The sequence below is a fragment of the Lactuca sativa genome, chromosome 4 (assembly GCF_002870075.4).
Source record: "Lactuca sativa cultivar Salinas chromosome 4, Lsat_Salinas_v11, whole genome shotgun sequence".
Classification (NCBI taxonomy): Eukaryota; Viridiplantae; Streptophyta; class Magnoliopsida; order Asterales; family Asteraceae; genus Lactuca; species Lactuca sativa.
In genome coordinates this window covers 287876592-287948680 of record NC_056626.2, presented here as the reverse complement: position 1 = coordinate 287948680, position 72089 = coordinate 287876592, and the positions used below count along the sequence as shown (strand labels likewise).

Sequence of the window (72089 nt, the reverse complement as noted above, 5' to 3'; positions counted from 1 at the left end):
CAGTCAGGTGCTCCAATTGCTGCATATGGATTTATTTGGTCCAGTCAACATCCTCAGCATCAACAAAAATTCGTATTGTCTGGTTGTGATTGATGACTTCTCTCGTTTTACGTGAGTTTTCTTCTTATCCAACAAAGCTGGGGTTGCTGATCTGATAAAGAAGTTCATAGTGCTGATTGAGAACCAAACCAACAACCGAGTGAAGGTGCTTCGCACTGATAATGGAACAGAATTCAAGAATGCTGTTCTTGATCATTTTTGCGCAGAAAAGGGAATTATACATCAATACAGCTCTGCTTACACACCTCAACAAAATGGTGTTGTTGAGAGAAGAAATAGAACATTGAAAGACGCTGCAAGGACGATGCTATGTGACTCCAAGTTACCTGTTTTCTTTTGGGCTGAGGCGATTAACACTTCTTGCTACGTTCAGAATCATGTTTTAATCAACAAAGCTCAGATGAAGACACCGTACAAAATTCTATATGGTCATAAGCCTTCTGTCAGTCATTTCCGCGTATTTAGCTGCCCTTGCACCCTTCTTCACCTGGAGTCCAACCCAAAGTTCAATGCCAAAGCCGATGATTGTTATTTCATAGTATATGCTGCACGCACCGTGTATAGGGTTTACAATAAGAAGACGAAGCAGATTGTAGAATCCTTCGATGTACGCTGGCTGGAGGAGAATGAAACGGATGCATGACTGGGCCCTGACTGGTTATTTGATTACACGTCTCTTTTAAAATCCATAAATGTATCTTTAGATGGTTCATCTGGGTATTCCTCTGGTTCGAAGATTGTTTCTGAAGACGAAGACGAAGAAGTTGTTTACATACCTCCAACGGTATCCTCTTCACCACCTGGGGGGGAGTCATCTGCTGCACCTGAGGGGGAGTCATCTGTTTCGCTTGATAGTCCAAAATCTCCAGTTCAAAATGATATCCGTGATGTTGATGCTACACCTCTTACCCCTGTTGAAAGAGAGTTCATGTCTAGAGATGCTTCTGCTGTCACTCCAACTTTTATGGAACTACTCTTTCCTGAAGAAATTGCTAATGGGTTTGTAGGATATTCATCTAATGTTGAACAATCATCAAATTATGGAGTTTTCAACATTCACAATCTTCCCATTTCACCCAATGATATCAGGCAGGAGATACCCTCAAGATTCAACGCGATCATCCGATCGAAAACATCATTGGTCAGCTGGGCGACGGAGTTAGAACTAGAAGTCAGAGTGGAGATGTTAATGCATGTCTCTATTCTCGCTTTATCTCTCAAATAGAGCCTAAGAACATTGAAATGGCTTTGAATGAGCCCAGCTGGGTAGATGCTATGCATGAAGAGCTGAATCAATTTGAGAAGCTCAGGGTTTGGAAATTGGTTGAGTTACCGAAGGGCAAAAAGTCTCTTGACACATGTTGGGTCTATCGAAACAAGCAAGATGATTCTGGAGTCATAGTGCGCAATAAGGCAAGATTGGTGGTTCGCGGGTTTAGACAGATCTAGGGTCTTGACTACATTGAGGTTTATGCTCCAGTAGCTCGCTTGGAGGCTATTCTTATCTTCCTTGCATATGCTTCCTACATGAACTTCACGGTTTACCAAATGCATGTCAAGACCGCCTTCTTGTATGGCAAGGTGAAGGAAGAAATCTATGTTGATCAGCTCCCTGGGTTCATTAACTCGAAGTTTCCTAATCATGTCTACAAGTTGGACAAGGCGCTGTATGGGTTGCATCAAGCTCCTCGAGTGTGGTATGCGACTCTCACAAAGCATTTGCTCAAGCATGGATACTCTCATGGCACTATCGATCAAACTTTGTTCATCAAGCATGTTGGTAATGATCAGATTCTAGTCCAGATCTATGTTGACGACATTATCTTCGGGTCTACCAGTCCACAACTGTGCAAAGAGTTTGAAGGCGTTATGAAAAAGAGGTTTGAGATGAGTTCGTTGGGTGAGATGACTATGTTTCTGGGGCTTCAGGTCAAACAAAATTCAACTGGAGTCCTGCTCCATCAAGCTAAGTATGTGGAGGATATTCTTGAGAAATTCAGGTTTCAAGACGCAAAACCTGCATTGACGCCGATGGCCAAAAGACCCCTGCTGACTCCAGATATTGATGGTGAATCCGTAGATCAGACTCACTACAGATCGATGATCGGATCGTTGATGTATCTTACTGCAAGCCATCCAGACATCATGTTTGCATTTTGTCAATGCGCACGTTATCAGGCTAATCCTAAACTTTCACATCTTATTGCTGTCAAAAGAATCTTTCGGTATATCAAAGGAAGCCCAAAATTGGGACTTTGGTACCCGGAAAATTCTGAATTTGATTTATATGCATTTGCTGATAGTAATTATGGAGGCTGTGAGCTTGACAGGAAATCTACATCAGGAGGGTGTCAATACCTTGGAGACAGGCTAGTGTCTTGGCAGTGCAAGAAACAACACACTGTCTCAACCTCAATAGCGGAAGCGAAATATGTTGTTGCATCTGCTTGTTGCTCTCAAGTTATCTGGATCCAACATCAGCTGTTGGATTACGGTTTGAATTATCTAAAAACCGCCCATTTACTGTGATAATGAGGCTGCGATTCAAATTGCTAAAAATCCTGTCCAACATTCCAAAACCAAGCACATTGATATCAAAATTCATTTTATCAGAGATTGTTATGAATGTTCGCTCATCCGGCTGGAACAGGTTCCCACTGCTAATAATGTGGCGGATTTGTTCACAAAGCCTTTTAACAAAACTCGATTCGATGTGTTTGTGGGATTTTTGAAAATAATTCGTTTTGGGGATTAGTTTTTGTTTTAGGTTGGATTAGTTTAAATTTGCGTATTTTTTTTTATTTATTTCAATCTCACCCATGCACAAATTTAGGGGGAGAAATAATCAAAAATCCAAAAACAATAAAAAATCCAAAAATCCAAAAACAATAAAAATCAAAAATCCAAAAACAATAAAAATTTAGAAAATTAAAAGAAAATATGTTGCTAATAGGTTTGTTTGTAGGTGATGTGACGGGAAGTGATATCATCAAGTGATAACAGGCAATCTGATTCTGCATAACGTACCAAAATTTAATTGTTTACGCTCTGTGTTCGATGTGTTGGTAGGCACGAAAGATTATAAATGGACTTGACTAGGCAAAGTTGAACTTAAGTAACTCAAGGACTTGACAAATCTTGAACGAGTTAGACCCGTTTAGCCTGACAATACGACGCTCGGATAGGTTGAGTAGGGAGATATATATGGGAATCTACTAGTCACATTAAAAGAACCTATATCTAGAACTGTGGATTAACTTTTCCTCGATGTGCCGACTTTGTCCTTAATTCCGGTATTGATGGGGTGACTGGGGAATTCCGATAAATTAGGTTTGTAGAAGATTATTTGCTTTCATTATGTCTGTTTTTCATATGTTGCCTCCTCTGTGTGATTGAGAGATCCGACCTGGACTGTAACATATGCAACTCTAATCTCTCTACATCTTCTATCTATGCAATTCTTTCTATCTGTTAGGCGTATACTGTATCCTTTGCGTGACTTACAATCCGACCTGGTACACAGTATATGCATTATTCTTCTTCTCAATCCCTCTAAAACTTCAGTTAGTCATATCTTTCACCCTCTGCGTGATTGGAAGAGATCCGACCTGGGTGTATAGCATATGCATTCTAAATCTATCTTCTCTCTCAATAATTGTTTGCTCACCCGATGTAAGGAGTATTCTGGAAGTCCTTGATTACTGGAGAATATCAGGAAGCGGGAAACATGTTCTAGTACGATTAAAAATGAACACTTAAAGATTGTTTGTAGATCTCGCTGCTCAATTTAGGTGGACAACAATATCCCTGGTCGTTGTCAGCTAAATGGTCTCTAGGAAATTTATCTAAGAATATAGGATCAAAATGTCTTGCCTTTATTAGCTTGTCCAAATTTATCATAATTTTTTGTGTTTAAGTGGACCACAATACCAGCGATCGACCAGACACAAACATGAAAATAAAGGTACCGACAAGTGGATTAGGGTTGTCTAACAACTTTGATCCTAGTGTCACAAAATTATGTTTAGTATTGTTGAGATAAGTTTAGTTTGTCTTATTCTATTTTATCTTTATTTTATTTTAATTTTATTTTATTTTAATTTTAATTTTAATTTTTAATTTTTTTAATTTAATTTAATTTAATTTTTATTTATTTTTATAATTGTCAAAATTTAATTTTTTTAATTTTTAAATTTTGGAAATTATTTTTATTATTTTATTTTAGTTTTAATTTTTTAATTCTCAAAAAGTTTTATTTTTTAAAAAAATATTTTGGATTTGGATTGTGCATTATACTGTGTGGAAGACATGTAAAATCACACAGGGTATAAAAGGTGGGTTTACAGCCGGAAGCCCTTCCACTCCTCATTTTTTCTTTTTCCGGCCGCAAACTCTCTCCCACTCAGCATCTCGAAATTTTTTTGTTTATTTTTTTGAAATTGTTCGGTTAATCTCGAAGGTAGGTCAAAACCGACCATGAATATGTGATTATCTCATCAAATCGAGGGATTTTGGGGCTTTAATCGAAGATAAACCTTTTCGGAGCTTACGACTGAAGCTTACGACCAAGGTGCTTACGACCGTAAACTCCGTTTGCGGCCCTGAGCTTACGGCCACGGGTTTACGGCCGTAAACCCTAGGTTGACCGTAAACTCCAGTTTGGTCAAAATAACTTTTAGGGCTAAAATTAAATCGATTAAATAAGAAAAATTTAAACATTAATTGCTCAAATATCTTTGTTTTCTTACTTGGCTTGTTTTAGTGCAGATCAAATGGCTAACTTAAAATTTGCGGACATGCACAACTTGGCTATCGTGCTGCTTGGCTTCTGCTATCACTGTGAATCCCGTGGTTTATCAGAATATCATCAGGGAATTCTGGCAGACTGCTAAAATGAAAAGAGATGACGATGGAGCAATTACTGTTGATGCAGTTGTGAAAGAATGCAGGATTGTGTTTACTGAACAATTTATCAGAGAAGCATTGATGATTGATGACCAACCTGATTTTCCTACTGAGATTGGGATTGAAGACGCCCATAAGGTACTTAAGAAGATGGGTTACGAAGGCACTTTTCCTCCTAATGTGAAGAAGCTTTTGCCACCGTATTGGAGATTTCTGGCTCATGTATTTGTGAGCTGCATTTCTGGCAGGAGGTCTGGCGTTGATGAGATCTCTCTAAGGAACACTGGAGCCATTGCATCTCTTGCTGTAGGGATATACTTCAACTTCTCGAGGTTTATTCTGGACGAGTTCGTGGTGAACATCAACGCAATAACCCGGGATACTTTCTTGATGTATCCGAGGTTCATCCAAATGTTTATTAACATTCAATTTCTTGAGATGGTCAAAGAGGGAGAAACCCTAGATATGAAGTCACTAGGTCCTCACACTGTTGGGCTTATCAAACAAAATCGAAAGGGTAAGGTCATTTTCCAAGGATTGTATCTGCTAGTGAAGTTTGGAAAATTTGTTGAATTAAATGAAAGTTCTGAGTCCCATGGATCGTCTGATAAAATATCCTCTGAGCCTACTTCTTCAGAAAAGGTGATTTCAGAAGATGTTATCACCGTGTCAGACCAAGAAGAAAGAGAAGAAACAGCAGGCCAACATGATTTTGTTGTAGAGGAACATGATCTGACATTAGTTCCAGTTCAAAGTGATTATAATGATGGGCCTTCAAAGAGTGTGATTGAGACTGATTTATATGAAGATCTTGATCTCAATGGATTCGATAAGTATGAAATTTTGATAAATTTTGGAAGCAATGAAGATTTCTTGTCAACTGAAAATCTCAACTCGCTACTTGACAATATCGATGATGTTGCTCATCCAGCAATGGAGATACGAGACTCCGATGATATTCTTGAATCAACGCCTCCTACTACCAAACAAGTGGTTGAAACAGCAACTCCTATGGTGACAGTGTCAGGGATTCCTCCCCTTGATATTGTTTCTCCTACATCAGAGCCACTTCAAGGTGATCATGCAACAACCCAGACCTCTCAACCTCCTCTGAAAAGAAGAAGACGTGACCCGAGATAGGGAGCTCTTGTTTCAGATATACTTCAAGGCCTCCCAACTCCACCGACAACCACTCCTCCACTACATTTGAAGCTGGTGGCTCTTCAGCTCCAGCAGGATTTTCTCCTCCCAGGACAGATCATGACGTTGCCTTTGTGAGGCTCACCTTACATTTGGCTTAGAATCAAAGCTTAATGCCTTCCTCCTGATCCAAGGGAATTTCTTTTGAAGAAGGTCACTTAGGATGAGATAATCCCACACTTCTTGGTCTTCAAAAGGAAATAAATGTGCTCAATCAGAAGAATATTGAGCTTGACATTCAGGTGGCCGATCTTTTAACTGAAAACTCCAAGCTCAAGATTCAAGTTACTGATCTTGAAGAAGACAAGGTGTTAAAGACAAAGCAAATCACTGATCTTCAAACTCATTTCGGTCTTCTCAGTACAAGTTACTATGACTTGAAGAAGAAGTTGGAAGAAGAACTTGGAGATATGTTTAAGTCGTCCGTTGATGAGCCTAGAATTTATATTCCCAATCAAGATGCCCCCATTATTCCAACATCTGCTCAATCATCACGCGTTGTGGATCGTTTTGAGGTGGAGCCTGTTCAAGCTCCTAATGCTGTGGCTCTTAAACATGCTAGACTAGCTGAATCTGCTGAGAAGGGACAACTATTGTTTAAGAAGAGCTCAGATCTGAATGCTCCTGGGGATCAACCGAAAATCACTGCTACAGATCTTGAAGAAAAACGTTTTAGAGATACATACGGTGATAGGTTCGAAATTGTCTCTTGGGGATTTCACGGCACGTTAAATATGTGGATTGTGAGAAGTAAGAGTGGCAATACAGAACTTTACAAAGATTGTCATGATTTCCATTCCTGGACCAGGGTTGATCTTTCAGAGTTATCTCAAGCTCCTTTTGTAAATCACTCTCAAGATCTAAAGGCAACTCAATTCAAGCTCCCCTATAAATAGAGGTTGTTTAGGTCATTATTAGTTGTTGATACCAGAGAATTCATGGCCATTGTAAATAGGTTGTACCAGAAGTTTTTCAGCAATAAAAGCATGTGCAAGCTTGTCTCAATTCTGTTTCTACTCCGATTCTTATTCTATTTGATTGTTTGATTGCTTGATCATTGGTAAGATCCATTTCCAGGACCTTACACTATCATATGAACAAGGAGGAGGTCACACTTAGCAAACTTCAAGGGATTTTGAGAACCGCTGAAAGTGGTCTCAAAGGTAAAAATGTTGTATCTACTCCTACCGCAACTTCCTCTGTTCTGGCAATTGGACAAGGGAAAGGGAAGAAGAGGAAGGCTCCCTCAAAGAGCCGCAAGGGAAAGTCTCTTGATGGATCCTTTTCAAGTGAGACCAAGGCTGGTTCTGCTTATCCCTCTTCCATTACTAAAGAAGTAGAGTGTTTCTATTGTCATGATAAAGGGCACTGGAAGCAAAGCTGCCACAAATACTTGCAGGATGTTAAGGATGGGAAGGTTAAACCTACCCATGCAGGTATTTATACTATTCTGTCTAAAAACTCAACACATTCTAACTCTTGGGTTCTTGACACAGATTGTGGATTTCACAGTTGTTCTGATGTGCAGGGCCTAAAAAGAAGTAAGGATGTGGAGCACGGGAAGATAAACTTGAACATGGGGAATAGGAAGGTTTCACCTGTCACCTAGATTGGAGTTTACTCTTTATTGCTTAGTAGTGGGTTAGAAATAGATTTGAATAATTGTTGCTACTCGTCCGATGTGGCAAGAAATATTATTTCCTTTCATGGTTTGTACAAACAAGGTTATAGTTTTTCATTTGATAATGAAATTGGTGCTATAAATGCTTATTATAATGGTGTTTTCTATTTTAAAGCATTACCTTGTAATGGTGTATATGAAACTGTGAATGTTGTAGACAACTTAGGAAATATTGTGTTGCATGTTGATTCTTCCAATGAAATTGATAAAGCATGCTTGTGGCATTGTCATCTTGGACATGTCAGCAAGAAGCGTATAGGTCAACTCCAAAAGTCTGGAGTTTTGGAGTCATTCGAATTAAGGTCGGATGATACTTGCAAATCTTGCTTACTTGGAAAAACGACCAAATCACCATTCACTGGTACTTATGAAAGGGGTGAAGGTTTGTTGGATCTCATACACACTGATGTGTGTGGGCCCTTCAGAACCGCCACAAGGTATGCTAACTACTTCTATGTGACTTTTACTAATGATTACAGTAGATATGGCTATGTCTACTTAATCAAGCATAAGTTGAACACCTTTGAGAAATTCAAAGAGTTTAAACAAGAAGTGGATAATTAATTGGGCAGGAAGATAAAGATGCTCTGATCTGATCGGGGTGGTGACTATCTTAGTATCGAGTTCCTATACTATCTTAAGGAGTGTGGAATTGTTTCACAGTTGACGCCACCTAGGACACCACAACTTAATGGTGTGGCTGAGAGGTGCAACTGAACCTTGTTGGACATGGTTCGTTCCATGATGAATCGAGCTTCGTTACCTAAATCATTATGGGGGTATGCCTTAGAGACTGTCACCCATATCCTTAATCTAGTCCCTACCAAGAAGGTTGCCAAAACACCTCAAGAGATGTGGTTAGGGAAGGCTCCCACATTATACCACATCAAGGTTTGGGGTTGCTAGGCTTTCATGAGATGCGAGACTCACGACAAGCTCGAACCTCGTAGTGAGCGGTGTATTTTCATCGGCTACCCACATAAATCCTTTGGTTATCTCTTCTACAGACCGAGTGACAATGTTGTCTTCATTGCGAGTAGAGGAGTCTTTCGTGAGAGAGAGCTCATAAGCCAAGGATCCAGTGGGAGGCAAATTGACCTTGAAGAACTTCAAGAGTCAAGCGGTGAAGGAACCTCAAACATTGGCGATCAACCTGAGGAGGAAACTCCTGTTGAGCCGATTGGCGAGTCTGTCGTTCTGAGGCGTTCCAGTAGAGTTAGAGTTTCACCTGAGTTTTATGGTTTCCATATTACTACAAAAGGTGATACATTTATCAGTGATAGCACACTGGTAAATTTGGAGGAACCTAACTGTAACACCCTGTTTATTTAATAAATAAATAAGCAAATTAATGAATGAATAGTAGCCCAACAATTTATAATTATATAGCAAGGTATTGGTTTTGGGAAGCCGAATGCCATAAGTTGGATTATTCGAGGGTCAAAGTATAAATTCGAGACTTATTTTAAAAGGATTTATGAAATCAGGGGCTAAAGAATTAATTATGGACCTCATTTGAAAATAATTGTAGAGGAGGGGTTGCATGGTAATTTTGAGGACTAAAGTTGAAGGGTTTTTCGCTGGCTGGGGTTAAAAAGGTAAAATTCAGACTTCAATTGTAAGGGATTCAGGAGGCAGGGTTCAAATGGTAAATTTTGGATCATAGTTGAAAAGAATTGTATAGAGAGGGACTAGACTTGCCATTATAGGGTGAGGTTTCAAAGTTATGGGATATATAACTCCATCAAAACCCTAACCCTACTCAATGATCTATAGCCGCCACTCCCCCCCTTATGCCTCCCACTGCCGGCCACCACCCTATCCTCCTTGTTTCTCTGACCATCGAGCCTCCATGGTGTTTTTCTGTCGCTGCTGAAGATGGAGACCATCGTGTGATGCTGCTGTTCAGTCAGTAGCGAGGGGAAGCGGGTTGCAGCCGCCATCTGTGGTCGTTAGAGCGCTCTGCCGCTGCTCCTTCGCCCTCGAGATACCACGATGCTGTTCCATATTCTGACGTCGCGCAACTGCCGTCCAGGTTGGAGATCATCTAGTCGTCGGGCATTATTTTGTGGCGACTGGCGCTCTTTCCCGGTCATTGGCTCCACCGCTGTGAAAGCGAATATCGCTCATGCCGCCTTGCTCCACTGTTACATCACAAGTCACCACCATCTTCTCTTAATTCTTCTACTTCTGTCGTCGCCACCATGTACCATCAGGTGGCTGTGAGTTGTGTGGGTGTGTGATTGTGCTTCAAGTGCGTTTTTACGTTTGTGTTTGTGTTGCCCTTCGTATTATGTGTGTTTCGGTGTTTTGGTTAGCCGTGATTCACGGAAAAGCCACTGCCACCATGTACCGCCATGTATATGTGTTTATGTTAGTTAGGATGTGTGTTTCTTTTGGTATTTCATCATAAATTGTAAAAGAAAAATGAAATAATGAGAAAGAATCCCTAACCACCACCGTAAGGTGGTGGCTGCCACCTCCTACCGCCACCGGCCGCTGTATCGGGTGGCGGTGTGCTTTGATGGTGTTTTGACTCGTTTGGATGGTTGGTCAAAGGGGCTAAGAAACCCTAATGGGCCTAATGAGGCTTAATGGGATTAATAAACCCTAATGGGCCCAATGAAGCTTAATGGACCTAAAAGCCCAAACAGATGACTAATGGGCCTAGTGAAACCTTAATAAGTCTAAGGAACCTTAATTGATCAAAAGACATATCAATTGGGCCTATTGGGCTAAGATGGGGTTGGAAACCCTAATTAGGGTTTAGAAAACCCTAATATTCGATTATTGGGCTTGAACTTATTGGGACCGACTTTTGGGCCATTGGAATGGAATTGTGTGATTAAGCCCAATCACACCATATGACTTATTAGAAGAATGATGTACTTAATGGATTAAGTCCTTAATGGGTTAAATGAGAAACACTTAACCCTAATCGTCATTTTATGTGAAACCCTAATTTCACTTGGGTTTATTGTTGGGCCTTTATGATTGGGTTATTAGTGGGCCATCAAAGATCAAGCAAATGGACTAGAATAATTAATGGACTTTGGGGTAAGGCCCATATGAGGAGTTGGGCCCAATTTGGAAAATTGGGCCATAGATGGGCCTTAATGGTTATATTATATTGGACCATTAGACTGTCAAAGGTTGGACTGGAGTAAATGGTTGTGCCTTATGGTAAGACCTTGTAAAGGTTTCGACCCAATTTGGAAAATTGGGCCATATGTTGCGCTTTGACACATAATTGACTTTTGGGCCTTGGGCTTGAATAAAGCTAAGTTAGGGTAAAGTAGTATTTACCCCCAAGTATGTATTTATGGTTATGTGTTGGGACCCAATTATTAATTGGGTGTTATTTTGATGTTGACAGATCGAGAATCTGTCATCCACCAGCTGGGGTTGTGTCTGCGGGACTTCAACAGTGTGAGGTGAGTTACCTTCCAGTAGGGGTGGGTCTAAGGCCACAATGCCAGCCTACCAACAGGAGTAATCTGGTAGATAATTATCTTTGTGATAATTATCTTGATATGCTTATGTGATATGCTATGGTGTTAGTGGTAGTAGCAGAGAATAACTTTTCCCTGACTCGGTCGTTAGGACCGAAGGGAAGGTCAGTACCCCAGATATGACTGACCGTATGATTATATTTTGTTATTGTATGATAAGGTAAGGGTGAAATAGTCCCCGTTGTCGGTTGAGATAGACCGGAGGGTAGTCGACACCCCAGAACGGCCTGACATGGGTAGGTCAGCACCCCATAATGGCTTGATATGGGTAGGTCAGCACCACATAATGGCTTGACATGGGTAGGTTAACACCCCAGAATGGCTTGACATGGGTAAGTCAGCACCCCATAATGGCTTGACATGGGTAGGTCGGGCAACCCAGAATTGTCTGGCAGTATGTATGTTGTTTGGTATGTGGTATGATGGGGGAACTCACTAAGCTTTGTGCTTACGGTTTTAGTTTTGGTTTCAGGTGCCTTGTTTTCAAAGGGAAGGAGCCGGCTTAATCGCATCGCATCACACCACGTTTTCCGCACACGGGATCTTTGGGATTACACTCTGATATGGTTTTATGATTCTATATTTTGATTATTGAGACTCTGGTTTTGAAATGAGATATTACTATGAAAATTTTTATACTGGTGGTTTTATGTAATAGCTCAATTGAAAATGAAATTTTTGGCCTGTATTTTTGGGATGTTACAAGTTGGTATCAGAGCCTTGGTTTAAGGGATTCGTACACATTATCGGGTGTGTCTGAACTCAAACTAAGGACTTGGTATGAAAATTTTCAAAAGTAAAACCATTTTATAAAAAGGAGTTTGAAGAGAGAAAACAACTTTGAAAAGAACAAGGTGTGTGGTGTGTGCAATCATCCGAGCTCAAGTAAGTTTTCCCCAAGATACTCGTATATGTTATGTTATGATATGATATGATTAAAAGGACTGCATGCTAGATTAGGGCTAAGGATCTAGGAAGATGCCTTGTATGCTTGTTGTATGTGCTTAATGAGCTGCATGCTAGTACTGATCAGTTAGTAATAGGATAGCCTGTTTAGGTTATGCCTGATTGTAGGAGCCTTTGAATTGCATGTACAGATCCCTGAGTAGAGGGTAGAAAGGTTTGATTGGAATATGATGGTTAGATTTTCCATTGTCTGAATGTTGCTTGCTTTGTACTTTGTGGGACTCTTAGTAATGTGAGCTAGCTACATTCATGAGGTAGCTAGTTGACATTACTAGGAATCTTTCAGCAGCTGACAACTGGGTGAGTTCGGGAACCTAGGAAAGCCTAGGATATGTTTTAGTGGGTTAGTAGTGAGGTTCAGTGAGACTTGGGTGTACCAGTTTGAGGAAGTGACTTGGAGGATTCAGGAGGTTTGCTGAGGAAATTATGGATAGGTGTGGAAGGTAGTATTGGGCCCGTACTACTGAAAGCACAGGATCCGTACTCGAATCGGTGAGAGTCTTGGAGAATATGAGAAGCTCCAGGGAGGAGTTTGTGACCCGGTTTGAGGGACAGAGGATGTTCCAGTTGTTGCAGCTTAGCCATTGGCAAGCGAGTTAGCGAGCGTGACAGGGTGTCAGATCCTGAGGGATATGATTTCCATGAGGTTGCAGATGCGAGATCGATTTGGGGCACTTTAAGAAGAGGGGTTCATGCTAGGTGTGTATAGTAAAGGGTCCCGAGAAGAGACCCATGATTTTTGATCATCAGGTAAAAGGCCAGCAGGGCCGGAGTCAGTGCAGCACGTATGGGAAAGTGCACAAGGGAGTTTGTCGCTCCAAGGGTTTAGGCTGCTACAGGTGTGGTAGGGTTGGTCATGTCAGCAAAAGGTGATAAGGATTCTTGGGTATCTTTGGATCTTTGGAATATCAATTCGGTATGGTGTTAAGCACCCAAGATTGAAACTCAGATTCTGGTTCTGGGTTAGGAGTAGAGCCTAAACCAGTTGATGCGCGATCGTAGAAGTTCATCTCATCGGAGATTACTTGTGGAGTTTTGGGAATGGACCTTGGTGGTCTTTCGTTCACCCAAGGAAGGGATTTGAGAGCTTAGACGGTTGTCTAGGGTCCTTTCAGGCCAGATTCGTCGTGGGACAGTTAGGGGTTCGTCTAAAACCGAATGTCTATGGATTCTTAGAATCCTTCAGAAAGGAGGAACCTATTGTTAGTTCCTGTCCTAGGGTCCGGAGAGAGTTTTGTACTATGATCTAAGGATGGTCTAAGTATCTCTGGAGAAGGTGATCATTATTCCTCCAGATGTTGCGGGTATGTCATCTTTTACTGCTAATAGGTGGATGATGGGAATATGTATCGCTTTGGAATTGTGAGTTAGTTTGGATAAGTCAGATCTCGGGTCAGTTTTCTGCTAATGGTTGAGTTATCAAGGCTCATATATGTCATCCTGCATGCCGAAAAGTCCTTGATGAACCCACAGAGGGATGCATATTGCGGTGTGGGTTCCGCGTGTACTGTTACCATTCTGGATCTTAGTCGAGATTTGTGCAGGAGTATTATTTGGGAGATCCTTGCTCAAGAATTAGTGGGATGGTTCTCTAGTGAAGTCAGAGTTCAATGATTCTATCATTTGTTCGTATATGGTCAAATATGTCTATGGATGAACTTTGGAGTTCAAGGCATTACTATAGGATTAGTAGCACAAAGATGGTGATGTCAGTTGCGGGTGTTAGATGCAAAAGTAGTTAGTCCTTGGATGTTCAAGAGAATTGCATTTCTCAAATGGGTTGTGTTCAGTTAGAGTTCAATGATATTGCAAGAATGAAAGTGGGAATAAGGATTCGTCGGCCAGAGTGAAGATTAGAGCACCTAGTTGTCAGCATGGGAGGTGAATTGAGGTGTCAGACTGGACAACACTTCAAGAGTACTCATCAAGATTCCCGAGTATGGGCGATCTTAAGGTTTAACCGGTGATTAATTGCTAGCATTGGTAAGCATGGGTTGTTGTCAGTGGGATACTAGGAACCTTAATTGATCAAAAGACATATCAATTGGGCCTATTGGGCTAAGATGGGGTCGGAAACCCTAATTAGGGTTTATAAAACCCTAATATTGGATTATTGGGCTTGAACTTATTGGGACCGACTTTTGGGCCATTGGAATGGAATTGTGTGATTAAGCTCAATCACACCATATGACTTATTTAGAAGAATGATGGACTTAATGGATTAAGTCCTTAATGGGTTAAGTGAGAAACACTTAACCCCAATCGTCACTTTACGTGAAACCCTAATTTCACTTGGGTTTATTGTTGGGCCTTAATGATTGGGTTATTAGTGGGCCATCAAAGATCAAGCAAATGGACTAGAATAATTAATGGACTTTGGGGTAAGGCCCATATGAGAAGTTGGGCCCAATTTGGAAAATTAGGCCATAGATGGGTCATAGTTGGGCCTTAATAGTTATATGATATTGGACCATTAGACTGTCAAAGGTTGGACCGGAATAAATGGTTGGGCCTTATGGTAAGACCTTGTAAAAGTTTCGGCCCAATTTGGAAAATTGGGCCATATGTTGGGCTTTGACACATAGTTGACTTTTGGGCCTTGGGCTTGAATACAGCTAAGTTAGGGGTAAAGTAGTATTTACCCCCAAGTATGTATTTATGGTTATGTGTTGGGACCCAATTATTAATTGGGTGTTATTTTGATGTTGACAGATCGGGAATCTGTCATCCAGCTGCTGGGGTTGTGTCTGCGGGACTTCAGCAATGTGAGGTGAGTTACCTTCTAGTAGGGGTGGGTCTAAGGCCATAATGTCGGCCCACCAACATGAGTAATTTGGTAGATAATTGTCTTTGTGATAATTATCTTGATATGCTTATGTGATATGCTTATGATATATGCTTATGTGATATTCTATGTGTGTCAGTGGTAGTAGCAGGGAATAACTTTTCCCTGACTCGGTCATTAGGACCGAAGGGTAGGCCAGTACCCCAGATATGTCTGACAGTATGATTATAATTTGTTATTGTATGATAGAGGTAGGGGTGAAATAGTCCCCGTTGCCGGTTGAGATAGACCGAAGGGTAGTCGGCACCCCAGAACGGCCTGACATGGATAGGTCAGCACCCCATAATGGCTTGACATGGGTAGGTCAGCACCCCATAATGGCTTGACATGGGTAGGTTAACACCCCAGAATGGCTTGTCATGGGTAGGTCAGCACCCCATAATGGCTTGACATGGGTAGGTCAGTACCCGAGAATGGCTTGACATGGGTAGGTCAGCACCCCAGAATGGCTTGACATGGGTAGGTCGGGCACCCCAGAATTGCATGGCAGTACGTATCTTGTTTGGTATGTGGTATGATGGGGGAACTCACTAAGCTTTGTGCTTATGGTTTTAGTTTGGGTTTCAGGTGCCTTGTTTTCAAATGGAAGGAGTCGGCTTGATCGCAGCACATCACACCATGTTTTCCGCACACGGGATCCTTGGAATTACACTCTGATATGGTTTTATGATTCTATATTTTGATTATTGACACTCTGGTTTTGAAATGAGATATTATTATGAACATTTTTATATTGGTGGTTTTATGTAATAGCTCAATTGAAAACAAAATTTTTGGCCTGTATTTTTGGGATGTGACACTAACAACTACAAGGAAGTAATGGCAGGCCCCGAGTCTGCTAAATGGAAATAGGCGATGGACAGTGAGATTCAGTCCATGTATGACAATCAGGTTTGGAACTTGGTTAACAATGTACCGGATCGTAAGACAGTGGGGTGAAAATGGATCTTCAAGAAGAAGACCGACATGGATGGGAAGGTACACACTTATAAGGCGTGACTGGTTGCGAAGGGCTTCACTCAAACTACGGGAGTTGATTATGATGAGACCTTCTCGCCAGTAGCGAAGATTAAGTCTATTAGGGTTATGCTAGCCATTGCTGCATTTCATGATTATGCAATATGGCAAATGGATGTCAAAACCGCTTTCCTTAATGGAAAGTTGGCTGAGGATGTTTACATGAGTCAGCCAGAGGGTTTTGTCGATGCAAAGTACCCTAATTGATTGTGTGAGCTTAAGAAATCCATTTATGGATTGAAACAAGCATCTTGCAGATGGAATCTTTGTCTCGATGGGAACGTTAAAGAGTTTGGCTTTTCGAGGAGCGAGGATGAGTCCTGTGTATATGTCAAAGTTAGTGGGAGCATAGTTAGCTTTTTGGTATTGTATGTGGATGACATACTACTCACAGGAAATGACATCCCAACCTTACAGGACGTTAAGTCCTGGCTTAGGAAGTGTTTCGCTATGAAGGAACTTGGAGAGGCTGCCTATATTCTAAGGATAAGGATATTGAGAGACAAGAGTAAGAGACTAATTGGACTTAGTCAAAGTACCTACTTGGATAAGGTTTTGAAAAGATTCAGCATGTAGGATTCCAAGAAAGGTGACTTACTGATCCAGAGCAATGCCAAACTGAGTAAAACTCAGAGTCCAAGCACAGAGGCTGAGATAGCTGAGATGAGTCGCATACCATATGCTTCCGTTGTTGGCTCGATCATGTATGCTATGACTTGTACTCGCCCTGATGTGGCTTTTGCTTTAAGCATGGTCAGCAGATATCAAGGGAATCCTGGCAAGTCTCACTGGACTACGATAAAGAACATTCTCAAGTATGTGTGGAGGACTAAGGAGTGAGTCCTTACCCTCGGTGGGAGTGATGACTTGAGAGTGGTGGGGTATAGCGACGCCAGCTTTCAGAACGACATAAATATTTTCCGCTCTCAGTCAGGCTGAGTCTTTACTCTGAATGGAGGAGCAATAACTTGGAAAAGTTCCAAGCAGGAGACAATAGTTGATTCAACTTGCAAATCAAAGTACATAGCAGCAAGTGAGGCGGCGAAGGAGGCAATATGGCTAAAGAACTTCATCGGAGACCTTGGAGTTGTACCAACTATAAAAGAGCCTATGAAGATTTTTTGTGACAACGAGAGTGCAGTTGCCTTAGCTAAGGAACCAAGGGATCATGGCAGATCCGGACACATCAACATAAAATACCACTTCATTAGACATCGAATAGAAGAAAGGATCCTCACGAAGGGACTGAGTAGGGTTAAGCACTTACAGCATGTGAGGCGCATTGGGCTGAAGGATGATATTAGTTTTAATGATTAGATAGCTTTCAAAACTTGTAATAGTTGAAATGTAATTGCCATTTGATGCTTAAATAAAAGGTGCTTTTATTTACTAGTATGGTACTGTCTTGTGTCAATCATTTACTATTGTTTCATTTTGCATGTTTTGACTTCTAGATTAATTATAATTATTCAAACTATCCACAGTCGATCATATGTTGGAAGTAGGTATTGAAGCAAGATTGTCATGAATTTGGCTTGTAGATTTGTCTGAATTGTATTAGACAAAACAAAGTTTGTTGCAACATTCATGAGTGCTCATAAGGTCTGAGTATTGGATTAAACCCACGCTCACTTGTATCACTTCATGGAATTTATTTCGAGTGACCGTGAGATGGTAATATCATATAAGTCTTCAAACCAAGAGATATGAGTTGTTGACTATGATTTGGTTGTGCATTGATAATACGAAACCGCTTCAGTAACTTGATGCTATAAAACGTTATGTTGTGTACAATTTGATAAGTAGTTAGTACAGGCATATGAGTTGAAGTTTATCTATTCCTTTTAGTCCTTGGAGGATTAAAAGCGATATCTTGGGCCCCTCGATGATTTTGTTTTGGCCTATGTATCGGGCCCGGCGAGAACTAAATTAATGTGTTCGATTAAGTTCTATGTCAAACAAATCGGAGATCGAGAAACAAATTATTGGACAATAAGTACGACGTTGTTCCATGTATTTGTCTAGCTGATATCTTGAGAACAGAGGATTATATGATCACTTATCTAAAATGGAGCGTCTCAGTTCGATAGAGGCTTTTAAGAGCTACGATTGCTAGTCGGTGTTTTTAGTTGTACTTACAGTTATAGTTATTAGACTTATCCAAGTGGGAGACTGTTGGATTTAATGTGTAAGCCCATAACTATAATTGGTATGTACTTGACCCGAGAGTAGCATGGTCCATTTGGGTCGCATGGCACCGAAACAATTTGTAGGATGGACTTTTGAGAAGAGGATATTTATGATTTATTAATATATTATAAGTTCTAATATATTAATATGAAATCATATTATTTAATTAGTATTGATCAAGAATTAATTTGGAATTAATTTTGTGATCAAAAGAGACTAATTAAATATATGGGGATTAATTGTGTAAATCATTCATTCTTATAAACTGGGCTTATGATCCATAGTTCCTTATGTTGGGCTAAACCCATGTGGTGACCCATGGATACTCCATGGAGGTTAAAACCCATGAAGCATGAGGAATGTGGAAAGTCATGTACATTAGGGTTTGCATGGTGTAACCCTAGTTGTGTCACACCATATAAGAAGCCTCATAGCTACCAAAACTGGCACCTAAGTGATACACAAGAGGGCAAGCCGATTTTGTGAGTGCAAGTAACATCCTCTCAAGTTATCCATTGTTGGTGGTGTTGTGTGAAGCATTTGAGGCATCACACTTGGGGTGCTAGGCTCTTAAAAGCTTAAGGTTTCAAGCTACAAGAAAAGGTATGTCATTCAACTAGATTCTTGTATTGTATATACTCCATAATATGCTAGTTAGGATGATGCCTTAGAAAATTGAAAGTTTGCATGTATAATAGAGAAAACATAGATCCAAGGTATCTAGGGTTGCATATACACCATAGGAGTGTTAGAATGCTCAAAACTCTACACCTGGGAGCCTTCTTCCATAATATCGACAAACAGTCTATTAGTGGCATGAATGGGATGAACATGTGGCCTTCTACAAACTTTATACCTCCATTGCCTCCTTTAAAAAGAAGAATGCTAGGCAGGCCAACAATGAAAAGAATAAGGGATGCTTCTGAAAGGTATGGAAAACACATAGTTTCAAGGCAGGGAAAAAGGTTTCTTGCGGCATATGCAAATAGGAAGGGCACAACAAGACCACTTGCACTCAAGTGGAAAGGCCTCCTAAAACTATTGTCATAAAAAACAAAAGATCATATAAACAGAAGAATTAGTGAATATGAAATGGGGTGGAGATGTTGTTATGGGTGATGCAGTTGAGCCACAAACTAATGAAGTTGCGAGGGTAAACGAATTTGAGCAAGTGGTGAGGGTTAATGAAGCTGAGGAACTGGGCATGGTTAATTAAATTGTTGGCCATGTGTATACTTTTAACGACCCAATTTTCACGTCCAAAAATTTCATTTTTGATTAAGTGATTTGCAAAACATTTGTAACAAAACATCATCCGATCATATCATTTAATAAAAACACGTCTCGTATCTGAAAACTGAATCGTAAAAACATAATAATGTCAGAGTACAAATCCCAGAATAACTCATAGTGCGGAAAACAAAGAGTGTGTGTATGATGTGCCGCTACCGCGCCAGCTCCTTCCCCTTCGCTGAAGAGGTACCTGAAAAAAAAAACTATAAACTGTAAGAACGAAGCTTAGTGAGTTCCCCCATCGTACCACATACCATACAATCACATAGCATACATACTGCCCGACAATTCAGGGGTGCCCTACCTACCCGGTACGACCATTCTGGGGTGCCGACCTACCCGTACGGCCATTCTGGGGTGCCGACCTACCCGCGTCAGGCCATTCTGGGGTGTTAACCTACACATGTCAAGCCATTCTGGGGTGCTGACCTACCCATGTCAAGGCATTCTGGGGTGCTGACCTACCCGTTGGTCCTAACAACCGACCCTCGGGGACTATTCCACCCTTTACTTTTACTATCACATGTATCATAACATAAACATACTATCAGACATATATGGGGTGTCCGAACTACCCTTCGGTCCTAACAACCGAACTTGGGGACTATTCTCCTCTTACTACCACTATCACATATAACCTATCATGCCAGCATATAAACATATCAGGTAGTAGCAAACCTAGATGACATCACAAAGACAATCATCTAACATACAACTCCTACTGGTGGGCCGGCATTGTGGCCGTAGAGCCACTGCTACTGGAAGGTAACTCACCTCGTAGTAGCTGCTAACCTGTGTGGGAATCCTCTGACTGCTGCCGCTGCTGCTCCGGAAATCCTCCTACTATAATTCCCACAAAACACGTAGTCATACACTACTAACTGTTCTTAGGGTAAAATGACCATTTACCCCTGACCAAATCGAAGTCAAAGTCAACTTCTAGTCGACCTGACTCACCGAGTTGGCTCGCCAACTCGCTCAGTCCCTATCCTTCCAGTTGTCCTTATACCCGTCTCTACTCGTTGAGTTAGGCGAAGACTCGACGAGCTTTCCTTCTTAATGAACATCGACTAAATCCTCATCCGACTCGCCGAGTTGTATGAACAACTCGTCGAGTTCATCTTCAACTGATACACAGGTCCTGTCCTTGACTCGCCGAGTTGTATGAACAACTCGTCGAGTTCATCTTCATCCTTTAGGAGATTGCCTTGGACTCACTGAGTCTGATCATGCACTCGTCAAGTCCCATGAATTTCCATAACAATGGCTTAGTCCAAAACGTTGGGTCACTTCTCGGGACCCCCCTAAAACCTTTCCACACTCAACTGGGTCCTTTTGACCCTCAACTAATATGGGACAGAAACCTTGGACTCGTTGAGTCCAAGGATGGACTCGTCGAGTCGGTCACATCCTCTCATTAAATCTTCGATTTCTGATGTACAACCCTTGATCAAAAGATAAATCTATGCTTCTACAATCGATCTAGCACGTAAAGTTACAACCTTTACGTGCTTGCATGGGACTTTGAGCTCAAAAGGTCCTAAAACAACCTCTTACAATGCATGGGGCTTTCCTTTGAGTGCTAGAGCCACTCCTTTCTGCCATGTAACCCCTCTAAGGACCTAGATCTGAAACATCAACCCTTAACCATGCTTGCAATCATGGTTGGTGACCAAAATGGCTTAGAAAAGCCCTAAAACTCCACAAAATGGGATCTATCAAAAGAACAAACAAGGTATAGACTTTATACCTTCTGTAGACTGCAAATGATGCTCAAAATCGGATCCGTCTAGCCTCCTCTTGATCCTTCAAGCTTTTCCTTCCTTCCTTGGATCACAAAACCACCAAAATCACTCCAAATGCCTTAGATTGCTTCAATAACGGCTAGGGTTTGCTATGGGGGCCTTCTGGGAGAAAATGGGACAAAGGAGGCCGAGTTAAGGTGTTTAAATAGGGTGCAAACCCTCGGGTTAGGGTTTTTGTCCAGATAGGGCCTACTCGTCGAGTCCACTGCTTAAACCCCGTGTCTCATCCCGCTTCTTCTCAGCGAGTTGGTCCTTTAACTCGCCGAGTCCAAGGCCAAAATGCAAAACATCATAACGAATTAATAAAAGAATACGTACCAAGAACCAGGTGCTACAAATCTCCCCCACTTATTTTAGACTTCGTCCTCGAAGTTTGCTGCTCGATCCTGAAACAGCTCGGGGTAATGCTCCATCATCTCATCTGCCGGCTCCCAAGTCCACTCCGACCCCTTCCGGTGCTGCCATTGCACCTTCACAAGTTCCATTCTTTTGTTCCTTAAATCCTTCGACTTCCAGTCGAGGATTGCCACCGGTCGCTCAATGTAGTTCAGGCTGTCATCAACCTAAATGTCCTCCAAGGGTACCACTACTGAGGCGTCCACTAGGAACTTTCGCAACTGGGAAACATGGAATGTGTTGTGTATCTGACTGAGTTCGGCTGGCAAATCCAGCCTATATGCCACCTTGCCCACCTGGGCTATAACCTTGAACGGTCCAATGTAGCTGGGGCCCAACTTGCCCCACTTCCTAAATCGGATAACGCCTTTCCACGGCGACACCTTCAGGAGAGCCATATCCCCGACCTGGAACTCCAGGTCTGATCGACGCTTATCAACATAGCTTTTCTGCCAACTCTGAGCAGTCTGAAGCCTGCTCCGGACCTGCCGAATCTTCTCTGTCGTCTTGAGCACTACCTCAGTGCTCCCCATTACCCTCTGGCCAACCTCGCCCCAACATTTCGGGGTCCTGCACTTCCTCCCATATAGCATCTTAAAGGGAGGACGATCAATGCTCGCATGATAACTATTGTTGTAGGAGAACTTTGCCAATGGAAGGTAGGTATCCCAACTACCTCCGAAGTCTAATATGCATGCTCGCATCATATCCTCCATGGTCTGGATGGTCCGCTCGCTCTGACCATCCGTCTGCGGGTGAAAGGTGGTGCTAAAATGCAGACGAGTACCCAGCTCGTCATGAAACTTCTTCCAAAACCTGGAAGTGAACCGCACATCCCTGTCTGAAATCACGAAAACTGGCACACCGTGTCGCGCCACCACATCCCGGATATAGATGTCGGCCAACTTCTCGGCCGAGATGCTCTCCTGAATCGGGATAAAATGGGCGCTCTTGGTCAATCGGTCAATGATGACCCGAATCGAATCCACTCCCCGTGCGGTCCTGGGAAGCTTTGTGATAAAATCCATCACGATGTCTTCCTATTTCTATAGCGGAATATCCAACGAATGCATCTTGCCGTGAGGTCTCTGATGCTCCGCCTTGACCTTCCTGCAGGTCAAGCACCGCTCCACGAACCATGCCACATCCCGCTTCATGCAGGGCCACCAATAGTCCAGACGAAGATCCCTATACATCTTCATCGCCCCGGGATGAATGGAGAACCGAGATTTATGTGCCTCCTCGATCAGAACCTGGCGCACACCCCCATGGTATGGCACCCACACCCTACAGTGTAGTGTCAGTAATCCTCGGCTGTCATAGTCGAAGGAGGAAACCTGCCCCACGATCCGCTCGCTCTTCTGATGTTCCTCCTTCATGCCCTCCTGCTGGGCCTCCCGAACCCGCTCTAACAGCGGAGTCACCACTATCATCCTCAGGCAGATATCCCTGATCGGCGCTGCCTTGCGGCTAAGCGCGTTGGCCACCACATTGGCCTTACTCGGGTGATAAAGGATCTCGCAATCATAATCCTTTACCACGTCCATCCACCGACGCTGCCTCATGTTTAGATTTGGCTGATCCATGAGGTACCTTAAACTCTTATTGTCCGTGTAGATGTTACAGCGAACCCCATAGAGGTAATGACGCCAAATCTTGAGGGCGAATACAACATCCCCCAACTCCAAATCATGCATCGGGTAGTTCGCCTCGTGAGGCTTCAGCTGCCTCGACGCGTAGGTGATGACATGCCCTATCTGTATCAATACTGCGCCCAAACATGAGATGGACGAATCGCAGTACACAAGAAAATCCTCCATGCCCTCTGGCAGGGCTAAGATTGGCGCCTCACACAATCTCTGTCTCAGTGTCTCGAATGCGGCTTGCTGCTCAGGCCCCTAACGAAAGACCACGACCTTCCTTGTTAGCCTGGTTAGAGGTACGACTATCTTGGAGAAATCTTGGATGAATCTCCGATAGTAGCCGGCTAATCCTAGGAAACTCCGAATCTCAGATGGAGACTTTGGAACCTACCATCTCATCACGACCTCCACTTTGGCCGGGTCTACTGAGATCCCGTTCTGGTTGACGAGATGCCCAAGGAACTGCACCTCGCGCAACCAGAACTCACACTTGGAGAACTTAGCATACAAGTTCTTCCTCCTCAAAGTCTCCAGAACCTCTTGCAGATGCTCCTCGTGTTCCTCCTGTGTTTTGGAGTAAACCAAGATATCATCAATAAACACTGTCAAAGACTGGTCTAACACTGGTCTACACACGCTGTTCGTGAGGTCCATGAACGTGGAAGGAGCATTGGTGAGCCCGAAGGGCATCACCACAAACTCGTAGTGGCCATAGCGCGTCCGAAACCCAGTCTTCTATACATCCTCCTCTCTGACCCTCATTTGATGATATCCTAAACGCAGATCAATCTTGGAGAACCAAGATGCTCCCTGTAGCTGGTCAAAGAGGTCATCAATCCTCGGGAGTGGGTAACGGTTCTTCACCGTTACCTTGTTTAGCTCCCGGTAATCTATACACATCCGATGCGACTCGTCCTTCTTTCTCAAAAACAGAATCGGGGCTCCCCAGGGAGAGCTACTCGGTCTAATGAATCCCTTGTCTAACAGCTCCTACAGCTGTGTAGACAACTCCTACATCTTAGGAGGAGCCAACCGATACGGTGCCTTGGCTATCCGAGCCGCACCAGGGACTAGGTCGATCCTGAACTCCACCTGCCTCTCCGGAGGTATCCCTGGCAACTCCTCGGGGAATACATCTGTAAACTCTCACACTATGGGCACATGCCAACTGTCGCCTTACCCGCCTCCTGGGTGTCCATGACATAAGCGACATATCCTACGCAACCCTGCTGAAGGTAACGCCTAACTCTCGCTGCTGAACATACCGTTGGTCCTTGATATGGCCTCTCGCCCTGAACTACCGACTCTCCCCCACTTGGGGTCCTTATCCGAACCAGCTGTTGCGTGCAATCTATCACTGCCCCATTGGAGCTCAACCAATCCATGCCTATAATCACCTTGTTCCCTCTCAACGGAATAAGAACCAGGTCCACCAGATAACGCTTCTCGAATAATCTTAGCACACACTCTCGGAATACCGTCGATGCTCTCACCGATCGGTCATCTACAATCTCTACCTCTAAAGGACAATCCAACATGCCCGAAGACCCAGGAAACTTCTTGGTAAGTGCAAGAGAGACAAATGATCGGGTAGCCCCCGAATCAAATAGTACCTGAACTGGGATACCGTTCACATGGAACGATCCTAAACATAGCACATACATAACATATCAAAATCACAGCAGCGCATCATAAAGCATAAAGATAAGAAATCATACCCGTCACCACATTGGGTGCAACGCGTGCCTCCTCGGTAGTCAACTGGAATGCCCGGATCCTCACCACTGGAGCCTCTGCCTTGCCCTGCCGGCCATCAATGATCCGTAGGGTTGCTAGAGCTGGCGCCTTCACTGGCGCTGATGCTGCTGTCAACTGGGGGCAGTTGGCCTTCTTGGGGCCCCTCTGGTTGCAGCGGAAACATATCAACTCAGACGTCTGAATACCCAGTGCAGGGGCAGTACAATCCCTGCTGAAATACCCCGTCTTGCCGCACTTGTAGTAGCCCAACGATCCCAATTTACACGCCCCCTCATGTGGCCTGCCACATTTCCTACAGCGGCCCGGTCCTGACTGGCCTTTTGGCCTACCGTCTGATCCCTTGGGCTTCTTCCCTAAAGCCCCAATCGTCTGACCCTCCTCTATCTTTCTTTTCCTGACATGCTCCAGATCAATCTCTCTCTCCCTTGCCCTGGCAATCATGGAATCCAGGGTAGGGCACGCTGAAAAACTAACATGCTCCCGAATGTCGGCCCGTAGCATGTCGTGGTAGCGGGTCCTCCTCATATCCTCATCTCCCGCATACTGGGGCACTAGCAATGCCCTCTCCCGGAACTTGGCGGTGATCTCCGCCAGTCTCCGTAGTCTGTCTCATGTCCAAAAACTCCCTGGCCAGATGCTGAAGCTCTACAGCTGGCGCAAACTCTGCTCGGAACTGGGTCACAAAATCTGAACATGTCATAGCCTCAATAGCCGAGGCTCCCAGAGAGTCACCAACTGGCTCCCACCAATCCCTAGCCCGGTCCCTCAAACACCCTACTGCAAATCATACCTTCGACTCAATGTCTGCAATCATCGTCTGGCAGCAATGGGGTCCTTCGCCCCGTGGAAATCTGGTGCACCACTACCCTTGAAGTCCTTAAAGGACAGTGTGCGGGATCTTGACTGGCCAGATGCCATATCACTCATGAACGCTCTGAGGCGATCCTCCATCAACTCGACTATCCCTTCATTGATCGACCCGAAGATGATGGGGGTCGACTCAAGGATGCCTCTGGTGATCTCTGACGCGGTGAACTGGCGTAGCCTCTCATCTACTGGCTCAGAACCTGATCCCGAACCCGATCCCTCTCCTAAACTGCCAACTACTGGCCTCTGCCGTAGTACCACCATTCTGCAAAACATAATACCAACCGTTAACGATACCGATACATCTCGAGGGATCACATCCACTACAAGTTCCCTGGTCTTGTCTCAGCCTTCCTCAATTTAGGTACGGATCCTCTGCTTTCAGTAGTACGGGCCCATACTACCTTCCACATCTATCCGTACCTTCCTCAAGGACTGCCTTGACTCCACCAAGTCCCCTTTATCACTGCTGATTCTCTGTTATTCTCATTCTAGGCTTACCCTAGGGAAAATCTCTAACTCCACCCCAAACCGGTCCTCATCTGCTGAAGGCCCCCTTGTAATTCCAATTAGCCATTACCTGAATACCATCACATGTGAAGAGGCTCAGATAATCCTTCGAGTAACAGACTCATCCCTACAACGGTTAGACTCAGACAAGAGCTGCGCAATAAGGCCAAATCCATCACAATAAGATTATTCAACCCTGATCACATGTGACGTGACGTATTCACCTAATGGCTAACTCCCATCACTCAGAGTCCCACAAAGCACAAATCAAGCGACATTCGGACGCAGGAAAACTACTCAAGAAAATCTGTCCTCATAATGAGAAGTTGAACTAGCATATATTGCTGAGCTCATACTACCAGGCATAACCTGAATAGGCTATCCTACTACTGTCTACCCAATACTAGCATGCAATTCTCATAAGCTGAAGCATATAAAGCAGGCACATAAGACATCATTCCTAGATCCTTAGTCCTATTCTAGCATACTGCTCTACTGAAACTGATAAACATAAGATAACTGGTATGGGTACTAATACTATGGGGAATACTTACTTGAGCTCGGCCGCTTGCGCACATCACACACTTTTTCCATCTCAAAACTCTTTTATCTTAGCTTTTAAAAAGTCATTTTCCTTGTAAAAATCTTTTAATCCCTTGGTTTCAGTCCAGACACCCCTAAAGGTGTGTCCGAATCCCTCAAACCAGGACTCTGATACCAACTTGTAACGACCCAATTTTCACATCCAAAAATTTCATTTTTGATTAAGTGATTTTCAAAACATTTTTAACAAAATATCATCCGATCATATCATTTAATAAAAACATGTCTCGTATCTGAAAACCGAATCGTAAAAACATAATAATGTCAGAGTACAAATCCCAGAATAACTCATAGTGCGGAAAACAAAGAGTGTATGTATGATGTGCCGCTACCGCGCCAGCTCCTTCCCTTTGTTGAAGAGGTACCTAAAACCAAAACTATAAACTGTAAGCACAAAGTTTAGTGAGTTCCCCCATCATACCACATACTATACAATCACATAGCATACATACTGCCCGACAATTCTAGGGTGCCCGACCTACCTGGTACGACCATTCTGAGGTGCCGACCTACCCGCATCAAGCCATTCTGGGATGTTGACCTACCCATTTCAAGCCATTCTGGGGTGCTGACCTACCCATGTCAAGCCATTCTGGGGTGCTGACATACCCGTTGGTCCTAACAACCGACCCTTGGGGACTATTCCACCCCTTACTGCTACTATCACATGTATCATAACATAAACATACTACCAGACATATCTGGGGTGTCCGAACTACCCTTCGGTCCTAACAACCGAACTTGGGGAATATTCCCCTCCTACTACCACTATCACATATAACATATCATGCCAGCATATAAACATATCAGGTAGTAGCAAACCTAGATGATACTACCCTTCGGTCCTCACAACCAAACTTGGGGACTATTCCCCTCCTACTACCACTATCACATATAACATATCATGCCAACATATAAACATATCAGGTAGTAGCAAACCTAGATGATATCACAAAGACAATCATCTAACATACAACTCCTACTGGTGGGCCGGTATTGTGGCCGTAGACCCACCGCTACTGGAAGGTAACTCACCTCGTAGTAGCTGCTGATCTATGCGGGAATCCTCTGACTGCTGTCGCTGCTGCTCCGGAAATCCTCCGACTATAATTCCCACAAAACACTTAGCCATACACTACTAACTGTTCTTAGGGTAAAATGACCATTTTACCCCTGACCAAATCAAAGTCAAAGTCAACTTCTAGTTGACCTGACTCACCGAGTTGGCTCGCCAACTCGCCGAGTCCCTATCCTTCCATTTGTCCTTATACCCGTCTCTACTCGTCGAGTTAGGTGAAGACTCGACGAGTTTTCCTTCTTAATGAACATCGACTGAATCCTCATCCGACTCGCCGAGTTGTATGAACAACTCGTCGAGTTCATCTTCATCCTTAAGGAGATTGCCTTGGACTCGCCGAGTCTGCTCATGCACTCGCTAAGTCCCATGAATTTCCAGAACAATGGCTTAGTCCAGAACGTTGGGTCACTTCCCGGGACCCCCCTAAAACCTTTCCACACTCAATTGGGTCCTTTTGACCCTCAACTGATATGGGACAGAAATCGTGGACTCGCTGAGTCCAAGGATGGACTCGTTGAGTCGGTCACATCCTCTCACTAAATCTTCGATTTCTGATGTACAACCCTTGATCAAAAGATAGATATATTCTTCTACAATCGATCTAGCACGTAAAGTTACAACCTTTACGTGCTTGCATGTGACTTTGAGCTCAAAAGGTCCTAAAACAACCTCTTACAATGCATGGGGTCTTCCTTTGAGTGCAAGAGCCACTCCTTTCTGCCTTGTAACCCCTCTAAGGACCTAGATCTGAAACATCAACCCTTAACCGTGCTTGCAATCATTTTTGGTGACCAAAATGGCTTATAAAAGCCCTAAAACTCCACAAAATGGGGTCTATCAAAAGAACAAACAAGGTATAGACTTTATACCTTCTGTAGACTACAAATGATGCTCAAAATCGGATCCGTCTAGCCTCCTCTTGATCCTTCAAGCTTTTCCTTCCTTCCTCGGATCACAAAAACACCAAAATCACTCCAAATGCCTTAGATTGCTTCAATAACGGCTAGGGTTTGCTATGGGGGTCTTCTGGGAGCAAACGGGACGAAGGAGGCCGAGTTAAGGTGTTTAAATAGGATGCAAACCCTCGGGTTAGGGTTTTTGTCCAGACACCTACTCGCCGAGTCCGGGACCCAAATCGTCGAGTCCACTGCTTAAACCCCGCGTCTCATCCCGCTTCTACTTGGCGAGTTGGTCCTTCAACTCGCCGAGTCCAAGGCCAAAATGCAAAACATCATAACGAATTAATAAAAGAATACATACCAAGAACCAGGTGCTACAATACTACAGGTCAACCAAGAAAGAGGAAAAATTCTGAGAGAATTCTTAAACTAAAGCTTGCTAAAAGAGTTGAAGGTGAAGGTAGTAGTGTTGGATTGCCAATGGAGTTAGATTAATTACAGTTTTAATTGTGTGTCTTTATATGGATTGAACAATGGAATTATGTTTGTTATGTTCATGTATGTTATAATATGTATATATTTATATTATGTATATATTTATAATATGTATATATTTATAATATGTATGATCTAATTTATATTAGTGTGTACGGGGTAATTTAGTCATTACAAATGTTTCAAGAGGGCATGTGAATGTTAGTTTAGGGGTAATTTAGTCATTCGAATCAGTTAATCCAATAGGTGTATGTTATTTCAAGTAATTATTAAAGTAGGGGTATTTTAGTCAATCAAAGAAGTTAAACTACTTACAGTCCCGTTAGGTGTATTAGTGTCATTTTAATTAGTAAAAGAAATAGGGGTATTTCTGTCATTATTTTTTATTTGACTATAGTCATCAGGGTATTACAATCAATATTTTTTATGTGACTTAACCCTTTATGGGTATTTCGGCCATTACTTTATTATTTGATTTAACTCATTAGGGGTATTTCATTTCTTCCAGACAATTATCCAAAGTGGGCAACCAGAAATACAACAAAAAAGCACTTTTCCATTGTTTTCCATTTCTAGGTTTTAGGCAACAACAAATCTAGGTATTAGATTCTTCTCTTTTGTCCTATGTCCCACACACAAACATTGGGGTTCATGTTTAATGGTTTAAAATGATTGACTTTGTCATGTGGTCACAGGAAGAACATAAACAAAAAATATGGGTATTACTTCACGACACATGCACATTTAGATTTATAACATGAACATTTTAACTTAACCAACATTTCATTCATGGGTTTCTACATCTTCACATCTATTAAACAAGTTAAAATGGGATTTCCACCTCTATCTAAGTACATACGAGAACCATCACCTGTGACTACTATAAAAAAACTGATCATCACAATAACATGATCACAAAACCACCAAGCACGACACCAAATACTACAACCAGAAACCAAAAGACAAGGAACAAAACGCATTACTAATAAGGAGAATAAACAAGATGCACATCAAAACAAAATAGAAACCCAAGATTGAAATGTTGTAACCTAAAGTTCTTGTGTCATTTTAAGAACTTGTAGATTAACACCCCCACAATAGCAACAACAAAAACCCCAAGAACCTATTTCACTTTCTTGCACTTGTTTTTACCCAAAACGATGTTGACATACGATGCTTGCAGTGAACACAAATGCTTCTTCAAATCAGCAACCATGTTAGATAGATCAAGTTGACCTGCCCTAACATCATCGACTTCATGATTTAGGGTGTCCAACTCTCTAGTGATGTTGCGTTGTAGTTCACGAAGGTCGTTTGCAATCTCTACCCTCACAAGCGACACCTCCAACTGTGTCTGCAGCATATTGATCGCCATGTCTTCATTTGTGACTCCATTCAAGACATTTTCAGCCATGTGCCGACTATAGTTGGGTGACCAATCGTGATTTGGAGATGATCGTGAAGGCATCATTTTTGCGATTGGTATTGAAGTTTACGGTGCAGTTAGGAAAAGCAGGTTACGAATTGTGCCATTTTAGGGCACAAGCTTAACATTTTATACGGAGGCGGGGTGGGGTGGTGTGATTGTGGCCTCTACGTTTCATATTCCAAAACGACGTCGTTTGGGTCCAAGACGTAAATACAATTTCGCCATGTCAATCGATGATGTGGCAAATCGGGATGATGTGGCATGATTACCGGGTATAATAAGTAAAAGAGACTAAATTGCTAGGTTGCAACACACTTTGTTCCCTCATAAAACCACTAAAAATGTTAAGTGACTAAAACGGTAAACACTAGAAAGTTCATAGGTTGTATGTGTCATTTTTCCTTAAAATAAACATATCATCAGACCTTGTAAAAATAGTATTAGGCCAAGCTTTGAAAACATACCCAATCTTGTGAAAAAAAACCTAAGGAGTAAGGACAAAAGATAAATAAAGAGCTTCTTCCTCACAATATTGTAATTTCATTGTAATTTCATTTCAACATTTCTTTATGTTATGCTTCAAGATGAAACAACTTTAGAGGAGCATGTATACAAAAAGAAGAAACAGAAACATGACCTAGGGTCTAAAATCAATTATTTTTATTGGTGATTGATGCTTAGGACGTGAGTTAGAGTGATATAGGATTATATGTTGGTAACCGACTCCATTAATAAAATAACAAGAAATGTGTTAAAGTTTGGTTTATTTTGAAAACAAAAAATGTATTAGATCTAAAACGGAATAAAATGCAAAATATATGGAATAAACTCAATTTACTAATTGGTAACCGGTTAAAAAGCTAAAATAAAAGAGAACTAATAAAAGTTGATTTTTTTGAGAAATAAAATTAAGGTGTAAGACGGAAAAAATCAAAATGTATCCACACATAAATGTTCTTTTATGTCATTTTAAAATTTTAGTTTGACCAAATAGTATTATCACATTTTTCTGTTACTAGCTAGTTAATTAGATAAAAATTTACAAAACATTACTCTAAAAAAGTTTAGTTGCTAACTTGCTATTATGAGAGATTTTTATTAAGAGTAAAAAATCGACCATTGTAAGTAAGTATTTAAACAAACACTTTTCAAGTTTCTATTTTTTTTTTTTGTTCTTTTACATCTTTTTCACTCGTTTTACTCATACATTTAAAAAATATTGATTTACAAAAATGATATACGTGAACTCAGCAAGGCTCATAAATAAATTGAGCAGAGGTGTTTATTACAACAAAAATATAATCGTCGACAGTTTTATTGGATAATTCCTTTATAAATATCATTAGCTACAAACTTTGTTGTTGTGAGGCAATGGGGTTGATATACAGTTTGCTTCGTTTAATGTAACTAATAACTTCATCTGACGTTAAATATTTCACAGATAAACCCCGTGAAACACAATCTCTATAATCACATAAACAAACAAAATTAAGCTTCATGTTAGGCCATATATATATATATATATATATATATATATATATATATATATATATATATATATATATATATATATATATATATATATATATATATATATATATATATATATATATATATATATAAAGTTATTTTGTTTCTTACATTTATTACACCAATAGAATTTTTAGTAAATTAAATAATTATTTAGTTAAATAAATATAGATATTAAATGATTTCCATAATTATATGTATATTAAATGATATCCATAATTATAATTCTATTTTTATAAAAAACTAATTAAATCTGTCATTAATGTCAGCAATAACATTCTTTCAGAATGAATTTATCTAAGTTTTTATATATGAGTTCGTATTTTGTTTCAGAACTCTCACTTAAAATACAATAAAGTTGCATGTAATATGGAGAGTATATTCTACTAGAATACACTCTCATTCTGTTAGAATACACTCTCATTGTTCTAGATATGAATTCATTTTGAAATAATATTATTGTTGACATTAATGACGAATTTAATTAGTATTCATAAAAATGAGTTATATGTATGCATAACATTTAATATACATATAATTAATACTAAATTTCTATTGGCACACAATAGACGTGAGAAAACATTTGAACATATATATATATATATATATATATATATATATATATATATATATATATATATATATATATATATATATATATATATATAATATGTAGGATTTTGGTGGCTACCTTACTAAAGTTGAGCTAATACGGTTTGGTACTATTTCATCAACAACTTGGATGCTACTCTGCATGATTCAGATACGAAAAATCGATATAATCAAGAATATGATAGTAAAATTGGTGAAATGACATAAACACCCCTGTTGGTTACCTTGTATTCTGTCAAGATGTCAACACGCGAGATGATTTTCTCAATGTCTTGACCTTCTCTGCGGATACAAACTACGCCAAAGTCTCTGCATATACTCCTCACCTAAAAGGAAAAGGAAAACAATTTGTGGTTCTTTATGGGCATATTTCAATAAATAGGTTTTGCTTCATATCTAATTTGACAACTAAATTGTTACTAAAAATGTTCAAGAAAAACCATTATAAAAATTAGAATGCATGTGAAAGTGCATTCATTTACTTATTTACCTGGTCAGGTATCCAAGCTCCAGAAATGCCAAATGATTCTAGTAGATCAGAGCCACAAACAAGCATCACCTTTAGGGATTCTACAATTACAAAAAAAAAAAAAAAAAAAAAAAAAAAAAAGTGCAAAGTTTCTTCTATTTAAATTCTACTTTAAACTAAAAAGTCTAAATAAAGAAAAGGATAGTTTGATCACAAAAGGGTAAGGGTTCACTCTAATACATACCATTAGGTATCATCAAATTATCACAAAAAAAGCTTCTGATTCTTGACAACACAGTCAATGAGCGTTGAAATGAGCTTTGTTTTGCCTAAAACAGATAATTAATTAAATAGTTAATACAAACTACAGATAGCCTTTACCAAATAAACAAGTCTATTATAAAGAAACAAGCTATATATTATTATGTTTAATAATTCAAAAGAGAAATGTATTATTTATTCTACTCCTCCCACTAATTAATTACTAACCACCCAGGCATCCACCATTACAAAGTCGGAACTTTTGCAAGCCAGTTGGCACATTTCAATACGATGTTCAGAGGGTATGAGACCCTAAAAATCAAATTTATAAATAAATTTTACTACAGAATTAATTATCATTCATGGTAAAAGAAAAAAATAGATGAGCAATTAGTTGTCAATTGTAATGATATGATATGATACCTTTTTCTGGTATGCATCATTTACAGGTGACATATAACCTCCAACAACATTAAATCCTTTTGAGTTAAGTGCGTCTCTTGCCAATTCTAAGCATGATTTAAAAAAAAAAATAATAACAATGCGCATACACCTAAAAAGTATATATTAAACTGTAAGCATGTTATTCCAACTTTGTAAATATCAAAAATTAGTTAACACGGATAATCAAGTAGCCATCATTTGTAGTCATGTAACACTGACAGAGTTATGACATGAATGATGAAACCAAAAACTAATTAACACAGATACTTTTAAATTTTTTCTTATAAGAACATTATATTTTGAAAATCTATCAAGCTATAGTTTTATTTTATGGATCCCATTCATTAAAATGAAGAACACCCACCAAATGAAGATGAAACCTACATCTCCCCTTGTACATTCAGTTTTTTGAACAGATTTATCGACATTTGACCCAAAAAAATAAAATAAATTAATAACAAGTAGCATAGCATGTATAAACATGATTTCTTATAACATAGCACCATAATGGATAATGGAATGGAAGTACAAACCAAATAGGCGTAAATGCATGAATGTAGGAGGATTGAAGCTTCCGGTTGATACCAGTACTACTTGGATTTTCCCTCTGCAAAAATGTAAGCATTCATTTATATATATATATATATATATATATATATATATATATATATATATATATATATATATATATATATATATATATATAATATATATATATATATATATATATATATATGCTGTTTTCATTTTTCTTTTTCTACACTAGAGATTTCTTATCGTTACTTTTAACAATTATAAGGGGGTGTTTGGCTTAGCTTTTCACAGCCAAAAGTCTTTTTTGGAAAATAAAAAAAAGCAAAAGATGTTTGGCAAACTAGTTTTAAAAGCCACTTTTGAAGTTTTTACATAAAGAAAATGAACTTTTTGGAAAAGTCAAGAAATCCTGACTTTTTGTAACTTTTCCAAAAAGGACTTTTGGGGTTTCAAAACTAAGCCAAACACCCCTTAAGAAAGGGTGAGATTGACTTACTTCACGTTCAACAATAACTTATCGAGTGGCAAACAAACATCCATTTTAGTAGGAGCCCCTGAGTGACAGAAAAGTCCCCTCATCAACATTCAACAATGCCAGATGAGTAGCAAGATAAATATGTACAAATATTATATAGATAGAGAGAAATTAAGCCACATATCTTTTATTCGTTGTACTAAATACTAATCTAATAAAAAGGAACGGAATTAACCTCAATAATTACGATATTACCCTCCAAGCTAAATAATAAGAAAAGTAAAACTCACAAATAAATCTTCACTCTGGATATAGGTATCAATCATAGATTCATATCCAGCTTGTTCTCCATATTTTCAAATTTATATTTTGGTTTAGCATTCTTGCTATCAATCTTCAAATTTTAAGTGCATATGTTTCTACAAAATTCAGTTGAAATTTGAGTGCTATCAGCATCCTTTCTAACAATATTCCTTGACACATTCAACCTCAGCACTACTGTTTCTTACAATGCATGCCAGATTACTACAATAACCTTAGGAGGTTGAATCCGCATGTGTGTAAATGCACTGGATTTTTTAAAGTATAGTCCATATCCTGGGAATCGACTTCTTCAGATAGCGATTAAATTCATTAAAAACTCACTTCCATATCAAGTACACGGCAAAGATGTTATCAAATCTCAACTTTCAAAAAAATCTTCTCATTGATTTTGCTTGAAGTTTTTGAAAGGTTTACCATATTAATTTCAAAGAGTGATGATGGTCGATGAAACAATCAATTCTAGAGTTTACAATAATATGCAATTCTAAATTGGATGCAAATGATGTCTTCCTTAATATGTCTTGTGCTTGTTTGAATATTTGTATCGGATACTTTTTAACTTTGAGGATTAGGTTTTGATAGTTACCACATATTTTGTGCATCCGCGATGAAGGTTGTCAAAGATGATATAAATTATTTTTCAAAGTTTAAGGTCATAAAAAATATACCATGAACCATAACATACTTATATTTTTAATTTGAAAACAGTTTCATATTTACCAAATGCTTTTGTTGCCTCATCTATCTTCGAACCAATTATGTCTGCCGAATCTTTAAAGCTAGTCATAAGAGTGTCCTAGATCGATGTTGTTCACAAAATGTGGCTAATTTCGTTACACGGACTTGTATCAAACTCTTATAATATGAGACTATATCGAACTCTTTATAAACTAAGTTTTATACATTTGTGATTGTATGAAAACATGTAACAATATTAATTCTTCCGATCTAAGCCCCCTTAGTAATTCATCAACATGAACCGGATAGCACAATAGATAGAGGGTGTGGATCACACGGTTCATATAAAATTAAATGTATCAAAGTTCACAAAAGTAGATATGTGACTACATCTCTATACAATGTAATTAGATGATGACCTGCAAATGCTTGAACGCATTTGAGGGAGTCGAGGTCAAAATTGGACGATTCGCAATCGGATGACATGAAAACAGGGGGGAAGGCTATAATCAAAAACACGAGTTTTGAAGGAATCACATTTTTTAGATAATGACCCAATTCTTTCCATAAAGCAAACAAACAACAAGAAATCGAAGAGAATTGAACAAGACTTTCCATTACGTCATCATTCAAGCGTCCCAAACAGCGTATATTTGATTTCAAATTTAAAACCATTAAACACGAAACCAAGACATCTTAAATTATATTATCATTTAACAGTAGCAAAAACCAAACCGAAAACCAAAGCAATAACCGACGGTTTAGGTTTGAATTTTACAGAAACCGAAAAACAACGGTTTGGTTCGGTTTTGACGTATAAAACCGCCCATAAAAACCACATCGACCCACATATATATTATTTATTATGTTTTAAACTTTTAGATTTAGACTTTAGACTTTATCCCTTTAGTACTTTATGTTTATTTTCAACAAACTATTTATGGTGTTAAACTTTGATATTTTGAACACCTTTATGCTTTTAGAATACTAGAATCCGTACTCCTTATTTTAGAATATTTAAAGTAGATACAATACTATTTATCGCAACGTACTTTCAATGGGTTTGAACCCAAAAACTAGAAAAAAAACAAGAGCTCATAAACGCACAGTTTAAAACCAAAAGCCCAACCCGGAAAACCGAACCATGCAAAAACCGAACCTATATGGGTTTAAAAAATCGAAAAACCGACTTTCCATGGTTTGGTTTTAGCCAAAAACCGACCCATGCTCGTCCCTAATTAGAACCAACCCCAAATTCACCACAAACTAATGAATCCCTAATTAAACGAACTAATAAGCCATCTTGGAAAATCTGTCCACCACCACCATGATAGCATCTTTACCCCCTTTGAGTTTGAGGCAAGGCTATAACAAAATCTATCGAACAAGGACGAACATCAACTGGGAATGGCGAGTACAAACCAGGCTTGAAGGAACTTTTAGTTATCTGACACGTCACATACTTGCCCACAATGTTAGTTACATCCCCTAACATCTTAGGCCAAATAAAATGCTCCTTTAACACCTCTAATGTCTTTATAATTTCCCAAATGGCTAGCCAATCCTCTGCCATGAGCCTCACGAACTAATAAGCTCACGGATTGCATGTTTCGGAACACACTGGCGATTGCCTTTAAAGAAAAACTCATCTTGCAACATAAACTCACCATTGAGACCACCTGCATATTTTCCAAACATATTTACAAAATCGACATCATCTTCATAGTAATCTTTCAAGGTTTCAAACCTCAGCAAACGAACATCCAAGGTTGCCAACAAAGTATAACACCTTGATAACGCATTCACCACCACATTACTTTTGCCCTCCTTGTACTTGGAAGAAAAATGTAAGGATTGTAAGAATTCCACCCACTCTGCAGGTCTCGTGTCTAACTTCTACTGCCCATTGATATATTTTAAGGATTCATGATATGAGTACAAAATGAAGTGATCCCCCGCAAATAATGACTCCAGAGGTCCAATTCTCGGACAATAGTATAGAATTCCTTGTCATAAGTGAAATAATTCAAACAAGCACCTCCAAATTTTTCAGAAAAATAAGCGATCAGACGTTTGGTTTGAATCAGCAAAGCACTAATACCAACTCCACTTGCATCATACTCCACTTCAAATGGCTGCAAAAAATCTAGAAAAGCCAAAACGGGAGCAACACACAATAGTTCTTAATCTTCTCAAACGCCTTTTGAGCATCTTCCCTCATACAAACGTTCCTTTCTTTAAACAGTTTGTGAGGAGACTTATGATAGTATTGAATTCACGAATGAACCTCCTGTAAAATGAAACAAGACCATGGAACGATCTGACTTCAGAAATGTTGGTAGGAGTAGGCCAAGTCCTGATTGCTTCAACTTGGCCTACTCCAACCACTATTTCTGAAGTCAGATCGTTCCATGATCTTGCTTTATTTTACAGGAGGTTCATCTGTGAATCAGTACTATCACAAGTCTTATCATAAATTGTTTAAAGAAAGGAACGTTCGTATGGGGGGAGATGCCCAAGAGGCGTTTGAGAAGATTAGGGAACTGTTGTGTGCTGCTCCCATTTTGGGTCTTCCAGGTTTTTTGCAGCCATTTGAAGTGGAGTGTGATACGAGTGGAGTTGGTATTAATGGTGTGTTGATTCAAGCCAAACATCCGATCGCTTATTTTAGTGAAAAATTGGGAGGTGCTCGTATCAACTATTTCACTTATGATAAGGAATTCTATGTCATTATCCGAAAATTGGACCACTGGAGTCATTATTTGCGTGCAGATCACTTCATTTTGCACTCAGATCATGAATCCTTAAAATAAATTAATGGACAACAGAAATTAAGCACGAGACATACAAAGTGGGTGGAATTCTTACAATCATTCCACTTTTCTTCCAAGTACAAGGATGACAAGAGTAATGTGGTGGCGGATGTGTTATCAAGACGTTATACTTTGTTGGCAACCTTTGATGTTTATTTGCTGGGGTTTTAAACCCTGAAGGATTACTATAAAGATGATGTCGATTTTGAAGATATGCTTGGAAAATATGTAGATGGTCCCAATGGTGAGTTCATGTTGCAATATGGATTTCTCTTCAAAGACAATCGCCTTTGTGTTCTGAAACATGAAATCCGTGAGCTACTAGTTCGTGATGCTCATGTCGGAGGATTGGTTGACCATTTCGGAATTATAAAGACATTAAAGGTGTTAAAGGAGCATTTATTTTGGCCTAAGATGTTAGGGGATGTAACTAACATTATGGGTAAGCATGTGACGTGTCAAATGGCTAAAAGTTCCTTCAAGCCTGACTTGTCTTTGCCATTGCCAGTTCCTATTCGTCTTTAGGAAGATGTATCGATGAATTTTGTTGTAGCCTTGTTTCGAACTCAAAGGGTAAAGATGCTATCATGGTGGTGGTGGTGGACTTTCCAAGATGGCTCATTTTGTTGTTTGCCACAAGACCAATGATACAAGCAATGTTGTTGATTTGTACTTCAAGGAGATTTTACGATTACATGGGATCCACAAAACCATCGTTTTAGATCGAGACTCTAAGTTTTTGAGTTATTTCTGGAACACACTTTAGAGGAAGATGGGAACGAAACTATTGTTTAACACATCACATCACCCACAAACTGATGGCCAAACTGAAGTTACCAACAGGACCTTGGGTATACTGTTAGGAGGGTTGGTGAGCAAAACACAAAAGGCTTGGATGTTAAGCTTGCGCATGCTGAATTTGCATACAGTCGTTCTACTTTCATTACTGGTCATTCTCCATTTGAAGTTGTTTATGATGTTAATCTATATCTGCGAGTAGACTTGATCTCATTGCCAAAAGAAGAGTTGGTTCACAAGGATGTTGAAACGAAACTTAAGTCTATGATGAAGTTACACCAACAAGTTCGTGATCGCATCGAGGCTGTTAATGCAACTTACAAACAGAGATCCACTAAAAACAAGAAACCTCGACTGTTTGTTGAAGGTGATTTGGTGTGGGTGCATTTGAGAAAGGAACGTTTCCCAAGAAAGCGCAAAAAACAAGTTGATGCCAAGATCCAAAGGTCCTTACCAAGTGGTGGAACGTGTGAATGATAATGCTTACAAAGTTAAACTTCTAGGAGAATATGGTGTCCATGCTACGTTCAACGTTGGAGATCTTTCACCCTATATTGACGATGGCCTTACTGAATTGAGGTCAATTCCATGTAAGTGGGGAGGGGATGAGGCATGCATGAATGACGATTCACCAATTACGATTGGTTGTGACGATCAAAACAAGTTAAAAGGCGCATTAGCAATTTTGGTTCCGATCTCGTTTCGGAAACCAACGGATTTTCATTCTGAATGCATTGGTTCCGATTCCAAGCGCTTCGATTCCGATGGACTCATTGGCGTTGGTTACTTTCATTCCGAAGGGCTTGGACGTAAACGTGGGGTTTGCATGATAACTTACGTGGGTTAAAGGCAAGAGTTTCCATTTACTGGGTGTGTTTATTTAGCCATAAATTTAGCTTCCAATAAGAGCTTCTTTAGGCAGTTTCTTCTAGTAGTTGGTTATTGTTAGTGGGTAGTTTCTTTCCTTGTAACCGTTGTTTGTGTCAGGCTTTAAATAGCCATTTGATCTGTTATTGTAATCGGTGATTCCAGAATTTAATTAAAGAACTTTTGTTCATCGAATTGTTGTTGCACTGAGTGCACTCAAACCTTGTCAATTAAAGGAGGCTTTCCTGATTTTGTTTGAGCTTCAAACCAATAGGTTTTGGTTTGTTTTCACCAATATCAATCTATAGGTTAGATTGTCAATCAAATCTATCCTTTAATTCTTGTCTTCGCGGCAATCACAAAAAAACCCAAAACAAACACCCCGTACACGCATGAGTAGGCTTAACAACGCTTGGTAAGAATAAGAAAATAAGGAAGTTAGGTCGGGTTTGATCATCCATTCTTGCTTTTTTAGGATTAAACGATAATTTACAAGCAAGTCGTGTTTGGAGCAAACGAATTACCTCCTTTGAAAAAGAATTTCTTTGGTTATGGTTGATACCTATTGTTGTCAATGAGAAATTCTACCCTAAAAGGGAAAACAAGATTGGATAGTTGGGCAGGCGCTCCGCTTTGGGTGTGGTTGTGTATGGATAGGCTAAGGCACCTTAGTGTGCAAGGGGCTAAGTCGTTCATTCAAGGATATATATATATATATATATATATATATATATATATATATATATATATATATATATATATATATATATATATATACACACGCACTAAGACAGGTAGACCGGTTCAACCCTGTTAACCTCAATTGTTACAATATTACCCCCTCCAAGCTAAATAAGGAAACAAATAAGAAAAATAAAACTCATAAAACTTCAAAAAAAAATTGTACAGGTATTTGTGCCAAAAACACCTTCATCCCGGGGATGGGTGTCTAGATATTAACTTTAGCATACAATAAATAGTATTAAAAGAAATTCCTCTAAAGAAATTATATGATAAGTCATTGACTCATTCACTCGTAAAAGTACACATGTATGTGTCTAGATACTAACTTTAGTGAACAATAAACATGTGTGTATCTAGATATTAACTATCTTGCATCCTAACTTGAAAAAATATTAAGTCGAAATGTGCACCAAGAAAACAAGATAACGAATAATGAAGGAGAATGACATTAATATTGTTTCTTAACAGATAAGAATAAAAGATTTATTTCATAAAAAAAATTGAACCAGTTGAGGAAAATGACAACTTAAATAAAGGAAAAAGGGCTACAATATCATACATGTATCAACATTATTTGGTTGAATGCAATAAACAGCAACATACTTTTAGAGAGTTCTTTATTATTATAGCATCCTTCCTTGAATTGTAATTCAAAGAGTTTACCCATTTATAGCAAATATCATTCAGAGACACAACAATTTTCACTTGCAGAGTTTTTAAAATAAAATTTCCTAATAAGAATAAAAAAAAATTGTTAAGTAAAATGTTATAAACTTATCATTGGATAGATTTTTCAAACTACAATGCCATCATAGAAGATGATGAGAGTAGGATGTTATGATAATTGATAAACAGCTAAATGAAAGTAGGCTGCCATTTCTTGCATTTAGCATTTTAGGCTTTTACATATAAGACCCAAGAAGGCAAAACCAAAAACTCGCCAGGAGAATTTGGACTTACTTTTTATTGAAACATAAACTGCTTGTCTCAGGTGCAGTTCTTGAGCAATTCTACCTTTGGCTTGAGTTCTACCTGATTTCACAAAATATTGACTATCAGAACAATAGTTATCAATATATTGAAGTGAAGCTTATATAAAATTATTACCCTGTTTGCTTCATTTGATTTAAATGAACCAACACCATTTACTGCAACGATACATTCATATTGAAGCTAATAAAGGAGCACTTCACAAATAAGAAATTATATGAATGTTGTTAATATCAACAAGTATAGTGCAGAACCATGGCAAGTTCTGGTAGATGTTACCATTGATTGCTTGAGTTTAAGGATTTTTACTTTCCTCCATTTTGATTTCACAGTCAAACTCTTTGATCAACCTAAAAGAAAAATAAATTCATCAAGTTCCAAGATGAAAACTGAGTACCAAATGTAACCTAAAGGAAGAAGATTGGATTATGTTGTGACACAATTAATAAGTTTAGACGATTATATTCACCTTCGTTGGTTGTCATTTGATCAGATTCTGAAAGCGCAGACAGAGAGATAGAGTGATACGCGCAAGTGAGCAGCGAGATTGGAGGAAGAATTTGCAAGACAAAGGGATAGGATGTCAGCTGGCGGTCGGCGGTCGGATTTCAGTGCGAGATTGTAGAGGTGGTCACTTTGGACTCGCAAAAAAGGAAGTCACCTAACACTCAGAAATTGGTAAATCGGTGCGTTAGACCTTCCACATCGGGATCTTTCAAAATTCCTTTGCAATTGCAACGCCACCAAACCATATTTCATGCCACATAGGACTTACCCTTTCAACTTGTGTAAGCCTTGCAAATATACTTTATTTATTTTTTAATCAACCTATATAGCTGATGTGAGGGAAATAAAGATGCTGAATATTTTTAATCAATATTAACTTATCATCCACTTGAGATATATATATATATATATATATATATATATATATATATATATATATATATATATATATATATATATATATATATATATATATTAGTTTTTTAATCAATATAATAACTTTTCCACCAAATATTATACACATGGCAATTGCAATTCATTTGCAAGCACCCACGGATGTGGATGCTCTTAAGGGTAGGCAGGAATGAGTCCTTTTTCATTAGTTTAAAAAAAATTAAAAATGAAAAACTTTGGCTTTTTGAAACTGTTTTTGTTTTTTTAACCAAACTAACTTTATAAATGAGTTTTTAAGCCAAATACTTTTTAATTTATTGATTTATTGGTTTTTTCACCACAAAAGCTAATCTAAACACTTTTTAAAAACTCACTTTACAACCACTATAAGTCAATAAACTCTTTTATCTAAAAGTGTTTTTAGCATTCAAAAAGCATTCCTAAACACCCCCCAAAAGTTGTGTTTGGGATTGTTTTTCAAAACAAATGTTTAATACTCATTAGTTTTTGAAAAGTAAACAAGTCAAAAAAATATTTCGTAATCTTAAATGGCTTTTTCAGACTTTTACATCTATATCTATATATACTTATAAAAAAAATATTTTTTTTCTTCAACCACATTCATTTGAAACCCCTAACTTTTAAACTTCTTTTTAAATTAATATATTAAATCTAATCTTATTGTAATTTCAATATTAATTCTTTATTCTCATTATAATATACTTGTTAATCTAAATATGATATTAAATTTAAAACATAGTTTTTTATAATATATTCAAATACTTTTTTTTAATAGTTAAAAAGTTTAAATGGAAATCTAAATCAAAATGTCAAATTAACAAAAAAAAATTAGTTAAAAAATATTTTTTTTATAATAATGATATTTTCCTCAAAATAGATAGTCTAAAATAAACTAAAAATATTAAAAGTTTAAATAAAATATTAAATATAAAACATGTATCAAAAATAGTTTTAAAATTCATTAAAAATAAAATATGTTTATCATTTATTTAAAATACTTCAAATATGTTATAATAAATTAGTTTAAGAATTATTAATTTAAACTTACTAACAAGTACATATTTATTTTAATAACATATATTTATCAATATTTTAATCATAACTGTGCAACGCGCAGAATATTGCCTAGTCATACTCTACTCAAGGTCGGCCTTACCTTGTGTCAAAGTACGCAAGGGCTTAGCCCCCCCCCCCCCCCCCCCTCCCCCCCTCCCCCCTAATTGTAAAGGGCCCCAATTTTTAGTATAGATTGCTAGTTGTAAACCAAGTTGCCACAAATCAATGAAGCAACGATTTGATTTCAGTGTTCTTCTTCATTCTTGGCATCTCCTCTGTCCTTCCAATTTTAATTCTTGAAAACTGATTAAGAGGCTATTTCGCAGAATCTGAATTTTTAAGATCTGAATTTTTAAGAGGTTTGAATTTCTAAGAGGGTATGAAATTTTAAGAGTTGAATGTTTAATATGTTGTTTGGTTGAGACATCTGAATTGTTGTGTTGAATTATAAAAAAGATAATTTTACCCTTCTGTTTTTTTTTATTGAATTCAAATGGCTGTTTATAAAATAACCTAATCAATTTCTTAAATAATTATAAGGAAAAAATCTAAACATAACTCAAAATTAAAACACAATTTCAAAAATTAAACATAGTCAAAATCCAAAAATTAAACATAAGTCAAAATTATAACACAATTTCAAATAACAACAGATTTTACAACATCTTTTAGCTAAATACTTGCAGCACCAATCCTCATATACCTCCACCTCCAAATACTTGCAGCACCAAAAGTGTTTGCACAATCCTCTAGACCCTTGAACGACTTTAAATGTGTACATGAACACAACCCTACGTTTTGTAAACTCAAACACCCATTTGTATAGAATAGCAGTGTGCATCATCGGAAATAAACAAACACCACCAGCGATAATGATAATCAAATACAGTGCAAATAAGAAGAAAAAATTGATATATCTACTGAGAGTTGTTTTTCATTGCAAAAAAAATGATATAATTCAAAGAAAAAAAGAAAGAAGAAGAAATTGATGTATGTGCTAAGAATGGTTTTTAACGGGAAATAATAAAAGAAAACCTTACCTGCAATAGTCGGAGTAGCTGGCGGCGACGAAGAAGCTGGCAGAGACGTTGAAACCAGTGGCGGCTTCTTCAATGGTGGAGGGGAGAACACCAGGCGATTTTTGCAAATCAAAATCTTTTGTTGCAGATCAAGAGGTAGCAGAAAGGACGATGGAGTAGAAACTAGAAAGGGGGGAAAAGAAGCGGTTGAAATAATAATAGGGAGAAGGGCAAGCGCATCCTTTTTTAATTCAGATGTAATTTTAAATCTGAAACTTTAAGAGGCATACAGAGAATTAAGAGGCTTTTTTTCATACACTACCAAACACTCTATATCTTAAAAATTCAGACATTGCCTCTTAAATTTTCAATTAAGAAGCTACCAAACAGCCCCTAAGTGAAAGAGTGAAAGTCTGAAACGCAGCCTACAACTTCTCTATTCTTCTTCTCGGTCCATTCTCTGATTTTCAGTTGAGATTTGATGATTCACGGTTGTTGATTGTAAGAACAACAATATTTTATGTTTTTAGTTTTTATGTTTCAAATACATTATCTTTAGGAGTATAATACAACATCATTGCATCAAATATAATTGATTGACTGATTGTTGTATCAAGCATAATAATGTTTTAAAACTTTAGTTGAAGAAAATATGGTTTTAGAAACTGAAATCTCTGATTCTTTGTAATATGTATACATATATGAATATAGATACACAAATTTGAAATTAGAGAGTTGTTCATAGATTTCTAAATGTTTCAGTAACTTATAATTTTTTCATGTTTGTTATCCAGGGGCAGCTCAAGTGTGAAGTGTTTGGAATTGTTTAAAATTTTGAGTTTTCCATTTAACTCACTGTGTCAAGCAGGAAAGTAGGATGTATTTCCTTCAATCACTGTAGATTCTAAATCTTAAAGACTCGGTTTTTCTATTCAAAATCCGTAACATGACAATATCCCTCATCTTGAGACTTTGACCATTTGGAGATCTGACAAGTCTTGTACTACTGAACATGACAAGATATGAAAACCTGTGCATGGTGGATCAAACAAATTTGCTAGAAGCTTCTACTTCTGGTGGAGAAGTTCTAGAACATCCAATGTTTTTCTTCCCACATTAATTAGAAAGGTTATTCCTTAAGGACTACAAAATGTTGAGTGTATTGATTATTTTCCTCTGACTTCCAAGTACACTTGCAGAATTGTATGTATATTAATGTATCTGAGAAAAGATTTTGAATCGACTCAGTTCATATTTTCAAGAGTTTGGCTATGAAGGTTGTGTCAATTTGTCTGAAATTGAAAGTTGTATCAAATTGTTCCATGTGGCTAAACTTGAAGATGATGAATTAGGACACATGATGTGGCTAAAAATGTATATACATTCACAAGCATTTCACAAAAGACAAAAACATAATATTTTTTTAACTCTACAATTTATAAAATTTTTAAATTATTATTGCCCATCCCAAGCTCGAATAAAAGAAAAGGGTTTATAACATTAAGTATATTAAAGGCCAAAGGGCCCCAACTTTTTGGTTCGCTTAGAGCCCCCAAACTGGTTGAGCCGCCCCTGACTATACTTATAAAGGAGACATTTTTCCTATCACCTCATGCATTTGAAACCCCCACACAAATTTCCAAGCACTTCATGCATTTAAATACCCCACACATTTTCACCTTCAAAGTAATTAATCACACATCAAGAAAGGTTTTATGTAATATGTTTAATAAGAAATTAATGGATAGTCTACTATAAAAATGTCATTCTATTTGAGTAAACACACAAATGCACATAACATACAAAATTCACAAAGAAAATAAGTTTAAAGGTTTTGTGTTTGTTTGAGGGCTTTGGACCATTTTTCGAGCCATGTTATTATTTTAAAGTTTTTAATTTGTAATTTTGTTATACACTACTTTTTTTTTCTTGGATTAAGTATTCTTTTAAGACAATCATTGTATGTTGTGGTTAAAACTTTAACATAAATTGGATTAGATTCATGTTATCGATCATATGTTATGGAAAGTGATATAGATCATCTTTAATTAAATATTGTATATATGTTTGTATGTTGGTGTTGCTTCAAAGTAATAATTAATTAAAAATCATGGATATGTAATATTATCCATAATATCCATGCAAGTCTCTTTTAAAATGTGTGACATCCCCAAATTCATAGTTATTTAAAAAATTTTATTTATGCTTATTTGAAAATCAGAGTATTCATTTTTAAAGAATAATGTTGCAGAATTTATTCCAAGAAAAACATGGTAAATACATTATCAAAGCATTCTTGAGGAACAATATTTTATTCATTTTAATACATTGGGATGTCATCATCAATACAGAAACATAAGCATAAACAGACCTTACATTCATTTACACTAATGATTTACATTTTTTTAATCTCTCAGTGTAATGTGTCTTCGTATCGATACTTGTGATACAAATAGACTGAGTGGGTCAGGTTGGGAAACCTGGTGAGTACATAGAGATTTCAATCCCACAATGTTATATATATATATATATATATATATATATATATATATATATATATATATATATATATATATTAGAACTCAAAAAATATACAATTTCACCATATATAAGCAAATTTACCCCAACCCGTCGATCCTCACAACGACACGATCTGTACTCTCGGATCTAAAATTAACCTCTTTACCTAATCCATACTCCCGGATTGGGTATATCTGTGTAACATCCGAAATTATGAAGGTCGAGAAAGGAAAGAAAAACCCCAAGTCAAGAGGTCTACTCGTTGAGTCCAGGGAGGAACTCGACGAGTAGGGCCAACCGACTCGGCGAGTTGGCCAGAGTTTGGGAAACCCTAAATTTGGGCCTTATACCCTATTTAAAGAACATGAGGCCTCTCGCTCAGCCCCCTTACTACCCCCTCAAGTCCAAAAACGAAACCCTAGCCACCTAACTCCATTTCTTGAGCATTATGAAGCTAAAGGTTGTTTTGTGGTGCATATCTTGGAAGATTGGAAGCAAAGAACGAGGAGGAGAGTTTAGATCCAGCATCTACTTCATTTTGGTAGCTAATAGAAGGTAACAAGTTGTTACCTTGAGCATTCATTTGATAGATCCCTTCATCTTGAGCTTCATGGCCTTTTCTAGCACATTTGTGGCTAGTGCTTGCAAGCAGCACGATCTGAAGTTTGCAACTTCAGATTTGGACTCTCGAAGGTCCTTAGTGCATTAAAGTCTCAAGCTTTTGAGGCTTGAATCCCTCCTCTATAGCAAAACTCTTCCTTGTAGCTTAGTTTTGGCTTTTGGGAATTATTCATACATAAAGGTTGCAACTTTACATGGAAAGCGTGCTCTATGAGGTTGGATCTACCTTTGGGAGAAGCTGTTTGGCTTAGAAATTGTCTGTATAGATTTGTACCTTAGGGGTCGGCGAGTTGGGTCTTGGTTCCCCCAATATTCTTGTTTCAGTGTGAGGTAGTTGGATCTAGAGGAAGACCCAGCCGTTTGGGTTCATTATGGACTTGAAGATCATCGTACGCGACGAGTTCAAGGAACGAACTCGGCGAGTCTAAGGCAATATCCCTAACTTATGAAGATGGACTCGACGAGTTCAAGGGTGAAATTGGCGAGTCATTTGAATAAGCCCCCCCCCCCCCCCCCCCCGCGTGTTTGAAGGTGAAGTCGACGAGCTCAAGGAAGACTCGATGAGTAGGATCGAAGTTCAGAGTTTCGTGTGGATAGTGGGACTCGACGAGTTTGTGGGCCAACTCAGCGAGTAGATTCAACTCGGAGCGTTGACTGTAACGCCCCGATTCCCGTGTATCAATTTGTGGTGATAATTTCTCATGATTTCAAGGTCTACTAGACGATTCGGTTGCCTGACTCGCCGAGTAGCAGCGGGTTGATCCGTGTGTTTAAGTGACCTACTTGCTGAGTCCAAGGAGGGGCTCGACGAGTAGGAACTGGCAGATGAAACCATAAATTTCGGGGTTTCGTACCCTATTTAAGGAACCATTAGCCTCCCTTAGTCTCTTACAGCCTCTAGAGGGTCCAGAAAACCCTATTTTTTGGGAGAGCTTCATTTGAGTGTGTTTTTTTAGCTTTGGAGGGTGGAACTTGTGAAGGGAGCTTGAAGGTCAAGTAGTTAGCAGCAAGGGACTCGTGTGGATCTGCAAAATCTATCCTAGTTAGCTTCATTTAAGGTATCAATTCATGATCTTGCTCTCATTCTTTTTCTAGATCTCTTTGGATGAAATTAGGGCTTCTTGGCTTGGTTATGAAGCTATTCTTGGGTATGAGCTCATATCTGAAGTTGTAACTTCAGATCTGAACTCTCCTTGATTTGTAAGTCCATAAAGTTATCAGCATTGGCAAGTATGAACCCCTCCTTAAGTGTAAAACCCCATTTCAATCTTTGTGTTGGCATTTTGGGTCATTAGAGACTTACATGCACGTAAAGTTTTCAACTTTACGTGATAAGCATGCCTTGGGAAGTTGGATCTGCAGTATGGAGCCTTAGCATGGCTTAGAAAGCATCTGTATGGGTGAAGGACTGAAGGGATTCGGCGAGTCGCATGGTAGACTCGGTGAGTCATATGAAGATGGTCATGAACTCGACGAGTTGGATGAACAACTCGGTGAGTTCGATGAAGATTTCCTTGGGCTCGGCGAGTGGCATGGTGACTCGGAGAGTTGGCAAGTAATGCAAGGAGCTCGGCGAGTAGCTGAGGGTACTCGACGAGTTGAGGTCAACATGGACTGTTGACCTTGATAGTTTACTTTCACTTTGACCAAGGGTTGACCGTTTTGACTTTTGAGGATAATTGGTAAGCGGGTATTTATAAATTGGATCATTGATTGTTAGGTGTTGGAGTTTGGGACAGTGTTTCGGGAGCATGATTTTGTGGTTCAGTCCGGCATTGCAAGGTGAGTTATCCTCACTATATCAACAGGGTCTAAGGCACCAAGTCCAGTCCTTTCTCGGATTGTATACTTGTATTTGTTTGATATGCTTATTGATCTGTTAGATCGGTATCCTGATATATAGGATAATGCTATGTTTAGTGACCTGGTTTAGGTCGGTATCCTGGTATATAGGATGATGCTATGTTAGTGACCTGGTTTAGGTCGGTATCCTGGTATAAAGGATAATATTATGTTTAGTGACCTGGTTTAGGTTGGTATCCTGGTATATAGGATGATGCTATGTTAATGACCTGGTTTAGGTCGGTATCCTGGTATATATTATTTCCAAGATATATTAATAAATAATTTATTCCAATTTATTATTCCAGATAATAAATTCTTCCTCTTCCTCAATTAATCATCCTGTCAAGTTGCTAATGTGAAGGCAACCCAAAAGGACCATGCCACTATCAATTCATGTACATACCAATTATAGTTATAGGCTTATACACCTAATTCAACAATCTCCCACTTGGATAAGTCTAATAACTATATTTGCAAGTACGACTTCAAAAATTGACAAGCAATCATAGCTCTCAAAGCCGTAGTCGAACTCTAACCTAGTCAGTAACATGTCCTTTAGATAAGTGATCAAATATTGCTCCATTCTAAAAGATATCGTATGGACATGAGACATGGATTATAACCATTCTCTGTGTCCAAGATTTGTTTCCTGATTTATGATTTATCACAATTGATATCAGACTACTATTGAACACATCAATTCAGTCCAAGCTTGGCCAAGCGCTTTAGATGTCATTATCAAATCATCGAGGGGCTCACATATATTGCTTTCCCCGTCAGGGCAAAAGGAACAGATAAACTTCGACACATATGCTTGCACTATTCACTCATCAAATCATGCACAACAATACATTTAATAACATCAAGTTACTTATGCGTTTACGTATTATCAATGCACAACTGACTCGTAAACAACAACTCATATGTCTCCATTTCAAGAATATAAGATATTATCGTCTCAAAATTACCCGTGATAAAATCCATGAAGTAATTCTCTGAGCGTGGGTTAATCCAATACTCAAATATCCATTTCAAAAGTACTCATGAATGTTGCAGCAAACCATTTCTATGTATAAACCCTTAGATAATCTACAACTTAATTCACGACAGTCTTAATTTACTACTTACTTCTAAAGTATCATCGATTGCGGATGTTTTGAATAATCCAATTATTCAGGAAGTAAAACATGCGAAATGAAACACAATAATAACTTAATTAATTATGGTATCAAAACTATTGAATATAAATAAAACACTTATTATTTAATCACCATATTAATTAGACTTTATTAATTGTATAATGTTTCTATTAATCAACTAAACACTTGAATTAAACATCAGTCATGCCATGAACATGCATACTATGTCTCTCTACGGTCCTTCCTTTTTGAACAGATCAATTAGACATAATTCCAACGATGCTCATATCACAATTCCAAATCTTTATTACAGGTGTAAGAATTCCAAATTCTTGTCACTACTAAATGTGCTAGAGTCTAACCTTGCATGCAATATCCTTTTGCGATGACGTGGCGTAAAAGTCACCGAGACATAGCCAACGATGTCACAAAATGCTCCATTGAAACTTGTTACTTAAAACAATTTCATGGTAATGAAGTATCAAATTCAAGATACAATTTTTGAATACCTTCCTTGTCAAGATACAATTTTTGAATACCTTCCTTGCATTAAAGTTTCTAACTCACATGTAGATTTCAACAACCAGCTCCCACTATGGAAACATTTCCATATTCCTATATGACCATCAATTTTGAACAAGAATCATCTTAATCCAAAACATGTCAATATGGTTCTTCTAAATACTATACTTCCAACTGTCCATAAGCAACCAATCTTTAACGAACCTCATATTGTCCTTTAACAGCTGCTTAACAACTCTAGTCACATCTTGTTCTAGTTATTTTTCCCTCTTAATGCCCTAGGCATTTGGAAAAATCAGAACAAGTGAATATTATAGCATATGCAATCGATCCTATATCTAAAGCATATGGAATTCGATGCATCATGTCTTACATAAAGACATGATACTTGATCAGTCTCTTGCTATAATATTTCCATATATAGAATTTCCTATGTTGAATCATTTCAACACGTTATTCACATATGTCCAAGACTAAGTTTTATTAAATCCTTCAATCTAAACTTTTAGATTTGAAATGAAGTATGTGTGCTCTCTCCCTTATAACTTTCTATAGCGAAACAATTTTCAAACTTTGCAACTTGAAAATTTGTAACCTTTGTATCCTACAAATAGTATTGCTAATATGCAACACTTAGCATAATTATGCTCCCACTAGTTTTGACATGTACCCAGAAATCAACTGGACTTCTAGAAATCAATACTATTGACTTTATTTCTAAAGTTCAGATTTCTAATACGTGGTGCTTTGATAAGTCTTCATCTAGACTTCTCACGCTCATACACCTTCATTAGATAGCATATGTGTGCGTTTAAACCCCTTCAGAACTTATAGCGATAAGTCCTGAATGTTCAAACTATTACTTGTCATTTCTCACAATTCGAACTATGAAAAGGGACGTTGTAATCATATATGAATTTTGAGAACTCAATTATCATCACTACTAACCATGATATCAATCAGATTTAAAATCTACTAGCAAAAGTGTTTCCTCATAATCATTTTCATGAATTAGAGCGAAAACTATTTCCACCTAGATTTATGGTTTATGTGTTCCCATCCATGTGAATTTTTCAATTCCAACCTACAATCATAAGATAAGGTTGAGGACAAAACCAAACTTAATTTTAGGTTTTCTTTTAATGGAATGAACTTGCGTATTCTTAATTTCTCGCCTTCAGGTAGCACAAGGGCCTACCAGTGCTTCCATGTTATTAAGCAGCTCACTCATATTGATCAATGTACTATCATTGACCAACGTGCTCTGCCTTTTGCAGTCAAATGAGAAGCACAGAACTCACATGCATTGCCAACTCAACTGTAAGGTGCATAGAAATAAGAATATGGCAACTTTACACGATAGGTTATCAACCTTAGGTCATGTGCTAGTGATAACTAAAAGGTTTATTCTTGATTGACTCTTGAAACTCTTCAAGACCAATAAGACTCCCACTGACTTCTTGACATATAAGTTTCTCTCTCAAGGAACAATCCTTGACAAGCAAAAACAAATATCAAAAGTTAGTGTGGATTCTCGACAAGAAAACATCTCATGGAATTGGTCTTAATTTATCCTTTGTTTCAACCAAAACAACACAACTACCAATTCCAAATGTGCTAGAGCAAGAAAAAATTTCTACTCCGCATTTCATGAGGTGTTATAAACCTACTTAGTTCAAAATAAGCTTCTAGATACAATTTGTATTTACTAGAGCATGACTCTAAAGCTTGATTTGATACGAAGTATGATGAGATTAAACCATTTCAACAATATCCGATTTCTCTTCTTAGTCATACAAATGCACTAAGATGTCCTTAGAGGATCAATTGTGACATGGTTCCATAATCATTAAGATGATCACAAAACATGATACTGAAGTACTCTCCTTTCCTTTTAGTTTGGAAAAACCTTTATCTTTCTGCCTAATAGATTCTTCATATTCGTTCTACCACTCTTTGAAACTTTTCAAAGAATCAGAATTACACTTAATCTTATAAGTATAACCATATTCACTGAGCCATCAGTAAATCATGACGAATAAACTTATCTTCCTTTGTGGTGGATCTAAATAGTCCACATTAATATGCACTAGATCCATTAGTCCTTCACTTTGACTCACATAAACATGTGATCAACGAATTAGTATTAATCTTCCAAAGATATAGATTCTCATACATCATACAATTCAAATTGTATGATTCCAAGTTTCTATCCAACTAAACTTGGGTGATGAGAATTCCTTTTTCACTTGGTTGATTATGACATTTCCACAAATGACACAACTAAGAATCAAATCCACAATTAACATTGCTAATAATAGAAATATAACCACTAATTTCCATAAATGCCATTGTAAGGATATATAAAGTAAATAAATCAAAAAAAAACTTTTATTTATAATATGCGGAAAATTTGTCCTTACAATGCAAATATATGAAAGTTATGTTTCTAAATATTTCCTAAGCAATCTATTAATCTATCATAACTCCTAATTAGCAGCTCAAAAATCTGATCATCGAACTATGCGACCGAAATCCATCTCTCACGATCAGATTCAACTTACTTCTTCTTAAGCTTCCTTTTTTTTTTCTCTTAGATCCTGAAGTAGAGTCATACAACTTGACTTTACCATCTCTGCGATCTTTCAGGTAGACAGGGCAGTTTTGCATCCAATGTCCCTTCAATTGGCAACAGAAACATATGGACTTCTCAGGAATAACACATGGGGCTATCTTAGAACTGGCCTTTCTCTTTACCCTATAGTCAAACAGTTTGACCTTGGTTGATCCTTTTCCATTGGGAAGAGAAACCTTTTCTGGACTACCAATGTTTCCATTGTCAATGTCCATGGAAACTTGGGAGATAGATCCTTCAAACATATTTGTTTGATGTGTGCTCTTTAGCATTTATGCTTTAGCAGCAATCACCAAATATGTCAAATTGACTAAGGTCACATCGTGGTCCCTCTCATAGAATTCCTTAATGAACTGACTCTATGAGTCAGGAAGCAAAACTAAAACCAAGTCAATGGCCAACTCCCTTGGGAAAATGACACCCATCATCCCCAATTTGTCAATGTGCGATTTCATTTTCAGAACATGCGCACACGCAGACTTTGCATCTTGATGTTTACTAGCCAATAGGGCTTGAGTGACTTTAAACTGTTCAATTTGAAGAAATCGTGGGTCGGGGAGAATCACTGGAGGAGGTGGGGGAAAATTTGGAGAAGCATGATATCCAGTTCCACCATTTGAAGAAGGGAACATTCTTTCACCTTGATCAACTTCTGGAAGATCATCTTCAAAAGGAATACCATTTCCAGAAGGACGAGAAGAACCATTGTTGTCTTGACTCGACATCTATAAAGGGAGAAAAAAATCATGTTAGTTGATTTATTTAATCCTTAATTATTCACCCAAAATTTAAATTAAGGCTAGGATCCATATTTTCGATGCGAATTCTAAAGAGGGATGTCGTAATCAAATTCGAATCTATTTTAGGTGGGTAAGGCATTTACCAATTTCAATCTTATGAAACTCCTAGATCTTTTGAGATTCATTGAACTATTCAATGGCATTTTTAATCTCGATTATGCTCTCACTTTTTGACTAGGATGCAGAGGATCACAAACGAGATGTGAATAATCATGCAAATTAGCTTTGTACTCTCGATGTCATTTACCATCTAATTAATGTGTCAGTTAACCACACACACGCCATTAATCAATGATAATTTACGAGACACCCATTGCCAACAATATTAGTCCCATATTAGTGTGTTGGTTAACCAGGCACGCTCCACTAACAACCAATAAGGTGCAATGTGCAATTTCATGGGTTAGCATCAAATTCACATTTTTCCTAAAGTAACTAAGAGTGGGATTTAAGAAAATGGTTTAGTTACTTTTAATGAGGATTAAGTTTTCCTATCAAACTCGTTCGGCTAACGACCCTCTACTAGTCAAGATAGCGGTGGGTAAAAGTGGATAGCCAATGACGGTCATTTTATAGACCGCTTTCTTAAGCTCCCCTTATAGACCAGTTTCACGAATGAGGCATACTAACGGTAAAACCGACTTTTCTTACACACACACACACACACATATATATATATATATATATATATATATATATATATATAATTAAACTGTTAATCTTACATATAGTATAGGGTGAATTTTCAAACATTTTAAAATTCCAAGGGTTTAATCTTTTAATAAATTAAACAATTAATTTAATTAAATTTAAACCACATATGTATTTATTAATTACCATTAACAAAATCCATAAGATATATTTTAGGGTTTTCCATTTTAAATTTCCAAAATGAAATCTTTTAATTTTAAATTTCAAACAACCCAAAAATAAATTACTTGATCCAATTATGGATATATTAATTATCCTTTAATTAATCAGTTAATTAAATTATTAACCATATCCACAAGAATAATTACAATCAAATAAATCATCATTATCTAATTATCTCCTAACATTTAGGTTTTTATTTAATTATCTTATATTACCAAAAACAAATTATGGCATAATAAAAAAAAGATAATTAGCAAATATAATCTAGTAAATCAAGTTAGGCAAGAAAATTCAAAATCGGATCTGACGCACCAACTCGACGATTTGGAGGAACAAACTCGACAAGTTTTAAGAACAACTCGACGAGTTTATTGAACATAATGTCGATTCTGTTCCATTCTCCTTTGAACAAGATCACAATGGCATCTATTTAATAGAAAACTAAACCTGGCTCTGATACTACTAATAGGTTTTGAGCAAAACATACATTCTTGTGTGAGCATGCAACCTTAAATTGATTGGATCTAAGTTTTCTCTAGTTAAACATGCAAACAATAACACACAAAGAAGAAACCCTAGTTTCTATGTATATTTATCGAAATTCACCTGATTGGGATGAAAATACATACCTTGATTGTTATATTGTAATAACAATCTAAAACCTTGTAGATCTTGAACTTTGAGAACTTAGTGTCACAAGTGTCGCACCTCTAATGGCTCACAAACATACTTAGCAAGAGGATGATTATGAAAGGAGGAGAGAGGAGTCAATTTTGGTTTTCTTAGGGTTTAGGAACCTTAGCATTTTTTTGAAATCCAGAAGGGGTTATGCCCTTTATATAGTTGTTGGTTGCTTAGAGCCAAAGCTAGGGTTAAGATAAGGAAACCCTAATCTTTTTGCTTAAGGCCTAAGCAACTCATAGATCCTCATCCTTAAGGCCATGAATGAAATTTCTAGGGTCTTCCCTAGAGAATTTCGTCCTTCCCTCCTAGGATGGTCCAAGAGCCAAAATCCACAACTAGCAATAAATTGCAAAACAGCCGATGCATTTTTAATTAATTCATTTAATCCCAAAATTAATTCCAAAATAATTTCTGATTAAATATTAATTAATAATATGATTTTTAATTAATATATTATGTTCATAACATATTAATAAATCATTTATTCCAATTTATTATTCCAAATAATAAATTCTTCATCTTTCTCAATTGATCATCTTGTCAAGTTGCTGGTGTGAAGACAACTCAAAAGGATCATGTCACTATTAATTTAAGTAAATATCAATTATAATTATGGGTTTAGACACCCAATCCAACAGTTTCTCGTTTGTACTGCCGCTGATAAAGGTTATCTCGACATGGAGTTGAAAAGAGAAAAATGAAAGGGATAAAGGGCGCGCGTAGGGTACGAATGTACGATTGGTGGGCCCATCTTATTTTGATGTATAATCTTTACAAATAATTAGCAAACAATATAAATAAAGTCAAACAAAAATATAAAAAGGTATATTAGTCTTTTTAACTCGATTAGGGACCAAACATGAAACAAAACCAAACCCTAAGGATGGTCCGAATTAAAAATTCTTTATATGGACTAAACACACAGATTACCCCAAACCATAGGGACTATTCGTGTAATTTACCCTTTTAGTTATTTTGGTTAACAATGTTATAATATGAACAAATGAAAGTCGGATGTTATAAAAGAAACTAAAATCAATTTATTGTTTTTATATCGATAAAGCCGTCTACCGGACGGGTATACCACTAATTACCTTGACTTCAAAGCACCAATCTAATAAGTGTAAACCTCCCTCCAGTGATGAAGTCTTTACTTCCACACAAAAGCTTCTTTTTATCCCAAAAGGCTTCATTTTTAAATTTGATAATAGGATATCAATATTGTGTATTATAGACACTTGCATAGAAAAGTCCCCTAAGAGGTTAACAAGATTCACCATTCTTTCCATGGAACCAACCCCGAAAATGTTTTTTTTTCTTTTTTTGTATATTAACTTTCTATCTGAAAGCCAATTAGACAAGTCCCTGAGAGATTAACAAGATTCACCATTCTTTGAAGTCTCCTCCCACTTTAACTCCATCAAATACTAATCCTCGTCTAGCTTTTAAAAGAATCACATTTACACCATTCATATCAATAATAAATATAAAAAAGGAGATAAAGGTCTATAGAAAAATGAGATAAACGTTTTTTTGAACGCAAACCTTTTGAGATCATAAACGTTAACCAAAAGAGATGAAAAACAAGAGTGAAGCACGTGTAATCCAACTTTTCCATTTTTTTTTTCGAAAACCAATCAAGATACCTTCAATTCAAATAATTATGTATTTTCAAAATCAACTACATATAACATAAATTGTTTCTTTGCAATTTTAGACCAACAATCATCTCATTCACTATCAAAGACCCATCTAGGATTTGCTTCCTTGAATGTAAACACGTTGAGTTGGACTACCAACGAACTAAATGACGTGCTTCAATGGGTTGGCTAAAAAGTTTGCACTTGCTTTTATATGTGCATTAGAATTCTAAGGGGATCGGATACCTTCGGGATAATAAATGCAATGAAAGAAGAATTACACATCATGATTTCCAAAATGTCTCACATCCATAGTTTTGATCTCACATTGGCATAAAGGAACAGAATTTTCAAAGCACAATTGTGTAACAAATGAATAAATACAATTATATTGTTACTTCTAACATTTATGATTTGATAATTTTAAACATTCTTTAAAATTACACAAGTATTGAGTCATTCCTAGTTATTGAACTTCTTGATTTCTAAATCAGAGATCAAAATTAACACCGAACATCTTCAATACATCAAGCATTTGATCGTTTTTATCATCATATTATATAACATCACATCAATAATCAACAGAAACAACTCTATAGACTTCTTTCATATCATCAAAGGACAATCCCAACAAACAAAACTCAAAACCCACATTGATCTAGCAGATCAAGATTATTCTTTTTACTTTTATGAACCAAAAGCAAATCATTTCAACGCCGTAACTATTTTCCTTAGCACGTTAATACATAATCAAGATTCAAGATTAATGAAATTAACCTCATAATTTGGATCTAATCAGCCGGTTCTAGAAACATACGCCACAGAAACAGCAGCAGCTGCTACAAGTGTACTTGCAGATGACACCATTGCCCAGAAGCTCTTCTCCTTACGAACTTCAGCAGCAGAATTTTCAACCATTTCAAGTTTCCTCTTCATTTCTTCAACTCTGCTCTCTTTCTCCTTGAAAACCCTCTTGATTTCTTCAAGTTCTGTAGCGGGATCTTTTATCTCTTCTTCATACCCATTTCCACTTCCTAGGTCAAAATCACGAGTGGTTTCATTACTACCCGATAATGTTTTCTTCAAGATATTCAAGACCCGATTTGAATTAGCTTCTGCTAATCCAATTTTGGTCTTTGTTTTATCAAATTCGACACGGGCTTCTTCAAGTTTTTCTTCTAAAACAGCCATGTTTTTCGTCAACTCAGCACAACGATTTTCCAACTCGTTCTTTTCTGCAAGATTTTTCGAATTTTCTTTTGTCGTTCTTGATAAATCTTCATGTAAATCTTTGATTCTCTTTTCCAGTTTTGTAATCGTGCGTTGCAAATCGGTTTCAGTGGCTTCTTGTTCATGAAGGGTCTTGAGGGCTTTGTTTCTTTCGATTGTGGCTTGATCGAATGAAGCTTTGTACTTGCTAACTTCTTCCTCTAATTGTTGAAGTTTCTTGTTTTGATTGAATGTAGAGCTTTCGAGTGATGAAATTGTCTCTTGAAATGCGATCAATTGTTCTTTCATGTCGACGATTTCATTTTCCGCTTGAAACTTGGCATCTTGTAATTCAGATTTCTCTTGAACTATCTGCTCGATTGTAAGCTTCTGGAGCTCTACTTCTTTCATGGCATCCTGCAAATCCTTTAGAACGGAACTTTTATCGTTATCCAAACTTTTGATGACTTCATCTCTTTCGATTGTAGCTTGATCCAATGAGGCTTTGTAGTGGCTAACTTCTTCCTCTAATTGTTGAAGTTTCTGGTTTTGATTGATTGTAGAGCTTTCGAGTGATGAAATTGTGTCTTGAAATGCGATCAATTGTTCTTTCATTTTAGCGATTTCACTCTCCCCTTGAATCTTGGCATCTTCTAATTCTGTTTTCTCTTGAACTGTCATCTCAATTGTATGCTTCTGCTCCTCTATTTCTTTCATGGCATCCTGTAAATCCTTTAGAACCAAACTTTTCTCGTTCTCCAAACTTTTGATAAGTTCATCTTTTTCGATTATAGCTTGATCCAATGAAGCTTTGTAGTGGGTAATTTCCTCCTCTAATTGTTCAAGTTTCTGGTTTTGATTGATTTTGGAAGTTTCATGTGATGAAATCGTGTCTTGAAATGCGCTCAATAGTTCTTTCATCTTGACAATTTCAGTTTCTCCTTGAATTTTGGCACCTTCTAATTCGGTTTTTTCTTGAACTATCAGCTCGATTGTATGCTTCTGGTGCTCTATCTCTTTCATGGCATCCTGCAACTCTTTCTGAACTGAACTCTTCTCATTTTCCAAACTTTCAATACGTTCAGATGTTTCTTTCTTCTCTTCAAACAACCCATCAATCTGCTTTTGCATTATTACCTCATTTCCTGAACTTGTGGCGTATTTGCTCTCCACATCATGTAAATCTTCGATTTCTTTTTCCATTTCTGTAATCTTGTGTTGCAAATCGGTTTTCATGGCTTCTTGTTCTTCAAGAGTCTTGAGGGCTTCATCTCTTTGAATTGTGGCTTGATCCAATGAAGCTTTGAAGTGGCTAACTTCTTCCTCTAATTGCCTAAGTTTCTCGGTTTGATTGATTGTAGAACTTTCAAGTGATGAAATTGTGTCTTGAAGTAGGATCAATTGTTCTTTCATCTTGACAATTTCAGTTTCCCCTTGAATCTTGGCATCTTCTAATTCGGCTTTTTCTTGAACTATCAGCTCGATTGTATGCTTCTTGTGCTCCAACTCTTTCGTGGCATCCTGCAACTCTTTCAGAACCGAACTTTTCTCGTTCTCCAAGCTTTTGATTTGTTCATCTTTTTCTTTCTTTTCTTCATCCAAATCATTGATTTGCTTTTGCAATATCACCTCGTTTCCTGAACTTGTGGCATATTTGTTCTCCAGTTCATGTAAATCTTCGATATCTTTTTCCATTTCTGTAATCTTGTGTTGCAAATCGGTTTTCAGGGCTTCTTGTTCTTCAAGAGTCTTGAGGGCTTCATCTCTTTCGATTGTGGCTTGCTCCAATGAAGCTTTGTAGTGGCCAACTTCTTCCTCTAATTGCTCGAGTTTCTCATTTTGATTGATTGCAGAGGTTTCAAGTGATGAAATCGTGTCTTGAAATGCTGTCAATTGTTCTTTCATCTTGACGATTTCACTCTCTCCTTGAATCTTGGCATCTTCTAATTCTGTTTTTTCTTGAAGTATCTGCTCGATTGTATGCTTCTTGTGCTCCAACTCTTTCATGGCATCTTGCAACTCTTTCAGAACCGAACTTTTCTCGTTCTCCAAACTATTGATTCTATCATCTTTTTCTTTCTTTTCTTCATCCAAATCATTGATTTGCTTTTGTAATATCACCTCGTTTCCTGAACTTGTGGCATATTTGTTCTCCAGATCATGTAAATCTTCGATTTCTTTTTCCATTTCTGTAATCTTGTGTTGGAAATCGGTTTTAATGGCTTCTAGTTCTTGAAGAGTCTTGAGGGCTTCGTCTCTTTGGATTGTGGTTTGATCCAATGAAGCTTTGTAGTGGCCAACTTCTTCCTCTAATTGCTTGAGTTTCTCATTTTGATTGATTGCAGAGCTTTCAAGTGATGAAATCGTGTCATTAAATGTTGTCAATTGTTCGTTCATCTTGACGATTTCATTCTCTCCTTGAATCTTGGCATCTTCTAATTCGGTTTTTTCTTTAAGTATCTGCGCAAGCATGAGCTTCTGGTGCTCTAACTCTTCCATGGCATCCTGCAAATCTTTCAGAACCGAACTTTTTTCAATCTCCAAACTTTTGATTTTTTCATCTGTTTGTTTCTTTTCTTCGACAAACCCATCGATTTCGTTTTTCAGTGCTACCTCGTTTTCTGAACTTACAGCATACTTGTTCTCCAGATCGGTGATTTTCTCTTGCAATTCTTGCTCTTCAAATTTCATGTCCTCTATGTAATCCTTGAGTTCAGCCAATAAATTTTGCAGCTCTTCATTCTTTCTCTCCTGGGCGTCCTTATCATCTTCAATCGCCTTTATCTGTTGCAGTAGGGTGTCAACAGTTTTCTTCAAAACATCAATCTGTTCATTCGCTTCAACAAAACTCTCCTGAATCATGTTCTTTTCCTTCGTTATTGACTCAATTCGTTGCATATTGACTTTATTTTCGTGGACTAATCTGTCAAAATTAGCCTGTAATTCCAAAATTTCTTCCGAATTATGGGCTTCGGTTTTTTCTGCTTCCCTTACCTTCATCTGCAACTCATCCACCTCTTGAATTTTAGCACCTAACATGGCCCTAACTTCATCACTCTCACCACAAGCACGAGATGAAACACGTCTCTCTTCATCAACCTTAGCCATAAGTTCATCGACTCTTCTGTTCAAATCCATAATTTCGGATTCTTTCTCACTCTTCGATTTCTCCATTTCACTCTTTTCCTCCAAAGCCCTTTTCATCTCACCCTCCAAGCTCCCGACTTTCTCCATCAAACTCTCGATTTTTTCCTCCGCCAGCTGATTCACCTGCTGAGTCACAAAAACGGAAACTAATCCCTTCTCAATCTCCAACTTCACCGCTTGTTCAGTCATCCCATTAATCTCCGACTGCAGCAAGCTTTTATCCATTTCAGACCGACTCAACTCGGATTTCAGATGAGCGTTCGACTTGGTTAATGAATCGACCTGTTGACGCCGCTCAACGGTCTCTTTAAGTAACAATGCATTGAGAGATTTCAGTTTCTTAATCTTCACTGGAGCAGGTTCATCCATTTCGTTATCATGGGCTGTGTCTTGGGATTTGCTGGAGTTGCTTTCAGCTTGGGGGTCTGTTTTCTTTTTAGCCATTGGTTAGGGTTTAGTGCTTTGTGTGGTATTGAGATTAGGATTTGAGATTGAAGATGAAGGGTTTAGAATTTATCGAAGTTTAGAATTTTTGTGGTGGAGGAGGATAAGAAGGTATATGAGAGGATTGTGTTTTTAGGGTTTATGTTCGACTTCGGGTTTGAATTCAAAATTTATTGGCCCGGGAATCGAGAGAAATACATGCGCTGGGCAAGTTGAGGGTAGTGTTAAGTTACATATTTAGTCCTTAAACTATTTATAAACTTCAGTTTTTTAACAATTAATAATCACTTTTACATTGGTAGTCTATAGTAGTCCTAATCAGTTGGCGAACATTTTTAAACACGTTTTTGTGACATTTTTGGTGATCTACTTTAATTAATTAGTCTACGTGTCCACACGAGCTTTATAATTGCACTTATTCATTAAAATAATAATATAAAATACAAGTGCGTCTAAATTTATTATTTTTGGACTTAAAAAAAAACAACGATCACAAATAACGAACATGAGATTGTGAAAGTTTTTTCTTTGTTTTAAACAAAGCACCACCAATAAATTCTCATGGATACAATTTTACTATTTACGAATAATATTTTTAATATAAACGTTTCCAGCAAATAATTATTGAGTACCCTTTTTCATACGAGTATCAATCCATACCACTATTATGTTATGTTTATTCTCCACGATTTAATAGAACATGGTACCCTAGTACCTCATTTGCAATATCTTTAACCGAACCAAATTGTCCAAGTACCCGAATGAAGCATGAGGAGGCGTTTAACATGGTTCTATTTTACAGGTACCCACTAAATATTAAAAAAATCAAAATCATTCAAAAATACAAAATAAAATAAAAACATCCAATATATATATATATATATATATATATATATATATATATATATATATATATATATAAAAGTTCACGTTAGATCTAGAAAATTGAATAAGAATTCAAAATATACAATAGCAATATTAGATTATAATCAAAAACTTACTTGAAATACCCAATTATGACACGGTGGCTAAAAACTTTAAACTTCTCTAGTGTTGTTAATCATCACCTACTAAGACTAAGCAGAGTGGCACTCACCACTTGCCTCGCCAGCATCGCCAACCTCGCTAGAACACCGCCCCCTAGCCCTCGCTAGGGGGGTCGCCAGAGACGTGCTAAACCTTTGGTGCGAAGAGAGAGATGGTGAGGAACAAATTTGATTGGTGGGAGTGAGGTTTGACCGAATTCAAGTTTATAGTTTCGTTTTGAAAAAGCCCTAGCGTCCGGAATTAATCGAATTTGACTGGATGTGCAAGAACGAATTAAAATTTCCCAAAATTTGGATAATGTGTTGGGAGTAAGTCTTTCACCTTTGTTAATCTTAAAGATTTTTCTGGTTTTGATCTTGAGAACCATTCTCAATCTTTAAAGTTTTATTATGTTTTTTCAGTCTTGTTCATAGACTCTTCTGTTTTCTAGTTTAAAAAAAATTGTTCAGATCATTAAGCTTTAGATTTGTTTCCATGGCTATGACTATCTGCTGTTATTTTCCTGTGCACACCAGGTGTTCAATCATTTGCCTCTGTGAGAATATCACCGTGTAATTCAAATCAAAGCTATTAAAAATGCTTGAAATTAGTTGTAACAAAATACTAAGATTAGGAATTAGAGATGCTCCACGTGATCATGTCTGGTGGCTTCTGTTATATGGATTCAAAGAAACATTTAATATGCTATAGATGATCATGTCTTAATTACCTCTATTTTGATTTGATTAATCGGCACTTGTTGATGCTCCTCGCATGGTAAGAGGCCAAATGAACTTCAAGAGGTTATAAATATTGTGTCCTAAATTGTAGTGTTTCATTTTTCATATAAATATTGTGGATTTTGATCATGAGGAATCTAGAATATGGATTTAAACGACTTGAATTCCATGATCTAACAAAGTTCAAAATGTCATTGCTTGCAGAAAGTGTGCCATCAGTCTACCAAGTCATGAGGGTATTGCCATTTTTTGGAAGGTTGCAGCTTAAATGGTCGTGGAACATGTGATGTTAGATAAATGTAGTTAAATTTGGTCCCAGAGGTATTTTGGGAAAACTTTCCTAATTTAAGGTTTTGAGTTAGTTTAGGATTCTAAATGTAGTTGAATGTGATGTTAGATAAAATGTTTGTGTATTAAAATAATGTAATTAAATTAAATTAGAAAAAGAAAATAAAAAAAATGAAGTGTTATGAGTGTTACCACTCCTTACCAAATGCTAACCTTACGTGTTAAATGAAAAAAAATGAGGTGGCATCCAAAAAGTTGATGTGACAATGTGCTAGGTGTGTTACCACTCCTATTAGCCTAACAAAGACACACACTAAAGTAATAAATTATAGGGATGATGACTTGAAAGGGTAACGAACTTTCGATTTTGTTCACATTTAGTCACTAAACTTTTTTTCATTCTTTTATTTGCCACTGAACTGTATTTCTAGTTAAATAATCACAAAACTCAATAATTATTCAAACTTTTTAAGAAAATACAATCTCAAATATAAATAAATTGTCCGCGTAAATTAAAAATGTCTAAATTCTAAACAACTTGACTTTCATTTTTGATATCCTTTTTAATAGTAAATATACTAATATGATGTATGTCAATACATGGAGTATAACAACATATGTAATGTATCAATGTATGTATGTATTATTTTATAAACAACGTATATGGTTTAATATATGTCAAGTTATGTGTTGCATAATTATATAACACAAAATTCATACATATAATATTAGGATAACTTTTATACATATAATATTGCATAGTTTCATAACATAAAACTTATACATATAATATTGGTTTCGTTTTTTTCGTTTTTTATACATTTTTCGGGGGTTTTTTTTTTGTATTTCATAGATTTCTTCATCAACAAATGTTGTAAAAATTTAACAAAAATACATAATTTGCTAAACCATAATACAAGAGGAAAGTTTGTTCATATTCAGTCATTAAACTTTTTTGACAAGGAAATGAACTTTCAAATTTGTTCATATTTAGTCACTAAACTTTTTTTCATTATCTATTTGTCATTGAACTATTGAAATTGTTCACATTTTACCCTTACGACCGGTTGTTACCTTATACTATTGAAACTGTTCACATTTTACCCTTATGACCGGTAACAACCGGTCATAAGGGTAAAATGTGAACATTTTCTATAGTTCAGCGGCAAATAATAATGAAAAAAAAAATAGTGACTAAATGTGAACAAATTCAAAAGTTTGTTACCCTTTCAAGTCATTATCCCTAAATTATACTAGAGAGACTGATAAGACATATATCGGTAGGGCTCATACATATATATATATATATATATATACATATATATATATATATATATATATATATATATATATATATATATATATATATATATATATATATATACACACACAACACAAAGCATGATAAAAATATATGTAATTAATTAAACTCCTTTGTGAACACATTTACGTTTTATTAACATCATTTGTGGTTCGTGCTTGTCCATAACAAAAACTTAACACCTTATGTCGAACAGTTCTCTCATTTATCCCAAAACACCATCATGTTCACAAAACACTACAGTTATTCAGAAAGCACACCCCTTTCACAAAGCAAAAACTTGTTTGGGTAAATGATATAGGGTATAGGGTATAAACCCTTTCACATAGCACATACACGTTTGGGTTAATGGTATAGTGTATAAGGTATAAGATATAAAGTGTAATGCGTGATTTTTACCCTAAATTTTTTATTTAATTTTGTAACATCCTGACGATGAGGTATTTCAAAATTTAACCCATAAGTATGAAGATTTATTGTATTTAGCCCTTGTATGTGAAAAATGTTGCAAGATGACCCATAGTGGCATTTTTGTAGATCTTTGGATGAGGCCACGTTCGTTAGGCGTATGTAGTGTACGCAGGGCGTACGTGTATGATTCTCAAACCCTAATTTTTAGGTTTTGGACCCTATATAAACATCTTTAACTCTTCATTTCTGATTCTCTCACCAGCCTCCAACCCTCATTTTGTCCATTGTAACCCTAATCTCTTATGTGTGCTTCTTTGAGCTCAAAAGTGTGTGTTTGTGGCGCCATTGAAGCAAGGTGAAGAAAGAAGCTTCAACTTGGAAGATCAAGACCTTATAGATCCAGGAACATCTCACCTCGAAGCTTCCTTTTGAGGTATAAAGTTATGCACTTGATGATTTTATGCGTAAATCTAATTTAGCCATCAAGTTTGTGTCCTTTGGTCCCATTAGTTGGGTTTTTTTTTAGTATAAGCTGCTCCAATCCATTTAAGTTGTCCTGTTAGACATTTTGAGGTGTTTAGAAGCATAAAAATGTAGTCTTGATCACTTCTTCCCTTCCATGCATGAGTTACAAGGTCTTAATGGGTTAAGTGGTTAACGTTTTTAATGTTAAGCACTTATTGGCCTTGCAAGGCCATAAAGTTGGAAACTTTATGGTCAAAGACGTCATTTGGGGCTTAGATCTAACTTTGGACATAACGACTTGATGTATTAAGCTCTTAATGAGAAAAGGGGTTGATCAGGTGCGTACGTTGGGCATACCAAATGGTACGTTGCACTTACGCGGTCAAAGTCCCGATTTTTGGGTCAAGCGGAGTACGCCCCAGGTACAAATGAGTACGCCCCGCATACAGATGAGTACGCCCATCGTACTCAGCTGGGTTGACTCGGTTGGTTTGTTGAGCTTGATCTTTGACCTTGACTAAGTTTTACCTAAGGTTATTTTAGGTAATTTATAGTGGTACTTGAGATCGGTCATTATTTGGTGTTTAGGTGACCAGTTGAGTTGTCGTTCGGAGCTGTGTTATGTCAGATTTCTTTTTTCAAACTGAGAGGTGAGTTCTCCTTAGTGTACTCGTGGGTCGAAGGCATCAATGGCTGCCCACTAGGTTATGTATCCTGGTTATAAGATAGTGTTATGCTAGTAGATGATCGATTAATAGATCTGTTTGGTTATCTGTATTTCCGGTTCAGTGTTTATGTTTGTTTATTACATATGTCGACATATTATTCTTGGGTTGAGGCGGTCATGCTTTTTCTTGTAGGCTAAGATACCCGAGGCGGTCCGGATAGGCTATAGGCCCTACGAGGCGTTCTAGTAAGGCCGAAGGTCTATAGAGTTATCCAGATAGGTTGTAGGCACTGCGAGGCAGTCCAATCAGGCTGAAGGTTCATATTTGCATGCTTTGTTAGTTTTCTAGTGTGTTGGTACTTTGGGGGAACTCATTAATGTCACACCCCCAAACCAAGGATGGCGGAAACGTCCGGGGGTGGAGGACTTCATGTATAGTATCATAAAAACAAGTATAATAGTGATCAAAGTAAATACAACCATCATAAATATAATCGAGAAAGTTACATGGTTTCATGAGTTACATGTTTCAAAATCGATTACAATATAATGATAAAATGGTTTGTCTGACGTCGTAGCGTTCCATCCTCAAAAGCTGGTAGTTACCTGTTTCTATTTATTACCTGAGAATACAAGTAGTTTTGAAATAGTGTCAACAATTAATTTGGTGGGTGCATAAGCTTTTGTATATGGAGTTGAAATCCTCTCTTCGTAAATGTAGTGTTTGTTCATGAAAAATCCAATAGTTTCCTTATAAAATAAATCGTAGTCTTAAGACTTAAAGACAAAATGTACAAGTATTTTCCATACTTATGATTGTAAGTGCAGTTTTAAATAAATAAAACTCATATATATGTAAAAATCCCCATAAACTATATGTGTCGTTGTTTCCCTATGTGTCACACCCCGCTAAAGCGGAAACACGAAGCATGGCAGTATAAAGGGTTTCATAGCAAAAGTTAAAAGATAACACCAACCATAGTATTAAAAATCATTACAATTTTACAATGGGTTTGAACAACTTTTAAAAGAAATTACAATGAAAATTGGAATGCAACACATGCGAATGCTCCTAACAGTGAAGTGTCCCTAAGTGCCACTTACTCGATGATTCCTGAAAAAGCATGTAAAACGAGCGTCAACTATAAAAATAGTTGGTGAGTACTCACAGAAAAAAAAAATATTGGTTTCATGAATTGAAATCAAAGTTTTGATAAAAGTTTCCATAAATAGAAATATATTGCAAAATTAAGTATTAAGTTTGCATAAACAAAGTTCATTGCATAAATAAAGAAGTTTATTGACATAATAAATAACAAGTTTGTGTGTGTATGAGCAAACAATGAGTTCCCAATCAAGCCTATGTCTGATGCTCTATCAAGATCTATGCTTATCGTTCCATAGATTATATGGTATCATGCACTCCAACAATCGGGCGAGTGAGGAGTTGTCAGTTCCTAATAGCGCTATCCATAATGACCATTGGCTCAAAGAGTTAATGGTTGGAGTAAAGTATAAGGGAAGGGACTTAAGACGATAATGCCTCATGTTTCGTGTTGCATAGACATACATAGATAAATATAGCAAAATATAGCAATCTAGTTTGATACAAATCAATTTAAATACAACGAACAATAAACAATTTTTCGGACATGCTTTTCCACCCCAAAATATAAAAACCGAAAATAGGGGAGTCGTGAATACTCACAATATGCATTAAGATGATGCAAATGGTGCCTTCAACTACGATCCACTAGTACCACTATCGATTCCTACACGATGTTACACACTAATGAGTCTCTAATAGAAAGCTAACACTAGTATATTTGCTACTACAATAGAATTATGCTGATATTGTGTCAAAATTTAATATTGATAAGTTACAAACATTTTTCTGAAATGGTAAAGTTTTATAACTCATGTGATTAAGACAATTTTGGATATTGATTTCCAGATTTTTGTAATATTAATTGAGGGTATTTCAACACATTTAAATGTGTTTTAAGCTCTTAAAAAGCTAAAATATTATCAAACAATTTCCAAAAATTGTCAAACTTTGCATTTTTATTCTAAATACAGTACAGGTCTTCCATAAATTTTCCTTTGAATTTTTTATATGATTAACTATTTTTCTAAAATTTTAAGCTTCATAACAATATAAATTCGTGAAAAATAGCATCCAAGTGATAAAAATTCCCAAAGTTTTTACGATATTGACATTAGACATATTTAAGCTGGAAAAATATAAAAATGGATTTCTAAACTGTTTAACCCAATTTTATGATTTGTGTGCATTTATTCTAATAAAAAATGAAATAATTAGAAAACAGTTTCCACAATTTTCCTAACTTTTTGTATTACTGTTATTAAACATTCTTAATCTGGTAAAAATATAAAAATGGATTTCTAAACTGTTTAACTCGATTTTATAATTTTTGTTCATTTATTCTAATAAAAATTGAAATAAATACAAAACTGTTTCCAAAGTTGCCCAAACTTTTTGTAACACTGTTACTATACAAGTAGAAGCTGTAAAAAATAAAAAATATATTTTTCAATTAGTCTTTCTATTTTTATTTGTTTTATCCTCTTAAATAATTATTAAAAAGTTAAAGTAAATTACCAAAAAAAATTTAAACTTTATTTACAGTGTAAATAATCTGGAAAAAATTCCAATGGTGATTTTTATATAGTGTAATCCAATTTTGTGGATTTAAGTGTGTTTAATCTTATAAAATAGAAGAAAAATAGCATACTGAATAGACAAATCATCCAAATTTTTATTTAGAGTTATAATAGATTATAAGGTTGTCTGGTAAATGTTCATGAATTTGGATGAGTATAAATAGTTTTCCCATTATTAGTCCATTATAAATACAAATATAGGGTAAAAATAGGAATGCATTATGAAAAAATCTGAAAGTATTTTTCTCAGTCTTACAGATAGGGTATGAGCTGTGAAAATTATTATATATCCTTTTCACATTTTCTAAAGTGGTTTTATGATTTATTGTGGCTAAAGAAAAAGAAAATTCAAAACCACACTAAACAGTAACAAAAATCCATGAAATTTATTGAGATGCATTATTGAGCATAGGGGTCATCCATGAATTTACCTAGGATTTATAGACCTCAGAAAGTATTTTATATGATTTATTGCCCTAATTTATTGCAATAATTATAATAATTCGAGAAAAATAAATTATTTTCTTAAAATTTGTAGAAAATCTCATTTTGTTGGTGGAGTACAGGGAAAAATCAGATTTGATCAGAAAAGTTGTTTTAAATATTTATTTGGGAATAAATCCTTTATAAACTTATTTGAAAGCTTTTTAACAACAAACTTTGATCATCAAACATCTAAGCTTGAAGATCATCACATGCATGTTGGTTTGAAGACCAATC

The 72089-nt window shown here is 37.3% G+C and overlaps 2 protein-coding genes and 1 long non-coding RNA gene across 5 annotated transcripts; all 3 read right to left on the bottom strand.

The window, feature by feature from the left end:
- Positions 1-32390: 32390 nt before the first annotated feature.
- On the bottom strand, positions 32391-43492 carry LOC111919886 (nicotinamide/nicotinic acid mononucleotide adenylyltransferase). Of its 3 annotated transcripts, none has more exons than XM_023915442.2 (13): positions 43161-43492; positions 42971-43041; positions 42809-42888; positions 42662-42733; positions 35499-35556; positions 35002-35075; positions 34448-34533; positions 34253-34336; positions 34008-34092; positions 33785-33864; positions 33519-33620; positions 33374-33432; positions 32391-32616 (listed from the first exon to the last, which is right to left on the bottom strand). In XM_023915442.2, the coding sequence occupies exons 5-13, from the start codon at positions 35540-35542 to the stop codon at positions 32499-32501; spliced, it is 732 nt and encodes a 243-aa protein (XP_023771210.1). In that variant the 5' UTR covers positions 35543-35556; positions 42662-42733; positions 42809-42888; positions 42971-43041; positions 43161-43492; the 3' UTR covers positions 32391-32498. The 3 variants fall into 3 exon arrangements, with proteins under 3 accessions (XP_023771210.1, XP_023771211.1, XP_023771213.1); XM_023915443.2 differs by having other exon boundaries at positions 42809-42874; XM_023915445.2 differs by having other exon boundaries at positions 42809-42849.
- A 1709-nt stretch (positions 43493-45201) lies between these two features.
- LOC122197772 (uncharacterized) lies at positions 45202-45910 on the bottom strand. Its single transcript, XR_006191447.2, has 2 exons — positions 45709-45910; positions 45202-45459 (listed from the first exon to the last, which is right to left on the bottom strand). It is a non-coding gene; the product is annotated as an uncharacterized LOC122197772 (long non-coding RNA).
- A 13634-nt stretch (positions 45911-59544) lies between these two features.
- Positions 59545-63978, bottom strand: LOC111919885 (uncharacterized). The gene has a single exon (XM_023915441.3). The coding sequence runs from the start codon at positions 63764-63766 to the stop codon at positions 59762-59764; it is 4005 nt and encodes a 1334-aa protein (XP_023771209.1). The 5' UTR covers positions 63767-63978; the 3' UTR covers positions 59545-59761.
- Between the last annotated feature and the right edge of the window lie 8111 nt (positions 63979-72089).

Excerpts from the sequence above, each read along its gene's own strand:
- LOC111919886 (XM_023915442.2), bottom strand. The coding sequence starts at position 35,542 with ATGGATGTTTGTTTGCCACTCGATAAGTTATTGTTGAACGTGAA. Across the intron at positions 35,076-35,498 it reads AAGTTATTGTTGAACGTGAA|AGGGAAAATCCAAGTAGTAC; the intron begins GTAAGTCAATCT and ends ACATTTTTGCAG. Across the intron at positions 34,534-35,001 it reads CATGCATTTACGCCTATTTG|AATTGGCAAGAGACGCACTT; the intron begins GTTTGTACTTCC and ends AATCATGCTTAG.
- LOC111919885 (XM_023915441.3), bottom strand. The coding sequence starts at position 63,766 with ATGGCTAAAAAGAAAACAGACCCCCAAGCTGAAAGCAACTCCAGCAAA.